General features: G+C 48.0%; 7 pseudogenes; all 7 read left to right on the forward strand.

Annotated features, from left to right (window-relative positions):
• Positions 1-12,652: 12,652 nt before the first annotated feature.
• On the forward strand, positions 12,653-12,771 carry LOC144781523 (5S ribosomal RNA; annotated as a pseudogene).
• Positions 12,772-14,213: 1,442 nt separating this feature from the next.
• LOC144781586 (5S ribosomal RNA) lies at positions 14,214-14,332 on the forward strand (annotated as a pseudogene).
• Positions 14,333-14,889: 557 nt separating this feature from the next.
• On the forward strand, positions 14,890-14,998 carry LOC144777268 (5S ribosomal RNA; annotated as a pseudogene).
• A 1,801-nt stretch (positions 14,999-16,799) lies between these two features.
• LOC144777157 (5S ribosomal RNA) lies at positions 16,800-16,918 on the forward strand (annotated as a pseudogene).
• A 1,032-nt stretch (positions 16,919-17,950) lies between these two features.
• LOC144777367 (5S ribosomal RNA) lies at positions 17,951-18,069 on the forward strand (annotated as a pseudogene).
• Positions 18,070-19,428: 1,359 nt separating this feature from the next.
• On the forward strand, positions 19,429-19,547 carry LOC144781148 (5S ribosomal RNA; annotated as a pseudogene).
• Positions 19,548-20,097: 550 nt separating this feature from the next.
• Positions 20,098-20,215, forward strand: LOC144777931 (5S ribosomal RNA; annotated as a pseudogene).
• Positions 20,216-72,089: the final 51,874 nt, after the last annotated feature.

Consider the following 72,089-nt stretch of genomic DNA (forward strand, 5'->3'; position numbering starts at 1 on the left):
GATGATATCACATCCTATCAGGGTGGTATGGCCATATGCATGAAGAGCACTGACTTTGGGGCTCTTAGATTTTTTCATTTTACTTCAGTGCTGGCCATAGCAAGTGAGACAAGCCACACTCGTTCACATAAAGCAACAAAAAAAAGATGAAAAGCCTACATCACTTGGTACTCCCAGGCAGCAGCCCATATAGGTACTATTGAGGCCTGACCCTGTTTAACATCTGATATCAGATGAGCTCCAGTCCATAGGCATGAAGAGCTCTGACTTTGGGGCCCTTAGCTTTTTTTATTCTACTTCAGTGTTGTCAATAGCAAGGGAGACAAACCACCCTAATTCACCTAAAGTAGGGTCAGGCCTGGTTAGTAGCTAAATGGGAGACCACCAGGGAATACAAGGTGCTGTAGGCTTGTCATCTTTTTTTTTGCTTTAGGTGAATGAGGGTGGCTTACCACACTTGCTATGGCTAGCACTGAAGCAGAATGAAAAAAGCTAAAACCCCAAAGTCAGTGGTCTTAATGCCTATGGCTATATCGCCCTGAATACACCTGATCTGGTCTGATCCCAGAAGTAAAGCAGGGTCAGGCCTGGTTAGCACCTGGATAGCAGACGTCTGTGAATACCAGGTGCTGTAGGATTTTCATCTTTTTTTACTTTATGTAAATGAGGGTGGCATGTCTCACTTGCTATGGCAGGGACGGAAGTAGAATTTTAAAAAACTAAGACCCCAAAGTCAGTGCTGTTCATGCCAATCCACTCTGAAAGCACCTGTTCTCGTATGATCCCAGAAGTTAAGCAGGGCCAGGCCTGGTTAGTGCCTGGATGAAGACCACCTGGGAATATCAGGTGCTGCATGGTTTTCATCTTTTCCTTTTTTTGCTTTAGGTGAATGAGGGTGGCTTGTGTTACTTTCTATAGTTAGTGCCTGGATGAAGACCACCTGGGAATATCAGGTGCTGTAGGGTGTTCATCTTTTCCTTTTTTTGCTTTAGGTGAATTAGGGTGGCTTGTGTTACTTTCTATGGCTAGCACTGAAGCAGAATGAAATAAGCTAAGACCCCAAAGTCACTGGTCGTAATGCCTATGGCTATATCACCCTGAATACACCTGATCTTGTTTGATTCCAGACGTTAACCCTTTGCGTGCTCATGACGGCTCCACGCCATTATGAGTCACGGGCGGCGTGTGCTTATGACGGCGTGGAGCCGTCATGCCGCCGCCGCTCCTCCAATGTGGGACTAATTCCCCGCCTGTGCGGGCAAATTAGTGAGTGGGCAGGTCATGACGGCTCCACGCCGTCATGAGCACACACCGCCCGTGACTCTTGACGGCAGTACGGGAGCGCCACGCCCACCCCGCACCGCCCCGGAATTCGCAGCGCAGGGAAGGGGTTAAGCAGGGTCAGGCCTGGTTAGTAGCAGGATAACAAACTGCCTGGAAATACCAGGTACTGTAGGCTTTTCATCTTTTTTTATTTGCTTTAGGTGAATGAGAGAGGGTTGTCTTACTTGCTATGGCCAGCACTGAAGTAGAGTGAAAAATGCGAAGAGCCCCAAACTCAGTAAACTTCATCCCTATGGCCATACCACCCTGAAAACACCTGAACTCCTCTGATCCCAGATGTTAAACAAGGTCGGGCCTGTGGTAGTTCCTGGATGGGATCCCACGTTAGAATAGCAGGTGCTGTAGGCTTTTCATCGTTTTGTTTTTTTTTGTTTGTTTTTTGTTTTTAGTTTTTATTAGTCATTTCAGCCATTATACAGCCGGCTTTGCCGACATATCAGAGACAACAATGAAAAGAAGGATGATGAAAGAAACCCAAACAATCCCCCCAACATAAAATCAGCCATACATGTACCATATTCGCCCTCAGTCAATGTGCAGTAAAGAAACAATCCAGTAACAGTAGTGCATTATAGCATCGGGGCCAAATGCCCAGCCTCTCCCACCTATTAATGTAGTTTCAGTCCGAGTACAGTTCCTGTTGAGCCAGAAAGTATTCCTTCAGAGTAGCCCATATGTCCTTGGGCCTGGACAGAGCCGGTAGTTCTCCGGCATACAGTTCAAGTTGTTCACGGCAGTAAACCATGTCCTTTAACCACAGCTCGGTCTTGGGTCTCAAACGGCTGTCCCAAGTAAACATAACCCTCCGCTTGGCCAGTAACAAGGACACCCTCACAAATCTGCCCAGCACTGTCCCCATCCGAGGCGCATACCCTAAAAGGCACGTTAATGGTGTACTCTGCAGTTCTACCCACGTCATAGTGCTCAACAGAGTAAGGACTCCCTGCCAGTATTCATTCACCTGACCACACGCCCACGCAAGATGCAAAAAATCAGCACCTGCCTGGCCACACCGCTTGCAACAATCTGAATCACGTAAGCCCATTTTATACAATCTGGCAGGTGTATGGTAGACCTGGTGTATACATTTTAGGTGGATTATCCGCAGATTATTGTTGGACGTCACTTGCCCTGTCAATGCACAAATATGACCCCAAATTTCCTCTGTAATAGGGGGGGCGATCATAGAGTTCCAACGCTCTAAGCTGCGGTCCACACCTCTAGGAGTGTCCATCTGAATTGCTTTGTACAATTTGGTAATCATCTTTTTTCGATGAGGGGCCTCTATCACCAATTGCAAAGCCTTCAGTGGCGTTGGTTCGTTAGGGAAGGATGTGTAATGGGCCTGCATGGCCCTACGTAATCTATAGCAAGTATATGTAAACAATAGTGTGGGATGTTGAATGTATGCTAACCCTGCACCCGTAATGTATGTCCCTGTAGGATACAGATTCTGTAGCGTCGTGATTCTAACCTCTCTCAACGCTGTGAGGGGACCATGCTCTTGCGCCACGGACAACGCTGCGTGACCAGCAATTGGCATCGCAGGCGCATACAAAGGGAGTTTCTGCGTGCGTTTCCCTATCTCCTGCCATGCTGCAATAGTGGCATCCAGCGTGTTGATTTCTAGTCTGGGTGTTTGTCGGTCAGTGTGAGTGATAATGCAACACAAGGGTGTCGGATGGGCGTCCCCCTCCTCCCCCGCCACATGCAGTATGTATTCGTGCGGCTTGAACCAGAAGTAAGCGTATTGCGCTTGCCCACATAAGTAATACGCATAGAAATCTGGCGCCGCAAAGCCACCCAAGTCAAAGGGCAGCGCTAGCGTACGCCAGCTAAGGCCCGGCTGCCGGTTTCCCCATACCAACAGTAGTAGCTGCGTCTGTAATGTTTTGAAAAAGTGTTTAGTCAGTAATATAAGGATATTACTGAATAGATACAATAATTTTGGAAGGACAATCATCTTAATTATTGCAATCCGATCAGCCAGGGAAAGTGGCAAGCCAGCCCAGCGGTCTATCTGTTGTACCAAACCTGTGTAGGCGCGCCCGTAATTTTCCCGTATTACCACTTCCGGTTCTCTATGAAGCCACACCCCCAGGTATTTTACGGGGTCCACCGACCAAATCAGTGGGTATTCCACTTGAGGCTGGGTAGTAATAGTAGTTAATGGGATGATAACCGATTAATCCCAGTTAATCTGGAGACCTGAGAATAAACCGAATCTAATAAACTCACGTAGCACTTGTGCCAGATATCTCTGCGGTTCTCGAATGTACAGGACCATATCGTCCGCGTAAAGCGATATCCCTATCGGACGATTGTTAAAATATAATGCGGTTTCCCTGTGCTCTTGCCGTATTCTACATGCTAAAGGCTCTAGCGCTATAGCAAATAACTGGGGGGATAAGGGGCACCCCTGTCGCGTGCCCCGACCAATAGCAAACGGCTCTGAGGTGAACCCCCCCACCTGAACCCTGGCCGAGGCATCTGCATAGAGGACCTGAATCCATTTGAGAAAGATCGGCGGAAACCCCATTCGACGAAGTATATACCACATATAACCCCTTTCAATCGAATCAAACGCTTTTGCAGCATCCAGGAGAGCAGCCACCGCTGCCAGGTCTGGGTTAAGTACATGAAACATGCCAAATATAGTTCTCAAATTCAAAGAAGTAGAGCAGTCCGGGATGAACCCCGACTGATCCGGGAGGACTAGGAGGGGCATTAATGGGAGCAATTTGGTGGCTAAAACTTTTGCCAATATTTTCGTGTCCAGATTGATCAGTGATAGGGGGCGATATGACTCACATTTAGCAGGTGGCTTATCCTTTTTAAGCAGGGTAATAATGAGGGCCTGACGCAAGGATGGTGGGAGTTCGCCCGTCTCAAGAGCCTCAGCATACATGGCCAGCAGGTGGGATACCAAAATATCGGCATACGCTTTATAAAATTCTGCCGTGAGCCCATCGGGCCCGGCGCCTTATTGTTAGGCAGCGCGAGGATGGCCTAACGGACATCCTCTTCAGTGATTGGCAGGTCCAAGTACTTCCTTTGTATATCCGATAGCCAGGCGCACGCAGTGTCTTCTAAATAGACATCTAGGGCAGCGACATCCGTCTCCCCCCGACATGTATGTGTTAGCGTAGAACGCGTGAAATTGTTCGACTATGGATTGTGGAGAGTAATGCAGTGTCCCATCCGTGCCTGCAATGTGTTCAATGAGAGGGTTGTAGGTCCTATCCCGTAACCTGTTGGCTAGAACCCTCCCCGACCTACCACCCTCGCCATAAGCCCTGGCCACATGTCGTTTAGAAAGATATTTGATTTTGACTTCTGCAAGTGAATTGTATTCCTCAACGTATTTGGGCGAGTGTAGCTTGTGTTGGCGTGAGGTTATATTGACGTTCAAGATTCTCATGTTCTAAGATCAGGGAGGATCCCTGCAGTAGTGCTAATGCATACCCCCCTGATGGTCACTTTAAACGCCTCCCACAGGATGGCCTGGCTATCCACGGTCCCTACATTATATGTAAAATATTGTAGTATAGCCGTTCTGATGGCTGCCGTGTAAGTCGGGTCCAGAAGCGCCTCGGCCCTGAAACGCCATGTGAAGGGTCTATGCGACTGTAACGGGACAACAAACTCCAGAATGACTGGGTTATGATCCGATAGTGTGCGTGGGAGTGTGTGTATCCCCACCACCCAGCGCTAAGCAGCCAGTAATCTAAGCGTGACCAGCTATTAAATGCGGGTGTAACATGCGTGCCCTCTAGCCGTCCCGTATTGCGCACTCGCCAGGCATCTACCAAATCCAGCTCCAACATCATATCAGTGACACATTTGGCAACTTTAACCATTCGCTCACCTTCAGGATTGGACTTATCAACCAGGGGGTTGAGGTGTGTATTCAGGTCTCCCCCCAAAAGGAGCGGCACCTCCGGCCAGGACCGCACCACCGTGAGCATTTGCAAGAAGGGTGATATATCATCTACCACAGGGCCATACATGTTGATTATTGTCACAAGAGTGGGATCTATTTTGCCATGCACCATCGCCCAGCGCCCTTCGGTGTCTGTGTTAGTACGCAACGCTGTAAACTCTACTCCTCTCTTAACCAAAATCAGGACCCCTCTGGCGTAAGCGGAATACGAGGAAGCCAGCCTATATGCCGCCCATCTACTTGCTACAGTGGTTTCAGTAGTTTTACTCAAATGAGTTTCCTGGAGAAGGGCTATTTTCACATTATGCCTATCTAGGTGAGCGAGAACTTGTCTGATCTTACGAGGTGAATTGAGCCCTCTCACATTCCAAGTTATGCATATGCCCCTATCTCCACAAAATACCATTATCCAGTAGTATGACACCTCACTGTCGAACTCACACATCACGATCCAACCACTCCCCATGTACTGCAGGCTGAAAAAAACCAACCCCCCCTCCCCCCACCCACTTCAGCAACTGCAACAAGCCAAAGACATACCCCACATACAACTCCCACTCCCTCAAAACCAAAATTGAATGAAACCTCAGCTGGGTCGTGCCCATGGGGGATCGTAGCGGCAGGTCTTCACCTCATCATGTGAGGTAGAGGGGCCACCTAAGATACATCAAATCCCACACCTCAGTCGCACCCCAGGTGTCGCTCTAACCTGCGAACTCTGCACCGATCAGCCAGGCAGTCGTCAAAGCTAACAATGTCATCATTATTCACGTGGCGTATTCTAATGAGAAGCAACAGTAGGGTCCCAAATCTCAACAGTACGCATCGGCATTTCCACAATAACATCATAAGATACATCAGTAAACAAGGCACTCAATAAGCCCGCCTTCTCTGGCCCTTATGTTTCAATCCAGCTCAACCGAGCGCACCAATGCTCACTCACTGTGTACGAAGTCCTGCGTCTCGTCTGTCCCAAAATATAGTCCATCATGAGGGTTTGTCCAGCCGAAGCCATAAAAGACTATACAAACAGAGACTTCCTGGCGTACACACAATGTCAGTCATCAATGTCACCTGTGTGAGCAGGATATCTGCTCCGACGGCGCAGTGATTTAGCATAGTCCATCGCTAATTTAGGATTCGTGAAAATCTTAGAGTCAGCTGCCTCACCGATACGCAGTCGCGCCGGGTACAGCATGGCGTATCTAATTTTTTCTTGCATCAGCATCTTCTTCACTCCCTGGAATTCCTTACGCGCTGCCTGGACAATGGTCGTAAAATCAGGAAAGATGGAGAGCGTATTTCCCTGGTAATTAATGGTGCCCCTTTGGCGCGTGATGGTTAACACCGTATTGCGGTCTCTATAATTTAACAGTCTGGCAATTATCGGCCGAGCCGGGGCCCCCGGGGGGGGGACACGCCGCCAAGGACCGATGCGCACGCTCCACCGCGAACATGGGTGACAGGGATTCCGCCCCACAGACGTCACGCAAAAGGTTTTCGACATAATCCTCGAGGCGACCTACGTTGGTGGTTTCCGGTACGCCTAAAATGCGTACGTTGTTGCGCCTCGAGCGCGCCTCTATATCTTCATTCTTGGCCTGGATCACTGCAAGTAATTTCGCCATGTCTGATTGCTTCGAGCTGACCTTCTGCAGACCATCTTCCGCATCTGAAATGCGCTGCTCTGCTTCTCCGAGTCTCGCAGCCTGCTTATCGAGCTTAGAGGAGAAGTGATCCATCCGCCCATTTAAAGCTTCAATTTTTCCATCAATGGCTTGAAGGCTAGCATGGATGGCGGCCAGCGATTTCTCTAAGGCCGTCGGCACTGGCGTTGATGAATCAAGTTCTGTATCCAAGGAGACCTGTTGCGACGACTTACCACCTTTGCGCTGCTCAAACGTAAGCTTTGACTGAGTTTTTTCGGGCTTGCCCATAGCAACGCCTGATATAGCCAGTCTTGTCAAGCTGAAATGAGGTCAGTTCACGCTATGTTGGGGACAGCTATCCCACTGATTACTGTAGGTTAGGACCAGCCCTGACCGGAAGGCTCCCCGCTGAACTTGGCACAATGATGCTTCTGGGAGGCCAGCACTAGCTCAATGGGCTCCAAAGGCGCTTCTGCACACTCCGAGCACCTCCCCCGCTTGACCTCACAGGTCCAGGCTCATTCCGCAAAAGCCACAGTCCTCAAGCCTCCCAACTCCAGCTAAATGCCAGTCACGCTAGGCTGCCTCAGCTCTCAGGCCTCTACACTGGTGGAACATGCAGGGGTCACTGTGCACCTCCACGTAGTCGTTGATGCAGCGCTTCAGCCCCCAAGGCCCTCGCCAATTGCCGCTGCGGTACCTGCCTCCACCACGTCTCTGTTACTCCCGATGCCCCGGGGGAACCGCGCCTCAAAAGATCAATCGCCGGTGCCCGACTCACCACAGGGAGCAATCGCGGCCCTGATGCGGGCCGCAAATCCAGCCGCCCCCACAGTCTCCCCCGCGGACTCCACCGGGCGCTCCGATTTTCACCGCCAAGGGCCGGCACTCACTCCGCTCTTCCCCCACACTGTCAGGCCGCACCAACAGAGCGCCTCCAGGCCGCCAGCGTCTCTCCGCCCGTCCGCTATGCACATATTTGCATTTACATAGGAATTCGTTATTTACCACCAACTAATAGTTGGTGGTAAATAACGAATCCTTAACCACATCGCTACGGCGGCTATTCCACCGCAGCGCTAAGGGGGCCACACGGCGGGCGCATGCTGGTGACGGAACCGCTCCGTCACCAGCCGCGGTTGAGCTGTGCTCAGGACGGAGCTTTTCCGTCATGGCCCCGCCCGCTCAATAGAACGCGCCGTGCAGGCACGAAATCAGCGCCGCGCAGGCGCGTCGGGCGGGCCATGACGGAACCGCTCCGTCATCAGCACAGCGCCACCGCGGCTGATGACGGAACGGTTCCGTCATCAGCATGGAACCGGTTAAAGCCCAGAAGCACTGTTTACAGTGCTTCCTACATCTCATTTACCGATTCGGTAAATACTGATTTGGTAAATGATGATTCGGTAAATACCGAATCGGTAAATACCGATTTGTTATTTACCGAATCGGTAAAAAAGCCTCCTACATAGGAAAAGTTTATTACCGGTCGTTAACGGCCGAATTCGGCCGTTAACGACCGGTAATGGCCTACCTACATCTGGCCATTAGCCCACAAAGTCAGTGCTCTTCATGCCTAAGGCCATACCACCCTGAAAGCACCTCACCTCGCCTGAACTCAGAGCAACATTAAAGTCAGGCTGGTTAGTACCTGTATGGGAGACCGTCTGGTAATACCAGGTATTGTAGGCTTTTAATAATTTAATTTTTTGCTTTAGGTGAATGAGGGTGGCTTGTCTCACTTGATATGGCCAGCACTGAAGTAGAATGAAAAAATAACAAGACACCAAAGTCAGTGCTCTGCATGCCTATGGCCACCCTGATCCCAGAAGTTAAGCAGAGTCTGGCTTAGTTATTACCTGGATGGAAGACTGCCTGTGAATACCAGGGGCAATTGGCTTTTCATCTTTTCTTTTACTTTAGGTGAATGAGGGTGGCTTATCTCACTTGCTATGGCTAGCACTGAAGTAAAATGAAAAAAGCTAATACCCCAAAGTAAGTGCTCTTGATGCCTATGGCCATATCACCCTGAATGCACCTGATCTTGTCTGATCCCAGAAGTTAAGAAGGGTGGTTCTTGTTAGTATCTGGATCGAGACCGCCTGGGAATAAGAGGTGCTGTTGGGTTTTCATCTTTTTTTATTTGCTTTATGTGAATGAGAGAGGGTTGCCTTACTTGCTATGGCCAGCACTGAAGTAGAATGAAAAATGCGAAGAGCACCAAAATCAGTACACTTTATCCCTAAGGTCAATCCACATTTTAAAAGCACCTGAACTCCTGTGATCTCACACGTTAAACATGGCTGGGCCTGGTTAGTTCCTGAATGTAAGACCACGTTGGAATAGCATGTGTTGTAGGCTTTTCATCTTTTTTTTACTTTAGGTGAATGAGAGAGTCTTATCTTACTTGCTTGGCCAGCACTGAAGTAGAGTGAAAAATGCAATGACCCCTAAAGTCAGTAAACTTCATGCATAGGGCCATACCACCCTGAAAGCACCTGAACTCCTTTGATCTCAGAAGTTATTCAGGATCAGCCTGGCTAGTTTCTAGATGGGAAAACACGTGGGAATACCAGGTGCTGTAGGCTTTTCATCTTTTTTTTTCTCTTTATGTGAAAGTCAAGTGAACTGGGTTTAATCCATCATCATTCTTTAGCTCACTCCACCACCCCAGTTCATACATGGCCATATGCAAATCAGTCTGACCCTGTGCCTCATGGGAACAGTCCAGCCCGAACTGCCAAGCCATGTCTTCCCTGGACCGAAAACAAGCATCCTGGGACCGGTTTCCGGGTTTATAACCCTCATCAGCCAGGCTATCTTGAATCCAGTGGCAAAGTGAGCATGGGACCCACGTCTGGGCATACCCTGCCAACTTAGGGCGAACTTAGCAAAACAAGGGGATGATGGACGGAGTGTTGAACATTGGTAGCACTCACCCCTAGTCAACTGATCTGGGTTTAATCCATCATCATTCTTTAGCTCACTCTGCCTCCCCAGTTCAGACATGGCCATACGCAAATCAGTCTGACCCTGTGCCTCATGGGAACAGTCCAGCTCGCACTGCCAAGCCATGTCTTCCCTGGACCGGAAACAAGCATCCTGGGACCGGTTTCTGGGTTTATAACCCTCATCAGCCAGGATATCTTGAATCCAGTGGCAAAGTGAGCAAGGGACCCACGTCTGGACATACCCAGCCAACTTAGGGCGAACTTAGCAAAACCAAAGGGGATGATGGACGGAGTGTTGAACATTGCAAGCTCTCACCCCCAGTCAACTGATTTGGGTTTAATCCATCATCATTCTTTAGCTCACTCCGCCACCCCAGTTCAGACATGGCCATATGCAAATCAGTCTGACCCTGTGCCTCATGGGAACAGTCCAGCCTGAACTACAAAGCCATGTCCGCCCTCGACCGGAAACTAGCATCCTGGGACCAGTTTCTGGTTTATAACCCTCATCAGCCAGGGTATCTTGAATCCAGTGGCAAAGTGAGCAAGGGACCCACGACTGGGCATACCCTTCCAATTTAGGGCAAACTTAGAAAAACCAAAGGGGATGTTGGACGGAGTGTTGAACATTGCAAGCACTCACCCCCAGTCAACTGATCTGGGTTTAATCCATCATCATTCTTTAGCTCACTACGCCACCCCAGTTCAGACACCAGGTCTAAACTGGGGTGGCATTGTGCGTAAAAGAATGATGGATTTTACTCAGATCTCTTGACTGGGGGTGAATGATTTGATTTGTTCTGCATTCCGTCCATCAATTGTGTGTATTTTGCTTTCTTATCCTAAGTGCGCCAGGTATGCCCAGATGTGGGTCCTGGGCTCACTGTGCCACTGGAATCAAGCTATCCTGGCTGAAGAGGGGTGAAACCCTGAAACCGGTCCTAGGATGCTTGTTTCCGGTCGTTCGGGCTAGACTGTTCCCATGAGGCAGAGGGTCAAGACTGATTTGCATATGGCCAGGTCTAAACTGGGGTGGCATTGTGAGCAAAAGAATGATGGATTTAACCCAGATCTCTTGACTGGGGGTGAATGTTTTGATTTGTTCTGCATTCCGTCCATCAATTGTGTGTCTTTTGCTTACTTGCTATGGCCAGCACGGAAGTTTAATGAACGATTTGAAGAGTCCCAAAGTCAGTAGCTTCATTCTTGCGGCCATAACACCCTGAAAGCTTCTGCACTGTCTGATCTCAGAAGTGAAGCAGGGTTGGGCTTGGTTAGTACCTGGATGGGAGACCTGCCTGAGAATACCAGGTGCTTTCGGCTTTTCATCTTTTTTTGTTGCTTTAGGTGAATGAGGGTCGCATGGCTCACTTTTTATGGCGAGCACTGCAGCAGAATGAAAAAAGCTACAAGCCCTAAAGTCTGTGCTGTTCATGCCAAAAGCCATACCTCCCTGAAAGCACCTGAACTCAGAAATTAAGCATATGCGGTCCCGGTTAGTACCTGGATGGGAGACCTGCCTGGGAACACCAGGTGCTTTTGGCTTTCCATCTTTTTTTTGTTCCTTTACTTGAATGAGAGTGGCTTGTCTCATTTGCTATGGCCAGCACAGCAGTATAATTAAAAAAGCTACAAGCCCCAAAGATTGTGCTGTTCATGCCTAAAGCCATACCACCCTGAAAGCACCTGAAATCCTCTGATCTCAAAAGTTAAGCATGGTTGGGCCTGGATAGTACCTATATAACCAGGGACTATAGGCTTTTCATCTTTTTTTTGCTTTAGGTGTCTGAGGGTGGCTTTTCTCGCTTGATATGGCCAGCACTGAAGTATAATGAAAAAGGCTAAGAACCCTAAGTCAGTGTTCTTCATGCCTACAGCCATATCGCCCTTAAAGCACCTGATCTTGTCTAATCCCAGAAGTTAATCAGGGTCAGGCTCCATTAGTACCTGGATAGCAGACCGCCTGGGAGTACCAGATGCTGTTGGCTTTTCATTTTTTTGTAGTTTACTTTGGGTGAATTAGGCTAGATTGTCTCACTTACTATACCCAGCACTGAAATCCAATGAAAAAAGCTAAGAGCCCCAAAGTCAGTGCTAGTCATGCCTAAAGCCATACCACCCTAAAAGCACCTGATCTCAGAAGTTAAGCATGGTCAGGATTAGTAAATAAGTGGATGGAAGACTGCATTGGAAGACCATGTGCAGGCGTCTTTTCACCCTTTTTTACTTTATGTGAATGAGGGTGGCTTGTCTCACTTCCAATGGCCAGCACTGAAGTAGAATGAAAATAACTAAGACCCCCAAAGTCAGTGCTCATCATGCTACGGCCATACCACCCTAAAAGCACCTCGTCTGATCTCAGAATTAAAGCAGGGTCAGGCCTGGTTAGTAGCTGGATGGGAGACCATCTGGGAATTCAAAGTGCTGTAGACTTTTCATCTTTTGTTTGCTTTATGTGAATGAGTGTGGCTTGTCTCACTTGCTATGGCCAAGAGTGAAGTAGAATGAAAAAAATGAAGACCCCAAAATCAGTGCTTTCCGCTTCTACCACTCTGAAAACACCTAATCTCATATGATCCCAGAAGTTAAGCAGGGTCGGTCCTGGTTAGTATCTGAATGGGAGACCGCCTGACAATATAATGGGGTGTAGGCTTTTCACCTTTATTTATTTGCTTTAGATGAATGAGTGAGGCTTGTCTTTCTTGCTATGGCCAGCCCTGAAGTAGAATGAAAAATGTGAAGAGCCCCAGAGTCAGTAGCTTCCTGCCAACGGCCATACCACCCTGAAAACACCTGAACTCCTCTGATCACAGAAGTTAAACAGGGTTGGGCGTGGTTAGTTCCTGGATAGGAGACCACATAGGAATACCAGGTGCTGTAGATTTTTCATCTTTTTTTGTTGCTTTAGGTGAATGAGGGTCGCATGGCTCACTTTTTATGGCGAGCACTGCAGCAGAATGAAAAAAGCTACAAGCCCTAAAGTCTGTGCTGTTCATGCCAAAAGCCATACCTCCCTGAAAGCACCTGAACTCAGAAATTAAGCATATGCGGTCCCGGTTAGTACCTGGATGGGAGACCTGCCTGGGAACACCAGGTGCTTTTGGCTTTCCATCTTTTTTTTGTTCCTTTACTTGAATGAGAGTGGCTTGTCTCATTTGCTATGGCCAGCACAGCAGTATAATTAAAAAAGCTACAAGCCCCAAAGATTGTGCTGTTCATGCCTAAAGCCATACCACCCTGAAAGCACCTGAAATCCTCTGATCTCAAAAGTTAAGCATGGTTGGGCCTGGATAGTACCTATATAACCAGGGACTATAGGCTTTTCATCTTTTTTTTGCTTTAGGTGTCTGAGGGTGGCTTTTCTCGCTTGATATGGCCAGCACTGAAGTATAATGAAAAAGGCTAAGAACCCTAAGTCAGTGTTCTTCATGCCTACAGCCATATCGCCCTTAAAGCACCTGATCTTGTCTAATCCCAGAAGTTAATCAGGGTCAGGCTCCATTAGTACCTGGATAGCAGACCGCCTGGGAGTACCAGATGCTGTTGGCTTTTCATTTTTTTGTAGTTTACTTTGGGTGAATTAGGCTAGATTGTCTCACTTACTATACCCAGCACTGAAATCCAATGAAAAAAGCTAAGAGCCCCAAAGTCAGTGCTAGTCATGCCTAAAGCCATACCACCCTAAAAGCACCTGATCTCAGAAGTTAAGCATGGTCAGGATTAGTAAATAAGTGGATGGAAGACTGCATTGGAAGACCATGTGCAGGCGTCTTTTCACCCTTTTTTACTTTATGTGAATGAGGGTGGCTTGTCTCACTTCCAATGGCCAGCACTGAAGTAGAATGAAAATAACTAAGACCCCCAAAGTCAGTGCTCATCATGCTACGGCCATACCACCCTAAAAGCACCTCGTCTGATCTCAGAATTAAAGCAGGGTCAGGCCTGGTTAGTAGCTGGATGGGAGACCATCTGGGAATTCAAAGTGCTGTAGACTTTTCATCTTTTGTTTGCTTTATGTGAATGAGTGTGGCTTGTCTCACTTGCTATGGCCAAGAGTGAAGTAGAATGAAAAAAATGAAGACCCCAAAGTCAGTGCTTTCCGCTTCTACCACTCTGAAAACACCTAATCTCATATGATCCCAGAAGTTAAGCAGGGTCGGTCCTGGTTAGTATCTGAATGGGAGACCGCCTGACAATATAATGGGGTGTAGGCTTTTCACCTTTGTTTATTTGCTTTAGATGAATGAGTGAGGCTTGTCTTTCTTGCTATGGCCAGCCCTGAAGTAGAATGAAAAATGTGAAGAGCCCCAGAGTCAGTAGCTTCCTGCCAACGGCCATACCACCCTGAAAACACCTGAACTCCTCTGATCACAGAAGTTAAACAGGGTTGGGCGTGGTTAGTTCCTGGATAGGAGACCACATAGGAATACCAGGTGCTGTAGATTTTTCATCTTTTGTTTTTGCTTTAGGTGAATGAGGGTGGCTTGTCTCACTTGCTATGGCCAGCACTGAAGTAGACTGAAAAAAATTAAGACCGCAAAGTCAGCGCTCTTCATGCCAAAGACCACCCTGAAAGCAATTGATCTCGTCTGATGCCAGAAGTTGAGCAGGTGTCTGACCTGGTTAGTATCTGGATGGAAGACTGCCTGAGAATACCATGAGGTGTAAGCTTTTTCTTTTTTGCTTTAGGTGAATGAGAGAGTCTTATCTTACAAGCTAAGGTCAGCACTGAAGTAGAATGAAAAATGCGAAGAGCTCCAAAGTCAGTAGCTTCCTGCCAACGGCCATACCACCCTGAAAGCACCTGAATTCCTTTGATCCCAGAAGTTAATCAGGGTCGGCCTGGCTAGTTTCTAGATGGGAGCTCACATGGGAATACCAGGTGCTGTAGACTTCTCATCTTTTTTTTGCTTTATGTGAATGAGGGTGGCTTGTCTCTCTTGAAACGGCCAGCACTGAAGTAGAATGAAAACAGTAAGACCCCAAAGTCACTGCTCTTCACGCCTACGGCCATACCACCCTTAAAGCACCTGATCTCAGAAATTAAGCAGGGTCGGGCTTGGTTAGTAAGTGGATAGGAGATTGCCTGGAAATACCAGATGCTGTAGGCTTTTCATCTTTGTATTTTGCTTTAGGTGAATGTGAGAGGCTTGTCTTACTTGCTATGGCCAGCACTGAAGCTTAATGAAAGATTTGAAGAGCCACAAAGTCAGTAGCTTCATTCCTGCAGCCATAACAACCTGAAAGCTTCTGACCTGTCTGATCTCAGAAGTTAAGCAGGGTCGGGCCTGGTCAGTAACTGGATGGAAGACTGTCTGGGAATTCAAGGTGCTGTAGGCTTTTCATCTTTTTTTTACTTAATGTGAATGAGTGTGGCATGTCTCCCTTGCTATGGCCAAGACTGAAGTAGAATGAAAACGAAGACCCCAAAGTCAGTGCTTTTCGCACAGCACTCCATAACACTCTGAAAGCACCTAATCTTGTATGATCCCAGAAGTTAAGCCGGGTTGGTCCTGGTTAGTATCTGGATGGGAGTTCGCCTGATAGTACCATGAGGTGTAGGCTTTTCACCTTTTGTATTTGCTTTAGATGAATGAGAGAGTCTTGTCTTTCTTGCTTTTGCCAGCATTGAAGTAGAATGAAAAATGCGAAGAGCCCCAAAGTCAGTTACTTCCTGCCAACGGCCATACCAGCCTGAAAACACCTGAACTCCTCTCATCACAGAAGTTAAACAGGGTCGGGGGTGGTTAGTTCCTTGTTAGGAGACCACTTGGGAATACCAGGTGTTGTAGGCTTTTTATCTTTTTTGTTTGCTTTAGGTGATTGAGGGTAGATTGTCTCACTTACTTTGGCCAGCACTGGAGTGCAATGAAAAAAGCTAAGAGCCCTAAAGTCAGTGCTGTTCATGCCTAAAGCCATAGCACCCTGAAAGCATCTGATTTCAGAATTTAAACAGGGTTGGGCTTGGTTAGTAAGTGGATGGAAAACCGCCTGGGCATACCAGGTGCTGTAGGCTTTTCATCTTTTTTTTATTGCTTTAGGTGAATGAGAGAGGTATGTCTCATATGGCCAGCACTGAAGTGAGATGAAAAAAAACATAGACCCCAAAGTCAGTGCTCTTCATGTCTACGACCATACCACCCTGAAAGTACCTCAACCTGTCTAATTTCAGAAGTTAGGCAGGGTCTAGCCTGGATAGTACCTCGATATGAGACCACGTGGGAATACCAGGTTCTGTAGGCTTTTCATCTTTTTTTTTGCCTTATGTAAATAAGGGTGGCTCATCTCACTTGCTATGGCTAGCAGTGAAGTAGAATGAAAAAAGCTAAGAGCCCCAAAGTCAGTGCTCTACATTTTTACAGCTGTACCACCCTGAAGGCACCTGATCTTGTCTGATCTCAGAAATTAAGCAGCATCAGGCCTGGTTTGTACCTGGATGGGCGCCGCCTGTGAATTCCAGGTGCTCTAGGCTTTTCGTCTTTTTTTTTTTGTTGCTTTAGGTGAATGAGGGTGGTTTGTCTCACTTGCTATCGACAGCACTGATATAAAATCAAAAAAGATAACAGCCACAAATTCAGTGTTGTTCATGCCTATTGCCACACCACCCTGAAAGCACCTGAACTGGTTGAAGAAGTTAAGCAGGGTCGGACCTGGTTAGTAACTGGATGGGAGACCACCTGGGAATAAAAGGTGCTGCTGGATTTTCATCTTTATGTTTTTTTACTTCAGGTGAATAGTGTGGCTTGTCTCACTTGTTATGGCCAGCGCTGAAGTAGAATGAAAAAAGCTATGGTGTAGGCTTTTCACCTTTTTTATTTGCTTTAGATGAATGATAGAGGCTTGTCTTTCTTGCTTTTGCCAGCACTGAAGTAGAATGAAAAATGCGAAGAGTCACAAAGTCAGTAGCTTCCTGCCAACGGCCATACCACCCTGAAAACATCTGAACTCCTCTGATCACAGAAGTTAAACAGGGTCTGGCGTGGTTAGTTCCTGGATAGGAGACTACATGGGAATACCAGGTGCTGTAGGTTTTTCATATTTTTTGTTTGCTTTAGGTGATTGAGGGTAGATTGTCTCACTTACTTTGGCCTGCACTGGAGTGCAATGAAAACAGCTGAGAGCCCTAAAGTCAGTGCTGTTCATGCCTAAAGTCATACCACCCTGAAAGCATCTGATTTCAGAAGTTAAACAGGGTCAGGCTTGGGTAGTGAATGGATGAAAGACCGCCTGTGAATCCCAGGTGCTCTAGGCTTTTCGTCTTTTTATTTTTTTGCTTTGGGTGAATGTGGGTGGCTTGTCTCACTTGCTATCGACAGCACTGATGTAGAACAAAAAAAGATTACAGCCACAAATTCAGTGTTCATCATGCCTATTGCTACACCACCCTGAAAGCACCTAAACTGGTTGGATATCGGAAGTTAAGCAGGGCCGCGCCTGGTAAGTAAGTGTATGGGAGAGTACCTGGGAATAAAAGGTGCTGCTGGATTTTCATCTTCATGTTTTTTGCTTTAGGGGAATAGTGTGGCTTGTCTCACTTGCTATGGCCAGCACTGAAGTAGAATGAAAAAAGCTAAGAGCACCCAAAGTCAGTGCTGTTCATGCCTAAAGCCATACCACCCTGAACGCAACTGATCTCGTCTGATCCCAGACGTTAAGCATGGTCTGGCCTATTTCGAACCACGATGGGAGACCGCCTGGGAATAACATTTGCTGTTGGTTTTTCATCTTTATTTTTATGCTTTAGGTGAATGGAGTGGCTTGTTTGATTTGCTATGGCCAGCACAGAAGTAGAATGAAAAAAGCTAAGAGCCCCAAAGACAGTACTATTCATGCCTAAAGCCATACCACCCTGAAAGCAACTGATCTCGTCTGATCTCAGAAGTTAAGCGCGGTCTGGCCTAATAAAAACCGGGATGGGAGACCACCCGGAAATACCAAGTGCTGTAGGCTTTCATCTTTTCTTTTTTTACTTTAGGTGAATGAGGGTGGCATGTCTCACTTGCTAGGGCAAGCACTGAAGTAGAATGAAAAAAGGGACGAGCCCCAAAGTCAGTGCCCTTCATGCCTACGACCACACCCCCTTGAAAGCACGTGAACTCCTCTGATATCAGAAGTTAAGCAGGGTCGGACCTGGTTGGTACCTGGATGGGAGATCGTATTGGAATACCAGGTGCTTTAGGGTTTTCATCTTTTTTTGCCTTATGTAAATGAGGGTGGCTTGTCTCACTTGGTATGGCCTGCACTGAATTGAAATTAAAAAAGCTAAGAGCCCCAAAGTCAGTGCTCTTCATGTTTACTACTGTCCCACCCTGAAAGCACCTGATCTCGTCTGATCGCAGAAATTAAGTAGAGTCGGGCCTCGGTAGTACCTGGATGGGAGACTGCTTGTGAATTCCAGGTGCTGTAGGCTTTTCATCTTTTTTTTGTTGCTTTAGGTCAATGAGGGTGGCTTATCTCACTTCCTATAGACAGCACTGATTCAGAATGAAAAAAGCTAACAGCCACGAATTCCGTGATGTTCATGCCTACCGCCAAACCACCCTGAAGGCACCTCAACTCGTTGGATATCAGAAGTTAAGCAGGGTCGGGTCTGGTTAGTAACTGGATGGAAGACTGCCTGGGAATACCAGGTGTTGTTTGGTTTTTCATTTTTATGTTTTTTGCTTTAGCTGAATGGGTGTGACTTGTCTCACTTACTTTGGCCAGCACTGAGATAGAATGAAAAAATCTAAGAGCCCCAAAGTCAGTGCTGTTCATGCCTAAAGCCATACCACCCTAAAAGCACTTGATGTTGTATGATCACAGAAATTAAGCAGGTCGGGCCTGGTTGATATCTGGATGTGAGACCACCTGGGAATGCTGGGTGCTGTAGGCTTTTTATCTTTTCTTTTTTTTGCCTTAGGTGAAAGAAGGTGCCTTGTCTCACTTGCTATGGATTTCACTGAAGTAGATTGAAAAAAATCTAAAAGTTCCAAAGTCATTCCTGTTCATGCCTCCGGCCTACACCCTGAGAGCACCTGATGTGGTCTGATGTCATAAATTAAGTTGGGTCGGGCCTGGTTAGTACCTGGATGGTAGACCGCCTGCGAATACCAGGTGCTGTAGGCTTTTCATCTTATTTTTTGTTGCTTTAAGTGAAAGAGGGTGGCCTCTCTCACTTGCTGTGGCCAGCACTTAAGTGGAATGAAAAATCTAAGATCCTCAAAAACAGTGCTCTTCATACCAATGGCCCTCCCACAGTGAAAATACCTGAACTTGTCTGATCCCAGTAGTTAACCCCTTCGACGCTCATGACGAGCCCAGCTCGTCATGGAGTTTCCATTGACTTCAATGGAAATTACATTCAAAGCCATAAAACACCTTAGCATCCAAGTGGTTAAGTAGGGTCAAGCCTGGTAGGTACCTGAATGGGAGACCGCCTAGTAGTACCAGAAGCTGTAGGCTTTTCACCTTTTTTTTGCTTTAGGTGAATGCTATGCTATGGGCAGCACTGACGTAGAATGAAAATAGCTACGAGACTTAAAGTTAGTGCTCTTCTCATGCCTATGGCCATACAACCATGAAAGCACCTGATCTCATCTGGTCTCAGAAATTAAGCATGGTGGGGCCTGGTTAGTACCTGAATGAGAGACTGCCTGGGAATACCAGGCGAGATAGGCTTTTCTTCTTTTTTTGTAGCTTCAGGTTAATGAGGGTGGCTTGTCTCACTTGCTATGGCCAGATCTGAAGTAGAATGAAATAAGTTAAGAGCCAAAGTCAGTGTTTTTCAATCCTATGACCATACCACCCTGAAAGCACCTAATCTTGACTGACCCAGAAGGTAAGCAGGGTTGGGCCAGTTTAGGACCTGGATGGGAGATCGCCTGGGAATACTAGTTGCTATAGGCTTTTATGTTTTTTTATTTGCTTTGGGTGGCTTGTCTCACTTACTATGGCCAGCAGAGAAGTAGAATGAAAAAAGCTATGAGCCACAAAATCAGTGCTGTTCATGCCTAAAGCCATACCATCCTGAAAACACATGATCTCAGAAGTTAAGCAGGGTTGGGTCTGGTTAGAACCTAGATGGGAGACCGGATGGGAATACCATGTGCTGTCGACTTTTCATCTTTTGTTTTTGCTTTAGGTGAATGAGGGTGAATGTCTCACTTGCTTTGGTCAGCACTGAAGTAGAATGAAAAAAGCTTAGTGCCCCAAAGACCGTGCACTTCATGCCTATGGCCATATTACCCTGAAAGCACCTGATCTTGTCTAATTTCAGAAGTTAAGCAATGTTGGTCTGGTTAGTACCTGTATGGGCAACCACTTGGGAATACCAGGTGCTATAGGGTTTTCATGAATGTGGGTTTCTTGTCTCACTTACTATGGTCAGCACTGAAGTAGAGTTAAAAAAAGAAGAGCCCCGAAGTCAGTGTTCTTCTTGCCTACTGCAATATCACCCTGAAAGTACCTCAACTCGTCTGATCTCAGAAGTTAAGCGGGATCGGGCCTGGATGGGAGTCCACATGGGAATACTGGGTATTGTAGGCTTTTTATCTTTTTTTTGCTTTAGGTGAAGGCTGGTGGGGTGTGTGCCTTAATATGGCCAGCACTGAAGTATAATGAAAAAAGCTAGCTCCCCAAAGAAAATGTCTGATCTTGAAATCTAAGCAAGTCGACCTCAACAGTACAAAGATGGGAGACCGTGTGGGAATATCAGGTGCTCTAGGCTCTTCCTCTTTTTTTTTGCTTTATTGAATGAGTGTGGCTTGTCTTACTTTCTATGGCCAGCATTGAAGTAGAATGAAAAAAGCTAAGAGCCCCAAAGTCAGTGCTCTTCATGTCTATGGCAAACCACCCTGAAAGCACCTGAACATGTCTGATTTCAGAAGTTAAGAAGGGTCTGGCATGGTTAGCACCTAGATCGGAGACCACCTGTGAATATCAGGTGCTGTAGGCTTTTCATCATTCTTTTTGTTGCTTTAGGTGAATGAGGGTGGCTTGTCTCACTTGCTATGGCCAGCACTTAAATAGAATGAAAAAAGCTAAGAGCCAGAAGTCAGAGTTCATCGAGCCTACGGCCACACCACCCTGAAAGCACCTGATCTCGTCTGATCCTAGACATTAGGCAGATTCGGGCCAGTGTAGACCTGGATGGGGGATTGCCTGGGAATACCAGGTGCTGTAGGCTTTTTATCTTTTTTATTTGTTTTAGGTGAAAGGTGAATGAGGGTGGCTTGTCTCTTTACTATGGCCACACCTGATATAGAATGAAAAAAAAAAAGAGACTAAAAGTCAGAGGAGGCAAGATGGCGACCATGGGGATGGACGCGTAAGCTCACCTCTCCTGCCGTCCCCTCAGGAATACTCTTTGGAGGAGCTGGGAGCGCTTATCGCCATACTTTCAATGTTGCTAAATCCGATAGATTACATATCGGGTATACTGGGCAGAGTACTCACACTGCTAAAAAAGTCCTGAATATTGGCGTTTTTCTCCCGGACGGTGAGACGGTGGAAACGGTGGCCGATGCTGGAAACGTTTTTGGCGTTCCTTCAAAGATCCATCAGGTGTCGCCGAACTTGGTGGGCGGGATCCCTCACAGCTGCCGGCTGTTCGTGGAAATCAGATGGCTTTGCTATACGGCTTCAGGGAGGAAGCAACGTCGGACCAGCTATACCGCCTAAGGGGACCCGCGGGAGACCGCGCGGTCAAGAGGCTACAAACGGTGAGGCTGAATCTGAGGGGGCAGAGAAAACGCCAAAAGGTACTGCTGTGGCGGAGAAGAAAACGAACGACTTAGTAAAAGGTAAAAACACAGCGGGTGATAGCAGAACCATACCTGCAATTTTCACGGCTGCTGAGGAAAAACGGAAGGGGAAAAAACGCCATTGGTTGTGGAGGCTAAACAAACTTGTGCCTGTAATCCTGATGCTCCAACGGTAGCTATGGAAGCTGTGATGGTCATGGAAGAGAGTGAGACTATTGTTTCTATTGAAAGAATTGAAACTGTATCTGCTTGTATGAGCAATGATGTTTGCATGAATAATGACGCTGGAGGCAGTAGCGTGAGTGAAGCCATACAAGATAACGATTGTCAGAATTTGCATACTATGACTGGCGGGCTTGCACAGGCACAGGTACCAGCACAAAAACAAGCACAAGTACAAGCACAGGTTCAGGCACAGATAATGGATGGGGAATCAGGGGATTTCTATTCCCTTTCTGAAAATTCCGCTTCATCTTGTGAGGATTTAGCATTGCAGTACTCCAAACAGATGAATATGGCAGATGATAGTGCTGATAGTACTCACAATGGCGTTGAGGACTTGGATCTGGAAGACTCATGTGATTTTCATGATGAGAGCTCTGTAACAGTGCGGAAAAGAGGAGATTCAGTAATGGAGCAAGGGGGGGCAGGAGATCAACTGCATCCCCCTAAAAAGGGGGTAAAGGATTCAGCCGAACAAAACATTACTTTAAACATGATTTATCAAACTATTCTGTCTCATATGGATGAAACGCGACAGGAGAGTCAAAGAATGCAGAACTCTTGTAGAAGATTGCAAAATTCAATTCGTAGAATGGTAAAATCTCAAGCAGATTTTACGGCAAGGTTCACTGAAGCTGAAGCAAGGATCTCTAATATAGAAGATGAACTTGTCCGACAGAAGGCTGTTACTGAGTCATTGAGTAATAAGAAGGAGGATATACAGTGGAAAATGGCAGATTTCGGAAATCGTGCTCGCCGTAATAATTTGAGACTTATGCAGATACCGGAAGGGAAAGAGGGACAGGACTCTCGTAAATTTATTGGAGAGCTGTTTAAATTGTTTTTTCCTGAACTCTCAAAGTGGGATTGGGATAGGGAAATTGAAGTAGCACACAGATTTCCTTTTAATATTCGGCTGCGACCAGGCCAAGCAGAGGCTAAGCCTAGACCTTTTTTTATTTCCTTTAACAGCTTTTTGGCTAGGGAGGATGTTTTTTTGAACGCACAACCTAATAAGAAAAGAGCGGGGTGGTTTTGAATTTTTTGCCACGCCAGACTTCTGTAACTATACAATGGAAAGTCATTGGCAACTTCGTCAGTTGATTGCTCAATTTCAGAGTAAGGGAGCTCAGGCGTATTTAATGAACCCCGCTAAACTAAAAATTAATTATAAAGAGCATACTCGTTTCTTCCCCAGTGAAGTATCTGCAAAAGAGTTTCTAAGTTCTATGTAGGCTTGGCAGGCTATACTGGAATAACCAATGGGAAAGTGTTTTTTTGCTGTAAAAGATTGATTGCTCTCTCTACTGCTTCGCATGAGTTCTTTAGCGATCTAGTGATTATCTTAGTTTTTTGTGATTCTGGCTTCTCATTGTAGTTGTTTTTTGCTTCACGATTGTATTATTATCTCTGTGAGGGCAGGCAGGGGGCTATGGCAAGCTTTACATCTACCGGACCATAAGTCCTAAAGCCTCGGTAAGGGGTGGGGAAGGGTGGTGGGGGTGCTCATGGAGAGTCAGGGGTCGAGGGGGTCGAGGGGGTGGGAGGGTCAGGGCACGTTGGTGGGGTAAAAAAGGGGTAAAAACCACGGACAGAGCTATAGAGAAAAGGACTGAAATGGATACATTTTATAAAAAAAATTAAGCTCCCCAAAGGGCTATGGTAAATGGTCTCTTGAATTACAAAACGGTTTACTAAAATGACTTATCATGGTGCTACGAGGAATTAAAATTTGGTCTCTAAATGTATCTGGCCTCAATAATGTTAATAAAAGGAAGAGGGTAGCAGCGGAACTTCGATATATCGAACCAGATGTTTTATGTCTTCAGGAGACACCTTTGTCATGGAGCAACAGACATTTAGTGGCCGACTTGGGGTATCTCTTAGTGTCTGCTTCACAACAGACTTCGATGACCCAGGGAGTTATGATATTGATTAAATCACAATTTTGTTTAGTTGGCCGAAGCCTTACGGATAAATGGGGTCGCTGGGCTATAACGGAATTGAATATATAGGTGGCTCTTTAATTACATTGTGCTCAATTTATGGCTCCAATTTGGATGAGGCAGAAACTCTGCAGGGTTGGAACCTAGAATTGGCATCATGGGCGACACCTCTTATTATATGTGGTGATATTAATATTAATCTAAATACTCAAGAGATAGTGGCAGGACCGGCAAACTATACCAGGAACTGCTTCTGCTTTTAACACTGTGTGGAGCCCCGACTTAGCAGAACTGCGGTGGAGGAACTTCTGGGGACAGAGCCAACAACTCGCCGCACACGCTCAGCGGGTGCCGCTTCGTGCCGGGAGACTCCCGGGGTGGTGGTGTTGCTGCCGGTCTGGACGCTGTGCTGCGGGCGGCGGAGGGGTGCTGAGAAGGCTGCTTGAGCGCTGCAGGGACTCAGTCATCCAGGAGTCCCTGCGTGACCTGCACCACCTGGTCTGCGTTCGCAGCTCAGCTGTCAGATTTTATCTCCACGGAATCCAGTTGTTGTATAAAATGCTCCACCTCCAAATGTCACCAACACCCTGAATATGTAACACAGGGTGTTCGAGTCATTAGGTGAGGGAAAAATAGGAAGATAGAAGACAGGGAGGGAAAGGAAGGGGTCAGCGGGGAGAGGGAATCCTGAAACGACAAACTATACCTTCATAAGCAACAACAATCACATAAAATGCTACTCTCATGAATTCTTGCTAAAGTAACCCTGAGTACCTGCTAAGGGTAAAAACCAAGACTCTCTGATATCAGCCTCTTCTCCCTCTCTTCTTACGATAACAAAAAATGCCTGTATGAAACACAACAACACAGTTAGAACAACTCTTTGTGTAAGATGAGCAAAACTGTACGTATTCTATACTAAGACGTACCAAAGAATAGTTATAACTGAAAAGAACATCGAAAAACCATATGGCATTCGTCAAGCAAAGTAAACCATTGTTCCTAGATGAAGCATAAAGGATACGGTAGTGTGTAGGAGGCAAGAACCACAACACTCCGCTCCTAATAGTTCTGCTTGAATGACCAGATTACTAACGAAAAGAAAAAGCAACCAAATTCGTGTAGTTGAACTCACAAACACGTTTTGAAGACCTGTCACAATTGTCACAATATATCTTCTTCCAACAAAACGGTAGCGCGTAGTTGCGACCACCACAGCGCTCCGCTTGATACCTCCTCCCTCTTTAATAGGAACTCCACCAACACGGTAGCGCGTAGTTGCTACCACCACAGCGCTCCGCATTATAAAACAGTGAGCCAAAAATCCCCAATCCTTTACTCAGTCGGAAAAGGTTCTCAGGGAAACGCAATCTCCCTCTTTAAGGTAGCACAGCTCAAAGAAACAACAGAGACCATTAGCAGCCCGCTTACGAACTCCGTAAACGTCTGAACAAATGATAGAAATCCGTTCGGCTGCACGGCGGATGGCAACGCACGCCAAACACCAGATACCCCATGAATCCTACCTTGGATTCGGAAGCGACATAGCTCGGCCAAAACCCCGAACAGCAATCCAGGAACACGGCGTGACGAAGACCTCACTCACGCCAGATCGGCAAGGTCCAAATTACCCAGAATAACACGCAACAGGAAGCGCGCCCTGAGTCCTAAAGTACATCCTGCACGTGATGGAAGGGATCATGGGAAATGTAGTTTCTTATGCAATGCAGGCGCAGTTAGGCAGTTCCTGACATCAGCCCCGCCCAATGGTCATCGCGCCCATTAAATCCCGGTGTTTCCTGATCTCATACGGGAACTGCTTCTGCTTTTAACACTGTGTGGAGCCCCGACTTAGCAGAACTGCGGTGGAGGAACTTCTGGGGACAGAGCCCACAACTCGCAGCACCCGCTCCGCGGGTGCCGCTTCGTGCCGGGAGACTCCCGGGGTGGTGTTGTTGCTGCCGGTCTGGACGCTGTGCTGCGGGCGGCGGAGGGGTGCTGAGAAGGCTGCTTGAGCGCTGCAGGGACTCAGTCATCCAGGAGTCCCTGCGTGACCTGCACCACCTGGTCTGCGTTCGCAGCTCAGCCCCGCCCAATGGTCATCGCGCCCCCTACATACTCAACTTAGGCCCCTGCTGCGCGGGCAAAGGGCGGGCCGTCTGTGGCCGTCGAAGGCCGAAGGAGGCCGGGCTGGGCCACCCCCCCCTGTCTTCGTTCCAAGAAAGACATGGGTAAGCGCAAATTACATCGTTCACCTGACCAGGAGAATGCCAACGCTAAATTACGTAGAAAGTCTCCGTCAATAATTTCCTATTTAACCTCTGCTGTGGGTGCTTTATCATCAGAGATTGCTATAGCGGAAAAGGAACTGGGGCTTGACCCACACATTGTCATCTCCCCTGGTGTATCTATCTCTCCTTTGCGAAATTTAGTCCCCTTGGAACCCTCTATACTGGTTAGTAATCCTCAGGTTATGGCCCCAGCTGAGGACATTTCCACAACTACTCAGCCCGGCCCTGAAACTGTAAACAAGGACAAGCCCAATGTTCATAAAAAGGGGCCAAAGACAGCTGCAAAGAAACCGTGCAGAGGGGACAACATGCCAGGAAAAGAGACCTTGACTTGTGACCCCACATTAACCAACCAAATACAGGCTACCATTCGGGACGTGGTGGAGGAGGTTTTTACTAGTCGTCTAGAGAAGGCTCTTTTTGACGTCGCCAAGGACATTATTGACACTTTGAACTCATGCGTGGCGAATCTATTGGCAAAGTGCGACCGTATTAATTCTTTTCTGACCCCGCATAGCCATACCCTAGGCATCTTCCAACCGGCCGTTATTAACCACGACGCCACAATCCCTGGGGGAGGGCAATTGGTGTGTCCAGGGGATACCAACCCAATAGCAGGGAGGGTGATGCTTGTGTCAACTGGAGTACCCACCAGCATTGATCCTACACGTACACAGGAAGAGGTCCCGGCAAGGCCGGAAAAAAGGCAGGCTAACGCCGTTTTTAAACTCCCCCTACCCAAACTACCTGAGAATTGCGGGCCGTCTCAGCATGGGAGTAATATAGCCAATCAACCTTTTATAAACCTTCCTCCCGTGTCAGCTCCGCTATACTGGTCAGAGTCCCTTGCCTGGCTAGAGGGGAGGGGGTGTCTACTGAGGCATTGCTTTCATTAACCAGAGATTGGTGTGATCGTAACTGCTCGGGAGACTCCGAAATCTCCCCCTATATTCTAATGGCTAGACGGGTGGGATGGATTGGTGGGACCCGGAAGACTTTAAGTGGGGACTGCGTAGTGGTGAACTTCAACAACCCCTATGCAGCATCCCGCATGCTGTGGGACGCCTCTGAATTAAACGGGGATCCCGGTGGTATCCGGGCTTTATCCCTAGGATTCTTTTACCCCCCACCTCTGCCTAATAAAACAGCAGTACGGATTTGTAGCCCCGCACAGCTGCCTGGTAACAATGCATGGTCTTCAGGTACCCCTTCCATCAGGGCCCCTCTGTCTACCTGGAGCACCGTCAGAACCACGCTCCAGCCTAATCCACCCAAGACTAACATCAACAACAGTACCATCCCCCTCACTAATAGGTTTATGCCCTTGACACAGCTAGATGAAATTGATTGACTAGCTCAAACTGAATCCTGCATCCAGGCCAAGGCATCAACCACTTCCGACGGGGGGGAGGGCCACATAAGATTAATTAGCTGGAACATCGCAGGGTTACGGGCGAAAAGGGAAGATGAAAACTGGCTAAGGTTTATTCGCACCCACGAGATCATAGCCCTCCACGAAACCTGGGATACGGACTGTAGCCTGTGGGTGGACGGTTTTAGATCCTATTTTAAGCCAGCCCGATCTTCAATAGCAGGGAGAGCCAAAGGGGGGCTGATGTTTCTTATAGCAGTCAAACTCAGGGCCCAGGTTAAAGTCATCGATCCCATTTCCCCCAATTGCCTTATAATTGAGTTTACCCCTGTGAATCAACCGAAGACATTGATAATCAGTTTTTATAACTCTAAGGAATCTGTGTCTTCAAACGAACACCTGCATCATTTGACACAGTTTTTAACTATATATAAAGAGAAGCAAATCACTTTTCTCAACATCATACTCATGGGAGATTTTAATACTCATCTATGCACTTTTAATTGCCGGATAAAAGATCCTAATGGCCCCCCTTACTCTGTATTATCTCATTTTGAACATACAGCTGGGGTTGAGGCTCTGGAGGAACTCCTCCTACAAGCAGACCTCTATGAGCCCGGCTTTTTTGATAATGCCGAACGGGTTGCCACTTTTGAAGCCAGAGGCTGTGAAACTATTATTGACTATATCTTTATATCTCCTGTACTCCTGGGTATTACCCTCAGAAATAATGCGACCCGATCCCCCTTTAGTGACCACAATCCAGTGATCCTAACGCTGGATAAGGGTTTTTGCCATGAGGTCACGATATCCACCCTGTCGGGCCCTAACGCTGTGGCTCCCAGAGACCAAGGGAGGAAACTGAAATGGACCAAAATGGTTCCGGAACATTTTCATGAGAGCTTACACCACAAAGTTGAGGCGAAAATCAGCAAGTGTGCTGATCCTCTTTTAATAGGTAGGGATACTATCGCAGCCTTTGAAACTATTTGCACCCAGGTTGCTATAGACCTCACCATACCCACTAGCTCAATACCAAAGTTGTTAAAAAGGTGGTTTGATCAAAATTGTACAAGGGCCCACCAAAAACTAATTAAATCCTTGAAATCGGCCCCACGGGATAAAATACTTGTAGCTCGTCTCAGAAAAGAATATAAATTAGTTATTCAGACACGAAAAAAAGAGGTTAAAAAGGCAGCCTGGGATGCCTTATTTACTAAAGAGGCCCTTAAAGACAGCTCTAAGTTTTGGTCCGTTATTAACAACCCACTGTTCACGGGGGACGAAAATGGGGCCCTTGATATCATAATACCGGAGGATGAGTGGGTGACTCATTTTGAAGAAATCTACGGCAGCACACAGGGGGTTGTATCCTCCTGTGATCCCCCTCGTACTTCTCTTCAGTCCGCTCTAGTCTTTAACGTCCAGGATGTTAAAAAGGCTATTAAGGACTCCACTAGTAAAAAGGCCCCTGGACCCGATGGGGTCCCTGTAGATTTTTATAAAAGTAACATCGATCTCTGGGCTAATATACTTAATAACGTATTTAACGCCAGCGTGACCCAGGGGTTTCCTAAGTCATGGTCCAAAGCGATCATAATCCCTGTTTTTAAAAAAGGGCAGAGAAGCGACCCAAGGTGTTACAGACCTATTTCATTAATCGACTCTGCTGTTAAAATCCTGGGGAAGGTAATTCTGGATAGGGTTTCGGACTGGGTGACTAAGAGGGGGATCCTGTCTGAATCTCAATATGGGTTCAGAGCTGGTAGGGGCACAATGGACCAGTGCCTGAACCTGTATTTACTGCTTGGCAAGTACACCTTGGCCTCTAGGGGCTCGATGGACCTGGGCTTTATGGATTTATCCACAGCCTTTGATCTGGTTAACAGATCGAGGCTGTGGATTATCCTTTTAGATATGGGGCTAGACCCTTGCCTGGTGCACTTTTTAGCCGGGATTTGTATGCGGCAGTAAGAGTGTCTCATGATGGGAATTGTACTCGCCCTTTTAAATCAGGTAGAGGAGTGCGCCAGGGGTGCACTCCTCTACCTGACCCCTCTGCTTTTCACATTATATATTAATAGTATTGACAAAACCCTAGGGGAAGCAACGCTGGATACTCCGTGTATAGGAGGCTAAGCTATTCCGGTCCTACTATACGCGGACGATGCAGTCTTATTAGCTCGTACCCCCCTAGGTCTGCAAAGACTCCTGAATTCCTTCGGTGACTTCATGAGCTCCTTGGACCTAGTCGTTAATATAGCTAAATCTCATGTTTTAACTATGGGCCCCAATAAAGATAAAGTCAGAACCTTCCATTGTATGGGGTCAGCTGTCGCCAGTGTTAAGGTTTTTACTTATTTGGGGGTCCTGTTTGATGACAGAGGTTCATGGGCCCCCCCAACTCGTAGCTAAAAGAAATAGTGTAAGTAGGTCTGCATCTGCTATCCAAAGCTTTGCGCGGCGCTTGGGTGGCAGGCCCTGTGAGGCGGAATTGAAAATTTACAAAGCTAAATGCATCACAGTAGCAACCTACGGAGCTGCTATATGGGGGTACAAGAATGTAGAGGGGATTCAGTTGGTCGAGAATACATTTTTTCGATCCCTTCTTTCTATCCCCCAATCTTCATCCACTTTCGCCGTACATCAAGAGTTGGGGATGGGATATGTTTCTGACCTGTTAAACCTGGCCCCACTAATCTGTTGGGTTAAAACCTGGTTGAACCCTAAACTCAGTTTGAATCACCTGATCCTAAAAGACTGTTTGATCCTGGATAGAGCTTCCGCAATACCCTGGTTTACCTATATAAAAAACATGTTTGTTAAACTAGGGCGGCCTGAATTGTATTTGAAGCTAGACCAGATCACTAAAGGTGATGTTAGCTGGGTAAAAACTAATTTTTTACTATTAACGGCCCAGGATCGTGAGTCCACGGAGATGAAAATACCTACCGCTAGGGCTCATTTTCTTTTAATTACATCCCCCTCAATAGAACCTTACTTAAGGCTAGTATCCAAGCCGTTTCATCACTGGCTACTGAAACGGTTTCGTTTTAACCTGATCCATTTCATCTTGGGGAATTATCCGGTTTGGACCAAACCTGAGGAGGCCGCTTTTTGTGAGTGTGATCACAGCTCCATTCAAAATACTGCACACTTTATACTGTTTTGTGACTCATACTCCGAGCCCAGAAAAAAGTTTACTCTACCACTTTTAAAAGGTAAAGGGTTTCTCCGGGTCAAACCAGCCAAAATGTGACTACAGCTACTGGACACCCCATGGGTTATTTTTAACATTGCAAGTTTTTTGGTGGCAGCTGCTAGAAAAAAGAAAATAAGAAGCCCTGTACAGATTTTCTCATGATAATGTTTTTATACCTGTTTTTAACAACATTTACATTTTATAGATTTTTTCTTTTTTATGATACTTGTCATTTTTAATCATTTCCAGTCTCCCATTTGTATTGAAATGTAACATGTTTGATGAACTTGATGATTTTAATTAATCGATTAAAGTGATTTTTGACTTGACTTGACTATACCGGGCGTAAACCCCGGGTTTTTAGAGCTCTCTGCAATCTCTTAGCAGACCACGGGCTATTTGATGTATGGGGCAATTTGTATCCTCTGAACCCAGGTTACACTTTTTATTCTTTTCCTCATAAAAAAATGGCCCGATGGGGGGGTGGGAGGGGGCTACAGTTGGGGTTTTTTCTTCTTGCAATTTCATTGCCATACCGAACGGAGCGTTCTAACTCCCAGCACATTGTCATTGCTTTACCGAATGCAACTAACCATATATGTGATTACTGGATACTGCATATCTCTCTACCAGGTTGCTTTATACGCCTACTTTGTATTTCTTACAATGTTTTGTATACTGATGCCCATGAACCCAATAAAACAAATTTGAAATTAAAAAATGGCCCGATTAGATTATTTTTTTATTCCCTCTTCTTTACTAAGTGGAACTAGTATGCAATTATTTCCTAGGATTTCGTCTGATCATGCACCAATCTTAATTGAAATATCGGATTTAAAAACTGAGGGTACAAGGAGAGGCTTCACTTTTGATCGGAAATTATGTCATGATGATCAATTTAAAAGTCATATGTCAAATTGGATAACTGAATTCTTTAATGTTAATCTACACTCTACCAGTATTGATAACGTATTGGAGTCATTTAAGGTCTGCTTCAGAGGTGAAACCCTGAGCTATGGAATTTTTCATCGAAAAAAACTAAAAGTAGAAATGCAAGATATGTACACTGCACTAAGAACCGCAGAGGAGAACCTAGTGAAAGAAATTAAAAAAACAGTAAATCAAGGGAATATCTCGGACTTTGAGGATATAGTTGGGCGATGTCGTGCTAAAATCTCCGGGGTATGGAATACGGAGATGGCATTGAAATATTTGGTATATAAGAGAGAATGTCACGAGTTCAGGGAAGCAACTGGGAGATGCCTCGCGTTAAGATTGCGAATGAAGGAGGCTTCAAGAAGGATAGCAGGATTAGTAGATTCTAATGGGAAATTATGTCAGGAAACAGAGAAAATTATGGCAATTTTTCAGAAATGTTATGCAGAGCTATATACTACACAAAATAGAGCCACAGCAGTAGGTGCAATATTACAGGAGGGTAGCTTCAATCAATTAGACTCTAGTGATAAGGAGTGGTTAGATAGTCCCTTCACTATGGAAGAACTGGAAAATGCTGTAAAAAGTTTAGCAACCGGGAAGGCTGCTGGCCCAGATTTAATACCTGGGGAAGTGTATAAACTTTTTTTGCTCAATTAAAATATGTTATGCTAGAAACTTTTAGAGCAGCGCAGCTTGGTAGAGCACCCAAATCATGGGATGAAGCCACTATTGTGGTATTCAATAAGAAGGGCAACCCTCCCGAGCTACCAGGCTCATACCGTCGGATTTCTTTACTTAACTGTGACAGCAAAATTTACTCTAAAATCCTGGCTAATTGCATTTCAAAAGTTATTACACTATTAGTTTTGATAAATCAACACAGATTTATCCCTAATAGAGGAACAATTACACATATAAATAAAGTTACAACTCTTTTTGATATAGCCCAAGTGGGAAAACGGCAACTAGGATTAATCTTCTTAGACGCTGAAAAAGCGTTTGATCGAGTGGAATGGCGCTTTTTGTGGGATGTTATGTGCCGGGTAGGGTTTGGGAAAAGGTTTATGACCGCTATTAAGGTGTTATATACGTCACCAAATGCCAGAATTGCGATTATGGGGATGAAATCAGAGGTGATCAAAATAACTAGAGGAACGAGGCAGGGATGTCCTTGCTCCCCATTGCTTTTTGCTTTATTTATAAATCCCTTTATAGAAAAATTATCGAAGAGTCTGCTAATCAAACCATTTATTGTACATAACTGTGAGAAGTTGGCCTGGTATATGATGCTCACTAGTTCTAGTGATCACCTTGTACCATGCCAAGCAACCCTTATGGTGCAGGTTGTAAAGTCAACCTTATAGACAAGCTATCCTCGGGGTAGCATGGACTAAGCAGTCTTAGGCTAAAGTCTGTGAAGGCATGTGAAGCCAGCTGTTTTACCATACACAATCCCTTGAATACCAAATGAAAGGACACCACACAGATAAATATTAAAAATATATATAGATTTATTTCTACAAATAACCCTGATACTCTTTATGAGCACAGAAGCAAATGCGTTAAAACAAAACACAGTTTAAATACACAAAAGTTGTACAATTATGGATGAGCCCTAGGGGCCACCTAAACCATATACTAAAATAGTGGTATAAGAACCACTATGGGGAAAGTGAAGAGGCCTAGGGCCTGGGGAATCGCTGGAGCTGTTCGGGACTAGCAGTGAAGAAGTCGGGAAAGGCCCGCGGGACTCGGGTGCAGTGCGGAAAGTGCACGCTTTACCAATGCAATGTCAATGGTGCGTAAAAGTTACAAAGTTAGTTATTAAGGAACCTTCCGAGTGACCTAAAAGGATGAAACTTTAGACACAGACACTAAAGGTGTGTACCAGTGTGGGAACACCGGCGTTGCTGAGTTACCTCACCCACAGGAAGCGGGTGCACAGGGTCGAAGTAGTGTCGGGTTTCGTCACGCAGGTCGATGGTGCTTGAAGCTGAAGATGCTGCAGGCGGCTCGAGGTGAAGAGTTCCGGTGGATCCAAGGGTGGATCTGAAGAGGTGAAGACCTGAAAGCAGAGGGGACAATGTTCAAAGTCACTGGCCAGTGACTACCGTGGAACCAGACTGGAACCAGGCGATGTCGGGTGCAAACAGGCGTCGAGGTGTAGCTTCTCTCTGCAGCCACGTGGACACGAGGGGTCGAGGACGTCCAGGAGTCAATCACGAGCTGTCCCACGCAGGCTTCTCGCTGTTGGCGGTGTCGGCAACTTGATTGGAGCAAACAGGCCTTGGCTAATGCAAGCCACGCAGGAATCAAAAAAGGCTTGTTACTCGGACCAGCAAGGTCAGAGCAGGTGCTCCCTTTTACAGGAGTGAGGGCAAGTTTGGAGCAACCAGACCCGCAGTGTAAGTTGAAGGTTTCGTTGCCAAGATGGCCGCTAGCCACGTGGCAAGTGGACGGGATGGCACGTCGAGTGGCACAGTGCAAAAGGGCCCCACGCAGATCGTGGAAATGCTGGGGGGCTGATCTTCAGTGCAAGGGCTGCTCGAGGTTGGGGCTTCTCAAACCCCAAAGCACAGCATCGAGGGTGCCTCTGATGCTGCGCAGTCAGCGTTTCGGGGGTCTTCCAAGAGGTCCGGTCCCACGTCTCTCGGTGCCTCCACGGGTCCCTTCTTTGCAGGGACTGTGGATCGGGCTGTGAGAAGTCTGGGTGTCTGAGTCTTGTCAGGCTCTGGGTTCAGGCTCCGGCGTGGGGCGGCGGCAAAGCAGACGTTGAGTTGCTGGTTGGTGCCTGTGTTCACAGGGTGATCACTCCTTGGCCACAAGGGAGATTCTCTTCCGTCTTCTGTGCAGCAGAATGTTGAAGTCCAGTCTTCTTCTGTATTTCAAGTTGATTCAGGATGATCTGAAGTCTCAGGACACAGCTCCCACTCTTATTCGAATCTGGGGGGCCGGACCACCTACTAGGTCCCTCCTCTGGGTGGAACCAGGAAGGGGGGTGGTTACACCCCCTTTCCTTTGTCCAGTTTCGCGCCAGGACTGGGGCTGGAAAGCCCCAGCACCGTTTTGAACTGGCCTATGCACAGGGACACCTTGTGTGCCCCAGGCATGTCTGATTCTATTCAGCCCTGTCCTACCCAATACACAAAATCCTGTCTGGGGTGGTGCTAGCACCTCCCCAGGCAGGAAACCCTTTGTCCAAGCTGCCCTCGCTGGAAGGACTCCCAGCAGCAGGAGGTCAGACTTGTGTCTGTGGTGGCAGCATCCATTTTGTGATGCTGAGGCTCTGTTTAACTTTAACCGGGGTTCAGGCTAGGTACATGTCGTGTCCCTCTAGAAGGGTGGAATGCTACCCCCGTCACCAGAACTGGCGAGGGGGTAGTATTCCAATTTGTATGACACCTTACTCGACATGTTTTGATAAAGCCAAACCCAAAATAGCATTTAACCGCGAGGTTCATAATGCACTTAAGAGTATATGGTATGGCAGTATCATGAAACAGCTAAAGGACATGGTTCCGAAAGCTGCAGACAGGCTCAGCTCATGCCAGAGTACCATCTCACATATTTCCAAGCACTCTGCCTCCAGGATTGGTGAGGCCTTCCATAGGAGTGGCTGATAGGAACATATGTGTCTCCGCGTGATGAGCCAAACAGCCTGCCACACTCCCTGATTGCCGTCGCTCATATCGTGAGTGGAACGGAGACCGAGGCCTCCGCATGATGAGCCAAACAGCCTGCCACACTGCCTGATTGCCGTCCCTCATATCGTGAGTGGAACGGTGACCGAGGCCTCCGCATGATGAGCCACACAGCCTGCCACACTGCCTGATCGAGTCCGGGCGGGAGATGGGACCGGAGCGGAGCCCAATGATAGCGCGCTGTAGGCGTCACGACCGCTGAGGAGCAGCGCGGAGGCCCCCTTCTCGCAGCGGAAGACTCAACACGAGGAGGTGAGGTGAGGTGAGGCGAGGCGCGGCGCCCCCCCCCCCCTTTTTCACGGTGGGACCGACCCTTCTGCTCATTGCTACAACCGGGGATCACAGAGCTGGCGACGCCTGGCCCTAAGATGGCCGCCGCCCAGGACACTCTTTAACTGTCCTTGCACATTGGAGGTCACAACAAGGAGGGTTAAGGTCATATTCACAATTCCCACACCAACACTGCATGGTGGGACGGATTCTTCCACCCCCCCACTACAGATCCTTTCTGCTCACTGCCACAGCCGGGGATCACATAGAGCTGGCAACGCCTGGACCTAAGATGGCCGCCGCCCAGGACATATAGCTTCTGAGAGGAAGACTTTTGAGGTTCCTTCCACCTCACTGATTCTTATAGCGAGCTTGGGCAAGGCCCCCCCTTCCTGTCGACATGATGGGCCCCTCAGGCCTAATTCATCATTGTACTGAGCTGCAATCTGCCGACTAATGATGCCTGACCCTAAGATGTCCGCCACTCTGGACAGAAAGTGTCACATTGCCCCCCATCATTGCCAGATCGCGTTGCGGGCCGAGGAAAGGCCCCCCCCCCATCTGCTGCTCATGATTGGCTTCTCTGGCCTACAAATTCTACAACAGCATGAAGCTAGGCTTGGACAGATTGACTGGAACACTGAATATTATTCTCCTTTGTAATAATCATTTTCCATCTTCCTACTTCCTATCCTCTATTTCCTTCTATATCTTTCTTATATATATTCACTACCTACCCATTTTCTATGCTACTTTTAATACCACCCACTTCTTGACAGATTTATTTAAACACCCTTTAAGGCATTTCCTCTCACTCTGACTCTTAACCTTTATCTTTCTGTTGTTATCCTCTGAGGCGGAAGCCGGAAGACTGTATTTACATCTGTTTTTAAAAACTGCACCATTTTCACTTGTGCTAGAATTGAGGCGGAAGCCGGAGGACTGTATTTTCATCTGTTTTTAAAAACTGCACCAATTTCACCTGTGTTAGATCTGAGGCGGAAGCCGGAGGACTGTATTTTCATCTGTTTTTAAAAACTGCACCATTTTCACTTGTGTTAGAATTTTAAAGACCTTAGAACTCACCTGCTTGGAAGCGCTGACCTGAACGCGCCCTCACAAACCCCCCGACCACCCCTGACACAGCGACCCCAGCGCTGAATCAGGAAACGCCCAAGGCGGTAGCCACGCCCACTGCGAGGCCACGCCCACCCCCAGAGACTACAAATGTGCCGGCCATACCAGCGCAGCGGACGAGCGCAGCGGGAGCGCCGTTTGCGTGCCGAAGGCGCGCCTAAGGCAAGCCCGTCTGCGCCCGTCTGCGCACGACCGGGCCTAGGGCCACTACCCCTGCCGGATACAGCTGCCCCTAAGGTAAGATACTCACGTCGGGAGTTACTAAGTCTCAGACCCCCCACCCCCTCTTGTAAATACACTCACGACCTAAATGGACCCTTCATCCGCTGTACCCTCTGCAAGCCAGTACAACGCAAATTACTTATAAAACCTCACAAGCCTGCTGCCCTGATACTGGCCTCACTTAACTGCCGTTCGCTCCCCAAACATGCGACGCAGATCAACCACCTCATTGAAGACCAAAAGATTGATATCCTCTACCTCACGGAAACATGGCTCGCCCCACACTCTGAGGCAGACATGGTGCTAGCAACCCCTCCAGGCTTCCTCATTCAGTCCCTACCCCGCCCCCTAGGCCGAGGTGGCGGTGTCGCCATCATCCACCGGGACCACCTTCTTTGCAAATCTGAGGATGCACAGATCCCTGACTCTGAAAGCCTGCAATTCACAATCAAACTAGACTCGACCAACACTCTGACAGGAGTCCTTGTCTACCGCCCTCCCGGGCATCCAGGCCCTTTCGCGAGCGCTCTCCTGGACACTGTAGCAACCCTGGCCCACTCCATATCGAATTTCCTGATAATAGGAGATCTTAACATCCATCTCGAAGACCCTACCGACCAGACAGCAGCTGACCTGATCGCTGATCTGGCAGCTCTTGACATCCACCTCCTTAATTCCGGACCCACTCATACCAAGGGTCACCTGCTGGACCCAGTGTTCACCAACACTCCATCGATGCAAGTGAAGGATTCCTCCCCCTTACCCTGGACAGACCATTTCCTAATTTCCTTCCTACTGCCAGGTTTCTTCAGGAAACCTCAAAAACCGCCCACCTACATCAGGGACAGGACCTGGTCCAGACTTCCTACCGAAGAGTGGGCCAGCATTCTTAAAAACACCAGCCCGGCACGCGCAGACGATCCGGCTGTCGCTGACAGCAATTTCAGAGAGTGGATCACCACCTCCCTGGACTCCGTACTCCCACTAAGAACTAGGGAGGATAAAAACGGAAAACCTGGGTCCGCCCCGTGGTATACCACTGACCTCCGACTCCTCCGTAAAAACTGCAAAAGAGCCGAACGGCTTTGGAGGAAAGACTGGCAGCACTCCAGCAAGGATGCATACCACAATACAGTCAGACTCTACAAAGATGCCATCAGGCACGCCAAAGCCTCCCACTATGACACGCGGATTACAGAATCTTCTAATTCAGCCAGGGAATCCTTCATAATCGTAAAGGAGCTGCTCAAAGTACCCCATTCACCGTCCTCCAGTGTCCCATCGGTGGACCGAAGTAATGACCTAGCCACGTACTTCAACGATAAAATCGCCCATATACTAGTTTCCCTCCCCCCTCCGGGCCCACCAGCCACTTGGACAATCCGACACCCCCCAGTCAAACCGAAAGTCATCCTCGTCCTCAACTTGAGACATTCAGGCCAGTAACATGTCTGGAAGTCGAGCGAACCATGACCAAAATGAGAAGTGGTTCACCACTTGATGCGGCTCCCATCAGATTCCTCAAAACCGTTGCCCCTGTCATCGTTCCCACGGTCACGGAGCTCATTAATAGCTCACTTACCCAGGGATCTGTCCCTGCCAGCTGGAAGAGCGCGGTGGTAAAAGCACTCCTTAAAAAACCTCAGCTCGATCCAGCAGACATGGGAAACTATCGACCAATTTCTCTACTACCGGCAATCAGCAAGCTAGCTGAGAAACTGGTCAACAGACAATTGTCCCAGTTCTTTGAAACAAACAACATCTTACGGGAATCCCAAACTGGTTTCCGCCCGGGCCATGGCACAGATACTGCCCTCCTCGCCGTCATCGAGGAGGCAAGGCGCATACTGGATTCAGGAGGGTCAGTGGCAGTGATCCTCCTGGATCTCAGCGCAGCCTTCGACACAGTCAACCACCGTGTCCTCCTCCATCGGCTCGCGGCAGCAGGGATCACCGGGACGGCACTTAGTTGGACAGAATCCTTCCTCACCGGACGCACGTTCCAGGTATGGGACGGCATCTACCACTCAGCCACCCTCCCCCTCACAAGCGGGGTCCCTCAGGGATCTTCCCTGAGCCCGACGCTGTTTAACGCATATATGGCTCCCCTGGAAGACGTGGTGACACCATTTAACATAAAAATGGTAAGCTACGCTGATGACACTCAACTGGTCGTCTCTCTATCCCAACTAGCCGACCACCCAGAGAAACTGGCGAACTGCCTTACCCAAATACACAGCTGGATGAGTGATTCATCACTAAAATTGAATGGGTCTAAGACCGAAGTGATGCTCCTGGGAAAACAATGGGCAACCATCCCCCCAACAGTCTGGCCCGACGTATTCGGAGAAATCCCCTCCCCGAAGCGTGAAATCAAAACCCTTGGAGTATGGCTCGAACCGGAGCTCACCATGAAGACGCAAGCGGCCAAAACTGCTGGCACCTGTTTTGGGCTCATGCGCACCACCCGTAAGATCCTCCCATTACTACCTCCTCCCTCTAGGAAACTTCTCATCCAGGGGCTAGTTTTGTCCCGTCTTGACTACAGCAATATGGTCTACCTGGGCGCTCCAGAGGCCACCTTGACTAGACTACAGCGGACACAGAACGCTGCGGCCCGTCTGCTCACGAACCTTCTTTCGAGAGTGTCAGCAAAACCAGCCCTCAAGGCCTTGCACTGGCTCCCTGTTCGCCAAAGGGTGGAATTCAAAGCCATGTGTACAACACACAAACTTATCAACGGATCTGGCCCTACTATCCTCAGCAGCCTGGTCACCCCCTACAAAGCATCCATATCCCTCCGTTCAGACAGTGAGCACCTGGCCAACGTCCCCAAATTCAAAAGGACCCGCACCGGAGGCCGACGATTCTCGGTGCAAGCGGCCGTGAGATGGAATTCCCTCCCACGCACCCTCAGACTGGAAGCCAGCTACCTGACCTTTCGCAAAAAACTGAAAACGCACCTATTCCCGAAATAACTGTTCCTCCTCCCTCCCTCTCCTTAAAGGATAAACAATCTCCTTACAGCGCGGGGATGCCCTTGGGTCACCAGGCGCTATACAAATCGCTAAAATAAAAAAATAAAAATAAAAAAAAATGTGTCCATTTTAGGTTAGGTATAGGCATACTACACCTAAGTAAGGGGTGGTTACACCGACTTACCCCAGCTGAGTGATCAGCCAGTTGTGTCAAAATATGGAGGCCAGGCCAGGGGTGGCATAATACATGCTGCAGCCCCTGGTAGGCCTTGGAAGCACCTATGCCCTGGGTACCTGGGTACACTGTTACAGGGGCCAATAAGGTGAGCCAATTCCAATTGTGTATGTACCTAAGGTACATGGAGTCCATTTTAAGGAGAGAGCAATTAGCCTGGGGCCCTGAATAGCAGGATCCCAGGCCAACTATGTCAAAAACCAGCTAAACACCAGGCAAAAGGTTTGGGGGTAACCATAGTCAGATATCCACCTTCCTACATAACCCCCCCCAAACGAAAGGAGATAAGGCTATCCTTGACCAGGTAAGCCTATATTGCCTAAGTGGCCATATAAGGAAGTACCAGCTCTGGCTTGGTTACCCCCTGTCTCATGGTCCACTAAGCAATCCCTCACCCTAAGGGTATCTGAGGGTCTCCACCATAGGGAATCTCTACCTGTGGTGTGTCTTTGCAAAGTTAAAGGCTGGTGTTGGGATGGAGTACCGAAGTGAGATTCCTCTGTAGGGCTCAGCTTCCTCCAATCACTCTCCACCATGTGTGCCTTTCTTTCTTTGACTGAGTTGCACTGTGCTCTCAGGGTCAACCTCTGGCTACCTAAAGCTGGAGGCTGGGTCCCTCTTGTTGGTTTACTGGAGGGACAGGTCAGGTTTGGGGCCTTGGGGTCCCAGGTTTGGCTGTGCCCAACAGAATCCATCTGTGGGAGGTCCCTAACTACTTTTAAGGGGGCTCCCTCAGGAGTTTTTAAAGTTTTCACCTCACTAGGGCTACTAGTTTCGGTGCCCCTAATCTGTTGATGGGGGTGCTTTATTTGACAGGTTGGCCCTTTGGGGCTCACTGTCCTTCTTGTCCTCTGCAGCCCTGGGCTGACTAAGGCAAGGTAGAGAGGGGTGTTAAACAAATGGTTCAGGCAGATCAGGTCGATTATCCCTTTCAAGGTTTGCCTGGCGTTAGCCGCTTCTCACCCAACTCACAATTTATCAAATAAAGAGGCAGGCGCTGGAGACTGGAAGGCAGGAAACAGGAGTTTATTCCGACGGAGCAGAACACGTCAAATCAGACAACAGGGTATCTTCTCGAGGTGCTCTACCCGCATCTCTGAGGCCTGGCCTCTTATACACAGTTTTATGGCTTTATTACATTTGTGACATCTGTGGTATTGCTTTGAAGTACAGAAAAGGCATCTTTGGAATCCCCGGTTCAGGCCCGTTCCCACACATACCTACAGTAGGAGTCCCCACCCCTAATCTCAGCATGATGGCTATCGCGCAGCTGGACATTCCGCTGGGAACAGGAATGCGGGTGATCGGTCGGATCTAAGGGTGTGAGGGCATTGATTAATCCCCGCTCCTTTGAAGTGAGGCGAGGTCCTACTGTTGGGGCAATAAACTGCATCTGTTGGGCTAAGTGATGGCCTGGGATCAGGCCGGACAATTGGGCAAGGAGGAAGGGGTTATCAAAGGGTCTGTTCCAAGGGTGGGATGAAAGAGCGAGGGGGCAGGGGTTTCAGCACGGGATGTGGCTCTGAGACAGAGTCATGTTTAGGGGTGCGTTTATGGCCCAAGCAGGAGAGACCGGGGGCTGTCAGGGCGCGGGGGGGGGATACTTGCGAGGCTGGGGAGATAGGGGGAGAGAGACGCGCAGGCTATTGGCAGTGGGCAGAGAGGTCATGACACACAAAATGGCTGCTGTCTATGTTCGCGATGGGGCCTAAAAAGGGGGCAAGATGGCGTGGCCACTGTTTCGTGAATTTCGCTTACTTTCAACAGTGGCGAGGGTGAACATAAATGAACGCCGCTTATGTATATATACATTGTCATTTTCCACAGTCGCCGCTTTTTAACATAAGTCAGTTCATTTCTGTGTTTATCATAACTAACGGGGTGTACATATAGTCGTGTGTGGTCAATGAGATAGCGTTTGTCAGTACTGGCGGATTGCATATAACTATGTGTAGCCGATGCGACATACGAGGTGGAATACATATGAATTTACATTTGTCGTGTTTAAAAGTGACCGATGAAACATTTTGAAGGCAACAAAAGTGGTTGAAGGAGGGATTTAGTCCAATACAAGCAATTAGTCAGAAGGGGGGGGTAGAAAGTTCAGAAAAAAAGGGGGGGTCTTCGCCACAGTGTCTTTTTAGTAGTGAGCCATCACTGGTAGGCTCTGGTAGTTCGTTTTCTTCCGTTGGCGCTGTTGAGCACCGGCGGTGGAGCTATAGGTCCAGCTCGGATCCTTCTTTACACGTCGCAGGGTGTGATCTGTCCTCTGCTGTTAGACCACAGTCCTGTTTCTTAACTAATCTTTTTAAGGGTGCCTCATGCGGGGCACCTGCATTTCTTTCTCCTTCCGCGACAAACCCTACTCTACCTAAATGCTGTTCTTCTTCTCTGAGTCAAAATCCACGTGAAAAGAAACAGGGTGGTCGGAGAATCGAGGGAAGAGAGGGCGGAGTAGGACCAGATCTTCGAGACAAACCAAGGGAGCAAAGGGTGATGAGCAGGCAGGTCCATCAATCGGGCTCAAAGGGGCGGGGACTTCTGGCACGCGTGGGTCAACAAGCAGAGGGCTTCAAGGCAGCCCTCCATCCTTTCATTTTCCGCGTTTGAGAGTGGTGCCTCGTCCCGCGTCCCGTTGCTCTGCGGCTCCACCTTAGGTCGAGGTCACACGTGCCTCATGATCTGCGGCCAGGTTGTGCGTCACGTTCGGTCCCTCTCCTCCGGAGACTGTGTATCTTTGAATGAGTACAAAACATGTTTTAGAGAATTGGCAGGAGAGGACATTTATACATTTCAATTCTGCCCCAAATCTAAGCAGTTGGGGGTACGTTCATCGGTCACGGTCAGAAGTTATCACTGTGGAGCATGTATACAGGCATGTCTACTGAGTTTGTACTAATTCTATTTGGCGTTCATTCATGACGTATAGGGAGAGAGGTCAGACTCCTATCAACTGTGTATTTCTTCAAACTCGAAATCGGATCCTTCGATAGAGACTCGTCTCTCTAACCCAAGCCCTGGCAGTCTTCCATCATCATGAGAGAGGGGTAGGGGCTAAACATTCTTTTCTCGGGGAACAACAGTTAGTCAGGGTCATCAGTTATACTTCGGGATATGGAGCTGGGGTCAATCGGGAGGAACGGGGACGTTTTGGACATCCGTACTTGGGTGCAGAGAGGTGGGGCAATCTGGGCATTGGAGATTGTGTTTCTAACGAGCTGAGAACAGAAGGCCATTGACATATAGTCCTCCTATAAAAGGCCAGATTAGGGGACATCAGTCGTCTTACCTGTTCTTTCCTTCATAGCCAATTCAAGTTCCATCATTTTACAGAAAGGAGAGGTAGTAATATGGCAAATTACAATTGTTTTAGTTTCTGTCAATTTGCCAAACACTTTTGTGTTTGAATACCAATTAGGCTCGTGCCGGCGGGGCACGACGTTACCACACAAAGGAAGAGGGAACAGGGGGACCCTCGGAGGGAGAGTCGTCCACATTTTAAATGACCTATTCGGTACACGTACGACATGGAGAGAGAGAGAAAGAGAGAGAGAGAGAGAGAGAGAGAGAGAGAGAGAGAGAGAGAGAGAGAGAGACGTGTACAATAATAGGCCATTTAGTGCGCACACAACACAAAAGAGTAGGGGTCAGGTTATATAGGAACACAGACTGAGGGACGACGTAAATCCATACACTACGTACACATGAATTCGGGCGGGTAGTACATGTATTATATACAAAAACCCAAGACAAAACATAGAACGGTACTTGGCCAAAAAGAGATTTCCTCCTGCATGCTGCGCATCCTTAGTATCCTATTTAATTCACCTGGCTGCCTTTTGCTGTTGGCCTTGGTTGCAAATACTTACACCTTTGTCAATTGTTCGGGAACTAACCTGGTCGGGCTAATACTCACGGTGGGATCTTCGAATCGTTTTTAGCGAATGGGTATTCAGGCTGAGGCAACGGAGGGTGTCAGTCGGGAGAGCAATGGGCAGCTTTGAGTTTCACGTCTATGAGGGTGCAAGAAGGAGGTGGTAAATCTTAAACATCGACAATATTCCTAGTTTTCCAGGAGGAGGGTACTTGGGTAAACCTCACCCCGGAATATTCCTGAACCTTCCTCTATTTAGTTACCGTATGAATCTACTCTTAGGTGCACGTCATTCTTGGTTGCATTATCTGGGGTGCCGGTTGGAGTCATATTTTTGTCATACTGCAATAACCCGCCAAGTTTCTGCTTCAGGCCACCCTTCCAGTCGCTGGGTTCAGATAGAGAGAGACAGCCGTTTCTAAGTAAGGGAGTGTTATATTTTTGTTTGTTCGTCGTGTATAGGCATCATGTTCAGACCCCTTTTTCCCCATTCCCTCAGCCGTTCGATCATCACTCAAGTCATACATAAAACATCTTTCTTATCAAGTCAAACGTGTGCGACGTGTATCCAGTCGAGTTATACACATCCGGGCATACACGCGTGCATTCATATCACACAAATTCGTCATGTTCTCAGGGGCAGTCTCCATAGATATTATATCATTTTTCCCCCGCGGAACCATGGCGTGTTGCTTAGGTCTTCTCCATTCTTTAATCGATGTCCCGATGTGACCTGCAGAAAGAAGGGGAAAAGAAGGGGTGGGGGCAGCGTTTTAAAACACATCCGCGCGCATAAACCCGAAAAGGCTTTTACTTACCACATATTCGACCTATCTCCGCGGGATGCAGTCCCTTTCATCTCGGCGTTTTAAGCCCAGAGGGACTGGTAGTGCGGGAGAGATAATCATTGATGGACTGTATATTGTATAGATCGCCCACGTGTGGTATTGCGGATCGTGTGTAGGGGAGGGTCAAAACAAAAGGGTAGTCAGTGTAAAGTGGGGGGTAAACTTGTGCTCTCCTTCGAGGAGGAGGGATGGTCTACAGTGGTACGGGGTCTTTTTTGTTCATCAGGCACGGAAACTAGAGGGGCTAGGTGGCATTCCTTCGGAGTGGCTTAGGGGCATCTGAAACAGTTTCCCTGATATATGTGGCATATACAGTAAAGGCTAAATACCGGGACCTTTATCGATTGCTTTACGTTGCACAAAAGTAAAAACACCCGCAACAGACCTGGACCATTCACATTTGCAATATTTCTGTGTACTCTGCTTTTTAACCTTTAAGTAATCGAATTGCTTTATTTTACCTGTATTTTTACGTATATCGGAAACAATGGCCATTTATTTCGAAACTTACCAATCCAAGTGCTACAACTATGTTTGCTTTTCACAAAGACTTTTATTAAAAGAAATGTTGGCGTACACATGCGGGCCTACAACCACGTGGGCCGGCCACGGTGCAGACTGGAACTGTACATGAGGGCATATTTATTTGAGGAAAACGTAACGGAGTCGGTGGTCGTTGATTACATAGAGGTACAATAAGTGCAATAAAATCATATCGAAAATTCATTGTGGGTAAGTACCATAAGTGTCGAAAATTCGAACTTTCATCAATACTGTAATCAATGACGCGTCAGAACTTAACATAAATTCATTGTCCGAATGTTCAATCAGTACCCATCCCCTCCCGCCATGCGCTTAAAAAAAACTGCATACATTTCTCATGATATCAAGGCTGAACATCCGGAACACAACAGGGAGTTGCGAGTTTCGTTTGTACCGGTGCCATTTTGGGTGGGGTCAGGCAGGTCCATGTATAGTCAAAATGTCTTCACCAACTCATGGTTGGACCAGAGCCTCTTTCGGCAGTCCAAAAGTTTCGTTAAAGGGCAACAGAAGGGACCGGTGACATGAACCATCAATCAAAAAAAAGGGGGGGGGGCAACAATCTTTCCTACCGGGTCATACTGGTGTTCCACCGGAACTGATCAAATCGGTAGTCTGCAGTATTTTTGGTCATTCAAACTGAGGCTGGCGTCAGCATGAGGGCGCCAACGTCTCGTGGCTACGTCTTGGTCGTTCTGTGGACAATCATGGCAGTCGTTCCCCATTGGGGGCCTGGGGCCCCTGCAGTTCTCATAGAATCTTCAAGGCTGAGGAGAACGCTTCTGGACGGGGGCCCATTTTCTGGTTGATAGGCGACCAGGCCATCTTTTCACACCAGGCCCATTCCTGCAGAGTCGACCACCATTTTTAGGAGTTCTGCAGCTACCGGCAGTCACTGGGTCGCAAGAGCAGACGGACTCCAGCCTGTCGGGCGGAACGTTGTTGCACCGCCACAGTGGACGAGACCCTGCTGGGTGAGTGGAGCGTCGCTGCACCGCAAGAGTGGACGAACCCTTGTCGGGTGAGTGGAGCGTTGGTGCACCGCAAGAGTGGACGAACCCTTGTCGGGTGAGTGGAGCGTTGGGGGTGCAGCTGAGGGGCCTCCACCTGGGGAGGCGGGAGAGGCTCGTCCGCGCCGCCTCTTCCTCCCAGTGCACCCCACGCCGTCTCGCTGACATTCGTTATTGCTGGACCAGGCGATGAAAAAGAGGGGGGGGTCGGAGGCATAAGCAAGATATCCCCCCCCCCCCCGTGGCCTGCAAGGTGCCGGGAGAAGAAGGGAATGGGAGGACCAGTACATTCCGGGCCGGGCCATTCACCCCACGACTTCTCCGGCCGATGGCGGCCAGCCGCTCTTTGCCACGGCCACAGGAGCGGGTCCCCCGGTCAGCCAACCGCGGGGCTCGTCGAGCGGAACGCTGATACATCCTGGGGGCAGGCCTCGGCGCGTGGTGTCGCCTCCGGGCTATTTGCGCAATGGTCCTCCACCCCAGGCCGCCACCGACGCTACCTCGCCAGCTGATGGCTTTTGTAGACTTTCTAACGCCCAAAAACCTACTAAAAAGTAGCCCAAAGTAGCCCAACATTGCTACTTTGAGGAAGGAGGGACAGGAACGGCGTCAAGCAGACGGCGAAATGCATTGTGGGTTTGTTGTTGCAGCCGTTTGCCATGTAAATAGTTGCTTAATATATATAGTTGTACAATAAAACGTTTTAACATGTCAGTCAGTCAAATACTTTATTGCGATAACTTAATATCATACAAAGACAATGGCAAATATATGAAACAAAAATACAAACAACACATACATTAAAAACAATTAAAAACAATTTAAGAATAACAGGTTAAAAAGACCAACATACACAATGTTACATTTTAACATCAGCATAACTGGTACAAAGTGCAAAGTGCTAAAGTGCAAAAGTGCTAAAGTGCAATAAAGACTTAAAAAGTGTAAAAAATGCTTAGGGGGACCCCAGCAAAATAATTAGGACTGGCAACTACTAGCCCTGTTACAGTGCTTTCTAAGAATGCTGACCCAAAAGGTCACCAGCCAACGTACTAACTAGAGTGTTGATCTATACTACAAAGGCAAGTAGACACATTTTTAAGTCTGATATTCCTGCTTCTAATAGCTCTCACCAGGAAACTAGCCACGTAAAACATAATCCTGTGAGTTTGTAGCATTTGTAGATAAATAAGAGCAGGTCTAACTAAAATAAATCCTGCTTCCTTGAGTATAGGTACAAGAAACAATTTCCGAGCTTCATTATAGTGGCTGCAAAACATTATAAAGTGCATAGTACTTTGCTCAGAAAAATGGTCGCAAGAACAGGGTGGTGCCTTTTCTGGGGTACTCCAGACGGGATAAAAACCCAAGCTAAAATGTATCAAATTAAATCGAAAACGAGTTAAAATAAACCTGTGGTAGGGATGGGTCACCACGTTAAGATAACTGTCAGGACCGTTGGGTATAGCCAGCAGTACACTGGCCCTGACACAGGGTTTCTTCAGCTCAATTTCTTCCCTCTCCAGGGTTAGGAGCTCCTTCATTCCAGCTTTGGTGTAAACAATATCTTTTGATGTTAGAGAATCAATGGCAGTGTAAAGTTCAGGCCTCCCCAACTTCAAGAAGTTTTCCTTAATGTACATCAACCACCTAATCCTGTGTACATTATCTAGGTTCAAACAGTCCCTCATTATGGTGTGATTAAGAGGAATTTCTGTGTTCAGCCACATCCTCAGCCAAGCAACTAAAGGTGCTATTCTAATCAGGTCTGAGATGTAGCCTTCCCCCAGTTCCATGTGGACTGTATAGGCCGGGGTTGACTGGGGGACGCCCAAGACAGATCTAAAAAATGTGTTTTCCATTGTCTGTATGGGTTCCACTCCCCTATATCCCCACAATGAGCCACCATATGATGCAACTGAAATGCATTTAGCCTTGTATATTTTACTGATAGCTGCAAATGGCCTACCCCCCAGTTTTTTAGAAAACCCATGGAGGGCAGCAGATGTCCTGGCCAGCATAGATGCTCTGCTTGTAACATGAGGACCCCAGCTACCTTTGTCATCAAAGGTGAGCCCAAGGTAAGGAAAGGAGGAGACACGTGCGAGCTTTTCCTGCCCACAAAGAAAAGTTTTATGAAAGGGTCTCCTAGAGGCCCTGCCCATGAGCATAACCTGCGATTTTTTTGCATTTATTTTCAGGTCAAGTGAGCCCATAAAGGATTCAAAGGCATCCAGGAGTCGTTGAAGCCCCACCCCAGTACGCGCAAGAAGAACAGCGTCATCCGCATAAAGGAGAACTGGTATCCCCTGCTCTCCTGCACGTGGAATGTCGCTTGTAACGCCCCTGAGGGCTGGCTCCAGCGCGTTCACATAAAGCGTAAATAACAGTGGTGCCAGAATACATCCCTGTCTTACTCCCTTTTCAGACGCAAAAACATCTGTACACCTTCCATTCGTGGATACTCTAATTTTAGCAGTAAGGCCAGAGTGTAAGTCAGCTAATAAATTAACTATGGATCTATCCAGACCCATGTCGAGTAACTTTAACCAGAGCTTGGATCTATTGACCATATCAAACGCAGAGGAGAGGTCCATGAACCCAAGGTACATGGACCCATCCTTGGCCCTGGTATATTTCTCAATCAGGAGGTGGAGATTAAGGCACTGATCCAGGGTACTTCTTTTAGGTCTGAACCCATATTGCACATTACTCAAGATATTGTTCTCAGTGGCCCATTCATTCAATTTAACTAATATGACTCTCCCAAGAATCTTAACTGAAGAATCAATCAGTGAAATTGGTCTGTAACATGCAGGATCCTGCCTATTTCCTTTTTTAAAAACAGGAATGATTATTGATGTTTTCCATGACTTGGGAATATTATCACGGTTTAAGGCATTAAAGACCCTGCAGAGCAATCTTGACCAGAAGTTAGGGAAGCATTTAAAGGCATCAGCGGGAACACCATCTGGTCCTGGTGCCTTTTTTATTAAAGTACAATCTATTGCAGATAATACTTCACTGACTTCAAAGTGCAAATGGTTCCCTAATGGAATAGTATTAACTTCCTGATCCCTGGTATCAGCATTATCATGAGCTGAATAGATGTCTCTGAAGTGTTTAATCCAACCCTCATCAGGGATATTAGTTTCTAGAGGGGAGTTGTCCTCCCCTGTGAGTAAGGGTTGGTTGACAATCCTCCAGAATTCTCCACTATTTTTTAAAATGGCTGGATCAGTAAGTTGTGTCCAGGCTTTATCTTTAAGCTGTTTTTTCCTTACTACAATGGCCTTTTTGTAAAGTGCTCTACTATTGCTGATGAGGTCACGATCTTTTGGAACAGTTTTCAAAGCTTTGAGCAATGCAGAGTGTGCTTTTGAGCAACTGTGATCAAACCATCTTTTAAGAGGTTTCGGCTTGGGATTACTAGTCACAGAAAGCCTGCCGTTTATCTTGTTACATATGCTGCTAAATGCCAAGATCACGTCCCCATCATTAGAATCACTAGATAAACACACTCCAACCTCCTCCTCAGCCTCTGAAAGAACTTCTTGAACAAAGGGTTCTGGGATTATACTATCCCATTTCAGTTTCCTTCCCTGATCCTTAACTTTAAGCTTTCTTTCTTCATAACAAGGACCATGGTTTCGGCCTAAAAAATCAGACACTACTAGGTCCATGGAAACTGGGTTATGATCACTAAAAGTGGAAACCACAGTTCTATACATTAAAACCTTTGATAAAAAACATGCAGAAATAAAAATATAATCAATAACAGAGTCATTGTCTGAGCCCTTGAAAGTAGGGGCTCTAATCCCCCCCTCCCCACAACTGGATTCGTATAGGTTCCATCTTGCGAGGAAGTTCTCTAAACAGCCCCCCTGTCTGTTATGTTCAAGATGGACCAGTGCACAATTTGGAGGGGATTCTGAGTCATCGCAAACACACATAAGTGAACAAGGGTGTATGTTAAAATCCCCCAAAAAAATGATTTCAAATGCATTAACATCTTCACTATAGACTGACAGAAAGTAATCCAATCTACCTAGACTATATGTTGTACAGTCAGCAGCGTTGGAATTATAAAAATTAATAAACAAAATATTAGGAGATTCCACACGAGACAATTCAACAATAAGACATTGCTCAGATCCTGAGTCACATTTCTTAAGGCTACCTTTGATGTCTAGTTTGAAGAGGCTTAACAGTCCTCCCCTCGCTCTTCCTGCTGTGCTAGCCACAGCAGGGATACAAAAATAACTGTAGCCATCAAGAGAAAAACTAGAATTTGTGTCCCAAGTTTCCTGCAGAGCAATGATATCATACCTAATTATAAAAGCCAACCAAGTTGCATTACCTACTTTGGTCTTTATACCAGCTATATTCCAAGTAAGCATACTGAATACTGGCACACTATTCTCTATCTGACTAGAATGTTCTGACAAGAGTCATGCATTATGGTCCAAAAAGGATAAGGGTGCAAATCGATTAGACAATAAGAGGGGTTGAGCAAAAGGATTCTGATGTACTAGGGGAGCGGATTGATTTACAGTATTCCGATGTTGTTCCCAGCCCCTTCTATAGTTTAAATCAGAATTAATATCCCATCCAAAGGCTGGTGTTTTAGGGTAGGTAACGTTCTGCTGCTCACCATAAAAGAACTTCAATGTTAATGGTACAACAGAGCCCTGCCTGCGTTGGGGTGGGAGTAAATTGATAAGGATGTTAGGCAACACGCCTGAATGTAAGAAGCTTACTGCCACGCAATCCCCCTTGAATTTTTTGGGGCGATTACCTAGCCATGAGACCCTTTTAGCAGTTTTAATCTCTTGAGCCAGCAGTTGACCCCCCCCTGGAGCTAACCTCATATTAGTAGTAAGCCACTGCAAGGCTTTGTTAGACAGAGAGGAAGGGGATTCTTCAGCACCGGCTTCTAAGGGTGGTACATTTGCCAATACTAAAACAACAGGGGAAGCTTCAACTATAAATTGAAGAGGGTCAGTTAACTGAGCATGTGCAGGGGGTATCTCAACCGTTAACAGACCATCCCCTCTATTAGTATTGGGGGCAATAGGTTTTGGATCAGGAGGCTGAGATGGTGGATTATTTAATACATCATCTGTATTCTCCCCTTCCTGATCATCTACTTCTCTACTATTTTTGTCCAGGTTTGATACCAACATCGTAACATTAACAACACCCTCTGTTAGTTTATTCAACTGCCCTCCCAGCTTTTTGATTTCAGATTGTAATTTATCAATTTTAGAGAGTAATGGTTTAACAATGGATTTGATTTTACTATCTATTAAGTCAGCGAATCTATCAAACAAGTCCTCATCATGGCTGACATTAAACTCAACACTTCCCCCTCCAACTTCCTTTGGGTTAGCCTTTGGGATGTTTACCCTCTTCCTCCTGGCCCCAAATCTTAGTCCCCCCCGTCTCGGCGGGTTTTTATTTTTCACAGAGTCTAATCGAGAAGTTTGTTCAGTGGTAGAAATATCTTCATCTGTAGGGTCAGCACGAATTTCCTGATCCACATCAGTGTCAGATTTATTTCCATGCTCCACGATAAGAACCTCGGGACCAGACAACATATTATCATTTAGGGAGCCGGATTCCTGTATGGTAGGACAATTTGAAGAGGCATCAAAGAAAGTCTGCAGGGACACTAAGTCCTCAGGTGAGGGGGATGAAGATGGGGACAAACAGTGTAAGTCAGGTGACAGACTCAATCCCAGCGATTCTCTCCTCTGTAGATTGATTTTTTTCACTGTTTGCACCAAGTAGTTTTCCATTGTGTTGGCAAGTGGTGCAGGTGGTGCAGATCCCTTTTTAGGCATACTGATGATAAATAACAAAGAGCTAATACTCCTCAAACCACAGGATAATATATATCACAAACAATACAGTCTTACTTGAACAGTAGGATGTCTCGCGAATCTTGCGCAGGGTTTCTGGCCCTGCCCTGCCTCCTCGTGCCGATGAGGGCCGTAGAGGGCCCGCCCTTTGCCCGGGCTTCGCCCCGGGCGTCCCGCTCGCGTCCCGCGACGCGGGTCTCTGTCTCCCTTTATTGGCCTCAGAGCGCACTGCTGGCGCGTTTCGCGTCACTTCCACGCGCCGCCGCAATGCCTGCCGGGAGTTGTAGTCCCTCCCGGAGTGGCGGCGCGGTTTCTATGCCCAGGTATGACTCTCTTGGCGGTGGCGGCTTGAGCGTCTGCTCCGGCGCTTGCTCTGGCGCCCGTTTGCAGCCCGGAATGACTCTCGGCGGTGGCGGCAGACCAACGGATCACAGGATATGACTCTCGGCGGTGGCGGCAGGTAAGTGTCACTTTGCTGGAGTGTTGTATATTTATAATATTTGCGTAGGGTTTGTCGTTATTTGGGCGGGGTGGGCGGTGGAGCCGGGCTGTCTTGCAGTCATCATGGCGTTGAGTTCGGCTCTTCTCACTAGTTTCATATTTCTCCTGAGGGGTTGTTCCTAATGTTTTTATTTTATTAGGGGTGTCCTCCGGTGGAGCCAGATGATCTACCTCTAATAAATGGTCCGGGCTGAACCAACTACTGAACAATGGGGGGAAGATAGGCATGACGGGTTACAACGGGGACAAAAGTCTGCACTACCTATCCTTCACTACTTTGCGGAGACTAGATAGAATATTTCTATTCTACAGTATTCGCAAATAGGGAATACCCAAAGAGAGAACCAATTCCAAACAGTCAGTGTTCGGACAAACAATCAATCAATCAAATGAGGAATAAAATAGGCGCGACGGGTTACAACGGGGGCAAAAGCCTGCGCTACCTACCCTTCACTATCTGCAAAGAGAGAGATCTTCCTGTTCCTCCCTGTTTGTAGGCAGAGAAGATCCTTTCAGAGAACCAATTCCGAACGATTAATGTCCGGTCAAACAATCAATCAATGAGGGATAAAAATAGGCACGACGGATTACAACGGGGGCAAAAGCCTGCGTTACCTATCCTTCACCATCTGCAAAGACTAAACAGAGTATTGCGACTCTGTGCTTGTTTGCAAATAGAGAATGATCCAAAGAGAACCAATTCCAAAACAATAAATGCTTGGATAACAATCAATCAAAGGGAGAGGGAAGTAGGCGCGACGGGTTACAACGGGGGCAAAAGCCTGCGCTACCCACCCTTCACTATCTGCAAAGGGAGAATACTCCTATCCTTCCCCGTTTGTAGACAGAGAATCTCTCAGGACAAAACAATCAAATGCGTAATACTAGTATTTTCCAATGACAATCAAACAATCAATTCGCAATTCGTCGTGTTACACGACCTTACACGGACCGTATGGACAGTTTCTTGTCTTCCGCTTCCAGCGCCCGATTGTCCTCTATTCTCCGTAATTGTTGTGGCACTCCTGATGGTTCCCAGTCAGGACCGTAGATCACTCGAGAAAGGTCTGCTCGGAACCAGTGAAGTTCGGATGATCGGCTGCCAGACAAGGGTCTATCGGGCAGGAGCTCTTCCCGATCGTTGCAGTCCTTCACTCTGTCGTTGGGACCTCTCCCACTGGATCCACGTGTCGCTGATGGGCCCCACGTTGGGCGCCAATTGTTAAACAAATGGTTCAGGCAGATCAGGTCGATTATCCCTTTCAAGGTTTGCCCGGCGTTAGCCGCTTCTCACCCAACTCACAATTTATCAAATAAAGAGGCAGGCGCTGGAGACTGGAAGGCAGGAAACAGGAGTTTATTCCGACAGAGCAGAACACGTCAAATCAGACAACATGGTATCTTCTCGAGGTGCTCTACCCGCATCTCTGAGGCCTGGCCTCTTATACACAGTTTTATGGCTTTATTACATTTGTGACATCCGTGGTATTGCTTTGAAGTACGGAAAAGGCATCTTTGGAATCCCCGGTTCAGACCCGTTCCCACACATATCTACAGTAGGAGTCCCCACCCCTAATCTCAGCATGATGGCTATCGCGCAGCTGGACATTCCGCTGGGAACAGGAATGCGGGTGATCGGTCGGATCTAAGGGTGTGAGGGCATTGATTAATCCCCGCTCCTTTGAAGTGAGGCGAGGTCCTACTGTTGGGGCAATAAACTGCATCTGTTGGGCTAAGTGATGGCCTGGGATCAGGCCGGACAATTGGGCAAGGAGGAAGGGGTTATCAAAGGGTCTGTTCCAAGGGTGGGATGAAAGAGCGAGGGGGCAGGGGTTTCAGCACGGGATGTGGCTCTGAGACAGAGTCGTGTTTAGGGGTGCGTTTATGGCCCAAGCAGGAGAGACCGGGGGCTGTCAGGGCGCGGGGGGGGATACTTGCGAGGCTGGGGAGTGAGGGGGAGAGAGACGCGCAGGCTATTGGCAGTGGGCAGAGAGGTCATGACACACAAAATGGCTGCTGTCTATGTTCGCGATGGGGCCTAAAAAGGGGGCAAGATGGCGTGGCCACTGTTTCGTGAATTTCGCTTACTTTCAACAGTGGCGAGGGTGAACATAAATGAACGCCGCTTATGTATATATACATTGTCATTTTCCACAGGGGCAGGTTACCTGCTCCAGAATGGGTCCCACCTGAGAAGGGTCCACTGTCATCAGAGGCTCTGTCAGGCCAGGCCTAACAACCTCTGGGACAGTTCCTTCATCAGGGGTAAGATCAGTTCCCTGAGGAGGCTGATCCTTTCCTAAAGTCTGGTGGGAGGGAGATTTCTCTTCCTCCTCAATGCTCTCTGTTTGTGTGGAGTGATCCATCTTTTCAGGCTTCACAACACATGTATCAGTTTGAGTTTGGGCTGTGGCCATCACAGCCCCACCAACCTTTTCAGGAGGAGACTCAGTTTGGGTATGGGCTGTTACCATCACAGCCCTGCTAATCTTTTCAGGAGGGAAGTTAGCTAAAGATGGGGCTGAGGTTTGCTCAGCCCTACCAACCTTTTCAGGAAGGACATCTTGGATTGGAGCTGTAGCCATCACGGCCCCACTAACCTTTCCATGGAGATTTACCATTTTAGAATGGGTTTCTTGTTCCACCTCAGCCCAGGCTGAGATTTCTAAATCATTCCCCAGTAGACAATCTACAGGCAAGTTTGATGACACTGCCACTCTCTTTGGGCCAGTGACACCTCCCCAGCTAAGATTTACTACTGCCATGGGGTGATTGGTTTCTATTCCATCAATGTTTGTCACCTGATAAGTGGCATCAGGTAAAAGTTGCCTTGAGGGGACTAGACATTCAGCCAACATGGTGATGCTAGCCCCTGTGTCTCTAAAGGCCTCAACTTTCAAGCCATTGATGAGGGGCTACTGTCTATACTTGCTCAAAGTGTTTGGGCAAGCAGTGAAATTGGCAAACCCCATGCCAGTCTCATAGACAAGAGTATCTGAGGTAGGGGACCTGGTTAGGCCAGAATCCACCTGTCCTCCAAAAGTAAACCCACCCAGATTCCTGGGTGTGCTCCCACTTCCTGGGGGATTACTGCTGACAGTAACAGGAGGTGTTGGAGCTGGCTTTGGAGGTATATTCTCTTTATTGCCATTCTTGGGACAACAGCTGTCTGTTTTGTAATGCCCAACCTGTTTACAGACATGACAATAAGGCTTTTTCTGGGTTGAAGAAGTGTCTTGGGACCCACCCCCATACTTGGAGTTTTGGGGACCTGGGGAAGTCTTTTCCTTACTTTTATCCCCACCCTTCTCTTGAGGCTTGGTAGTCTCTTTCTTTTGGTCACCACCCTGGTTCTTAGGCCTGATCCTGGTTCTGACCCATTTGTCTGCCCTCCTACCCAGTTCTTGTGGGGAGGTCAGATCAGAGTCAACCAGGTGCTGATGTAGAAGCTGATTTTGACAATTACTTAAGATTTGCTCTCTCATAATTAAATTATACAATCCTGTATAGTCAGTAACCTTACTTCCCAGAAACCAGCCCTCCAGAGCTTTAGTGGCACATTCAACATATTCAGACCATATCCTGAGTCTGTGTCTTCTGGGTGTCTCTGAACATTATCCTGTACTGTTCAGTGGTTAAGCCTAACCCATCAATCAGAGCACTCTTCAGGACCAGGTAGTTTCTAGAATCCCCATCACTAACTGTGAGGAGTCTGTCTCGACCTCTACCTTCAAAGGAGAGCCACAAGATTGCTGCCCACTGCTCCTGAGGGACCTGCTGTACTTTGCAAGCTCTCTCAAGTGCAGTCATCCACTTGTGGATATCATCCCCAACTTTGTAGGGGGGCACAATCTTACTCAGGTTTCTATTGTCATAGGACCTGTCTTTATCCTTAGGGATAGTGCTGCCACCAGTGGATTCTAATCCACTCTCTCTAGGCTGCCTTGCTCTAGCAAGTTTCTCTTTGGCCAGGGCAACCTCTAACTCTTGCCTCTGGATCCTAAGTTCAGCCTCTCTCATTTTGGCCTCATGTTCCCTTCTCTGAGGGCTAGTCAACTCCCTTCTGGAGTTGCCATGAGAACCTCTAGAAACATGGGAAGTATTGGACTCACCTGAGTGATTCCTCCTCCTCCTATGCTCCTGGTTAAGTCCATTTGGGGGTCTGAATGGGTTGGACCCACCTTCAGTCCCAAATAAGCTTAGGTTAGCCTGGTTAAGCCTGCTGACTAACACCTGGCTATTTCTACCATCATCAGAATTACTTTCTTCCTCCTCCTCCTCCTCTTCCTCTTCCTCGGGCTGAGTATTCCCAGTGGTCTGGTCTTCCTCATCTATCTGGATGACAGGGGCAGGGGCATCAGGGTTATCATCTTCAGTGGGAGAGCCTCCATCTCCAGTCCCTGAGGGGCCTGGTTTGGAGTTCTTTAGAGCTTCAGACTGGTCTAACAGCTCTCTGAGGTGTCCTGCTGTAGGAGTAGGACCTGTTTTGATTCCTCTCATGGAACACAGTTGCCTCAGTTCCTTAAATGGAAAGATAGCAAATTTGGATGGTGCCCTTGGAGGGTCACTCTCAACAGAGGTGGTTCCAGTAGATCCCTCTGCTCCAGACATTGCTCTAGTGTGGTGGATGTGTTGCAATCTACCTACACTTGTGTTTTCCTACAAAACCTATCTAGTAGTTGTAGTCAGGGTGTGCCACTCCCTATCCTCTACAACAACTAAGTTCAGTAGAACTTAAGTATATCTAGTCTTGTTTTAGTGTACCTATCAGGTACCTGTATGATCTTTCAAATGATATTTTCAAAGATTGTAATGGTAAAACAACAGCAAGCTCAAATCCCAATCCGCTGCTCACCAATGTGAGAAGTTGGCCTGGTATATGATGCTCACTAGTTCTAGTGATCACCTTGTACCATGCCAAGCAACCCTTATGGTGCAGGTTGTAAAGTCAACCTTATAGACAAGCTATCCTAGGGGTAGCATGGACTAAGCAGTCTTAGGCTAAACTCTGTAAAGGCATGTGAAGCCAGCTGTTTTACCATACACAATCCCTTGAATACCAAATGAAAGGACACCACACAGATATATATTGAAAATATATATAGATTTATTTCTACAAATAACCCTGATACTCTTTATGAGCACAGAAGCAAATGCGTTAAAACAAAACACAGTTTAAATACACAAAAGTTGCACAATTATGGATGAGCCCTAGGGGCCACCTAAACCATATACTAAAATAGTGGTATAAGAACCACTATGGGGAAAGTGAAGAGGCCTAGGGCCTGGGGAATCGCTGGAGCTGTTCGGGACTAGCAGTGAAGAAGTCGGGAAAGGCCCGCGGGACTCGGGTGCAGTGCGGAAAGTGCACGCTTTACCAATGCAATGTCAATGGTGCGTAAAAGTTACAAAGTTAGTTATTAAGGAACCTTCCGAGTGACCTAGAAGGATGAAACTTTAGACACAGACACTAGAGGTGTGTACCAGTGTGGGAACACCGGCGTTGCTGAGTTACCTCACCCACAGGAAGCGGGTGCACAGGGTCGTAGTAGTGTCGGGTTTCATCACGCAGGTCGATGGTGCTTGGAGCTGAAGATGCTGCAGGCGGCTCGAGGTGAAGAGTTCCGGTGGATCCAAGGGTGGATCTGAAGAGGTGAAGACCTGAAAGCAGAGGGGACAATGTTCAAAGTCACTGGCCAGTGACTACCGTGGAACCAGACTGGAACCAGGCGATGTCGGGTGCAAACAGGCGTCGAGGTGTAGCTTCTCTCTGCAGCCACGTGGACACGAGGGGTTGAGGACGTCCAGGAGTCGATCACGAGCTGTCGCACGCAGGCTTCTCGCTGTTGGCGGTGTCGGCAACTTGATTTGAGCAAACAGGCCTTGGCTAATGCAAGCCACGCAGGAATCAATAAAGGCTTGTTACTCGGACCAGCAAGGTCAGAGCAGGTGCTCCCTTTTACAGGAGCGAGGGCAAGTCTGGAGCAACCAGACCCGCAGTGTAAGTTGAAGGTTTCATCGCCATGATGGCCGCTAGCCACGTGGCAAGTGGACGGGATGGCGCGTCAAGTGGCACAGTGCAAAAGGGCCCCACGCAGATCGTGGAAAAGCTGGGGGGCTGATCTTCGGTGCAAGGGCTGCTCGCGGTTGGGGCTTCTCAAACCCCAAAGCTCAGCATTGAGGGTGCCTCTGATGCTGCTCAGTCAGCGTTTCAGGGGTCTTCAAAGAGGTCCGGTCCCACGTCTCTCGGTGCCTCCACTGCTCCCTTCTTTGCAGGGACTGTGGATCGGGCTGTGCGAAGTCTGGGAGTCTGGGTCTTGTCAGGCTCTGGGCTCGGGCTCCGGGGGAGGGGCCGGCAAAGCAGACGTCGAGTTGCTGGTTGGTGCCTGTGTTCACAGGGTGGTCACTCCTTGGCCACAAGGGAGATTCTCTTCCGTCTTCTGTGCAGCAGAATGTCGAAGTCCAGTCTTCTTCTGTATTTCAAGTTGATTCAGGATGATCTGAAGTCTCAGGACACAGCTCCCACTCTTATTCGAATCTGGGGGGCCGGATCACCTACTAGGTCCCTCCTCTGGGTGGAACCAGGAAGGGGGGTGGTTACACCCCCTTTCCTTTGTCCAGTTTCGCGCCAGGACTGGGGCTGGAAAGCCCCAGCACCGGTTTGAACTGGCCTATGCACAGGGACAACTTGTGTGCCCCAGGCATGTCTGATTCTATTCAGCCCTGTCCTACCCAATACACAAAATCCTGTCTGGGGTGGTGCTAGCACCTCCCCAGGCAGGAAACCCTTTGTCCAAGCTGCCCTCGCTGGAAGGACTCCCAGCAGCAGGAGGTCAGACTTGTGTCTGTGGTGGCAGCATCCATTTTGTGAGGCTGAGGCTCTGTTTTACTTTAACCGGGGTTCAGGCTAGGTACATGTCGTGTCCCTCTAGAAGGGTGGAATGCTACCCCCGTCACCAGAACTGGCGAGGGGGTAGTATTCCAATTCGTATGACACCTTACTCGACATGTTTTGATAAAGCCAAACCCAAAATAGCATTTAACCGCGAGGTTCATAATGCACTTAAGAGTATATGGTATGGCAGTATCATGAAACAGCTAAAGGACATGGTTCCGAAAGCTGCAGACAGGCTCAGCTCATGCCAGAGCACCATCTCACATATTTCCAAGCACTCTGCCTCCAGGATTGATGAGGCCTTCCATAGGAGTGGCTGATAGGAACATATGTGTCCATTTTAGGTTAGGTATAGGCATACTACACCTAAGTAAGGGGTGGTTACACCGACTTACCCCAGCTGAGTGATCAGCCAGTTGTGTCAAAATATGGAGGCCAGGCCAGGGGTGGCATAATACATGCTGCAGCCCCTGGTAGGCCTTGGAAGCACCTATGCCCTGGGTACCTGGGTACACTGTTACAGGGGCCAATAAGGTGAGCCAATTCCAATTGTGTATGTACCTAAGGTACATGGAGTCCATTTTAAGGAGAGAGCAATTAGCCTGGGGCCTTGAATAGCAGGATCCCAGGCCAACTATGTCAAAAACCAGCTAAACACCAGGCAAAAAGTTTGGGGGTAACCATAGTCAGATATCCACCTTCCTACAATAACACTATACATTCAGTTTTTGCGTATGCAGACGACATAGCGGTGATCATGGTTGATCCGGGGAGGCATTAGCAGAGATTGAGCGGTTGGCGTCTGAGTTTGGTCAGGTGTCGGGGTATAAACTAAATGTCTCAAAAACTCAAATCCTATGTACGGATAACATCTCAATTTCTGACCCCAGAGTAGTTTCTGAAGTCACATACTTGGGTATAAAAATCAAACCATCAATGAAAGAAATAGTGGATGTCAATTGGTCGGCCACAGTACAACATATAAAACAGTCTCTGGACCGATGGGGTCGCCTTCAATAAACGATAATAGGAAGAGGAAATGTTATAAAGATGAATATTCTTTCAAAAAGTATTATATTTATTTCGAGCTATCCCTCTTGAGATACCACCTGCGTATTTACAACAATTGCAGTCCTTATGTTCAAAATTCCTATGGGCCCCGGGGAAACCAGGGCGGGCGATGCGATCGATGACAATACCTGTGGAAAGAGGGGGGCTTGCCATCCCAGATTTCACTCTTTACTTTTATGTTTGTTTTCTCCAAAGAATGCGAATATTATTGACAGGGAAGCAGATAGTTGATGAGGCAGAAGCTCCATCAATCTTTCAGCTACTCTTAGGGATTCATGCTAACAGATGTTTATTTAGAGAAATAGAAGGGAATTATTACAAAAGAACTCGATTTAAAGTATTAGAATCAGCATTTAAAGTTTGGAGGAGAGTGTGTAAAATGATGTCCCTTGGGAAAGTAACATATTATACACCTTTGAATGCTAGTAAAATACTCCCCTCCATATTTTGGGACAGCGTGGCCAGAGGTTGGATGCTTAAGGGCATTGTGCAAATTGGGGATTTGTATGAAACAGGGGGTTTAATCTCCACTTATGAAAACTTAATGAGGAAATATGCTGTAACTAATTTTCAGTTTTTTAAATATCTCCAGGTTCGTGACTTTTTGATTCGGAAACGTATTACTTCTGTACCAAATGAATTGGTTGAGGCTATCCGACGTCAGGAAAAAATTGGTGGCTTATATAACAGATTATTAATATTTAGATCAGATGATCTGGAGAAACATAAGATATATTGGCAGTCTAAGCTGGGGGAACCGGATCTGATAATAGAGGATATTATCTTTATGTCAAAGAAAGCTTTGTTGTTGGCCAATATGAAGGCCCAATTATTCAAAACTCTACTTAGATTATATTATACTCCGGATCGTATGCTTAAATGGGGGGCCCGATATGATAGAAAATGTTTTCGGTGTGGGTCTGATGATGCAGATAGTTTGCATATATTTTACAGCTGTGTTAAGTTGCATCAATTTGTGTCTAGTATTGAAAACATTTTATCAATAATAATGTGGATCACGCTTAAGATCTCTCCCGCACTTATGTTATTGGGAGCGGGACAAGTTGTGGAAAAGGGGACTCCTCTGTTTAAGTATAGATATCTTTTATTTGTTGCAATGACTGCCGCACGTCTATGTATCGCATCAGACTGGCTGCAACCAGAACCTCCAGCATTTGAATTTTGGCGGGCAACAATGTATAACTTATATAAACTTGAATGGAGTCTGTATGCTGTAAAGGGGGCTAGAAAGCGGAAATTAGGCATGTTCATTTGGGGGGCTATTCACGAACATATGGAGGTGTAATAACTTCAAACGATTAATATGTGATTTGCTTTATTCTTTTTTGATGAATGTATTGTACTTAAATGCTCTTGCCGTGGAATAAAAAAAAAAGAGACTAAAAGTCAGTTCTGTTCATGCCTAAAGCCTTCCCGGAGAGGCCTCTTCCAACCTTCTTTTATAAGAGCAAGTGGTCCCTTCACAGGATGGCCAAACAGAAGATCAAAGGGGGTAAACTCTACTCCCTTCTGAGGCACCTCCTTGTAAGTGTAAAGCAGGCATGGTAAGAGAACATCCCATCTCCTTTTGAGTTTTCAGGGAGCCTCATGATCATGCCTTTCAATGTCTTGTTGAATCTCTCAACAAGTCCATTTGTTTATAAGTGGGAAGGGGTAGTGAATTTGTAATTCATTCTACACTCATCACACATGCGTCTCAGGTATGCAGACAAGAAGTTGGTACCTCTGTTTGAAACCACCTCTTTAACCCCTTCCACACTCATGACGAGCTGGGCTCGTCATGCAGTAGCCTGCTCACATGCTCATGACGAGCCCAGCTCGTCATGTATAATGGGTTTTTGCATATTCCAGCACAGGGCTGGAACTCATCGAGCATCGATGTGGTTAAGAATCCCTACCCTGGTAAATATACTAATGAGGGATTTGGATACAGCAGGAGCTGTCATAGACTTATGTAGAATCCCCTCAGGATACCTGGTAGTATGATCCACTACCTTCAGAATATATTGGTTTCCTGATTCTGTGGGTGGTTCTAGTGGACCCACTATGTCCACACCAACCCTTTTAAAGGGAACCCCAACCACTGGTGATGGAATCAAGGGGGCCTTTGGGCTTCCACCTGTTTTGCCACTGGCCTGACAGGTGACACAGGAGCTGGTAAACTTCTTTACTTTTTGGGACATCTGGGACCAGCAGAAATGGCTGACGAGCCTTTTTCACATTTTAGTTTGGCCCAGATGCCCAGCTAGGGGGATGTCATGGGCTAAACTAAGCAGAAACTCTCTGTACAGCTGAAGCACTACCACTCTCCTAGTGGCACCAGGTTAAGGGTCTTTGGCCTCAGTATACAGAAGTCCCTCCTCCCAATAGGTCCTGTGTGAGCCACTGACATCTCCCTTTTCCCGTGCAGCAGCTTTCTGCCCCAGGCTCTCAAGAGCTAGACAGACTTGCTGTCCAAGACACAGCTGTTCCCTGGAGGGTGCCACTGGGCCCTGGAGCTCAACCTGGTGTTAGACCTGGCATCTTTTGATGTGTTTTCCCTGTCTTTTTGCTTTCTGACCTCCTGGTTTTGACTCTGTTTTTGCTGGTTTAGTATCTCTATGCACTTTCTCACTGCTGTTCAATGTTAAAGTCCTATTGTAAATTGTATTATAGATTGGTGTTTCTATGATTGGCATATTTGATTTACTGATACGTCCCTAGTAAAGTGCACCGAGAGTGCCAGGGCCAGTAAATCAAATGCTGCTAGTGGGCCTGCAGGACTGATTGTGCCACCCACACAAGCAGCCTTTCAAAGGGTTCTCAGACCTGCCACTGCAGTGTCTGTGCACAGTTTTTACTGCCATGTCGACTTGGCAGTAACCTTGCCAAGCCATAACCTTCCATTTATTGCATGTAAGTCACTCCTAAGGTAGGCCCAATTTCCCCCCGTGGTCAGGGTGCAGTGTATGTGAAAGTTAGGACATGCCCTGGTGTGTGTGACATGTCCTGATAGTGAAATACTGTTTATTTCATTTTTAGGTTGAGTATTCAGGACCTCTTGTATATACTTTATGTTGGACCTAGAGTTGCCAAGTCACATAGGGTAGCTTGGCACTAAGTAACAAGGCTTAACTCCAAAGTACATGTGCTAAGTTTGCGTCACCCTTCAGCAACATAACATCCATCCACTCAAAAAGGACACTACACCAAGTTATTTTTTTTTTAGGAAAATAAGTGCTGCTTTATAAAAATACTTTGTTTACTCTATGACCTTATCACACTGCTTTTGTTAATTCTTTTCTTTGAATCACAGGTTTCTCCATTGGTTTAGTTACATCCACAACAAGAAAACTTTACATTACATTGCATTGTATTTGATGATAGATTTCCTCCCTCAAATAACTGATCCTAGCAAATCTCACATAGTGCTAAGGTTCCTAGTAAGACACCCTGTAGTACTCTACAACATTCTCTAACCTCCTCCTGTCTAGTGAATCAGGTTAGTGCCTTGACTTAACAATACAATACACTCACATGCCCTTTTTTTTCAGCGTGGATACAGGCAGTGATGCTGTCAGAATGACTTCCAGTTAATCCTAGTGGAACAAAAGGAGAGATAGTCACTGCCAGGTCTCTAACCATATACAGATTTCACACGGTCCCTGGTTTCTGGGTTGTGGTTTCCAGGACCGTTTTATGCTTGGCCAGTCTCCTGCCAATAGGTAGAGTTTCTTTGATTTACCACAAACCCCTGACACCTGTTCCCTCTTCACCCGGGTTCATCAGTTGACCCGTTAGCAAGTTTACTGCAGCTGTATCTCTCAAGAGCCCCACTCCCCCAGCTTACTTGAGGTATGAAGCAACCATCTATGTCCTCTCACTGCCGCCGGGAGTCTTCGTTCTCGCCACAGGCTCTCGGGGGGGAAAATGCAGACCTTTTACCAGCTCTTTACAACAGCGAGCCACCTCCGCTAGTGATCCGGTGTGCCAACTGAGACAGGGGGCCTCCCCTCGCTCGTCGGACGGTCTTCGGTCCTGGAGTGGCGCCCGCCGATTGAAGCCAAGCCTTTTCCCTCACTAGTCCTGCGCCGCCGAGGAGACGCTATCGATCAGCGCCGCCTCACGGAGTGTGCGCGGGAGAAGGATCACTGCAGTGTGGCACCGTCCACCGCAGGAAAAAGAGACCTCACCAGCTTCCTGACTTGCGCAGCCGGTGGGACACTTTCCTCGGCAACACCCTCTCCTCCACCGCAAGGTCCTCCTCCACCAGGCTTTAGCGGATGGGCAGATCTCTCCGATCACCAGACGGAGCCACAGTTCTTCGAGGGGGGGGTTGAATGTTCCCAGGCTCAATAACAGGACGACCTCCCTGCACTCATCGGAACCCGGGAACGTGGGTGAGTGAATGGGGTTGCCACTATACCGTACCCCTAACAATCCAGTCGTTGTGGTTTGGCGGGAGAGGGGAAACACCTCAGCCCCTTCTCCTCATACACAACCAGGCAGAGTACCCAGGTCGCGCTCACCGCTGCCGTTCTCACTGGGGCTTGTGACACTGAAGTCTGCCTTATGTGAGCTTATCTCAGCTGGGCCAGATCAGCAGGAAGGGAGGCAGATTCTCCGCTCAGGCAGCAGACCTTAAGGACCATCAACCCAGACAGGATCACCCTTCCCTATTCGCAGCAGTCTGCGCTCCAGTCAGCTCCTCACAGATGCCTCTCTACCTGGCACCTTCCAAAATGGCTGCCCCACATTCCGCCTTATATAGGCTGACCGTAGGAGGTCCAGAAGGGACCAGAAGGTTCTGGAATGTTCCTATTCTACCCTATGGGTCAAGTCTCTGAGGTGGCAGTTATGGCAGTTGTTGACCACCATTTTGCGTAACCCATACTTTCTAGTCAGGGACAGGCACCTAGGCCTCAGAAAAAGGACTATGAGGGCAAAAAGAGCATCTAACCCCTACGTCAATACCTAAAAAGAATCCAGTGGACATGAAAAGATAAAAGGAAAAAAAGGTTTGAGGGGCAAAAAGGGGACAAAATAAATAATTAATTAGGAGGGACTACCCAAAGGCAGACAGGTCTAACACACGTCCCCCCCAGCTGAAAGTGGGGAGAGCTACCCAACCCCTTGGGTGTCCTCATCACTAAGGCGGAAATACCTAGAGAGACCGTCTGCATTGGCGTTGTCCACTCCAGGCCGATGTTCCACCCGGAAGTCCATTCCCTGTAGGGAGATGAACCATCTCAACAACTTGGGATTTTCCCCCTTCATTTGCATAAGCCAACGAAGGGGTCGGTGGTCGGTCTGAACCAGGAAGTGCGAGCCAAACAGGTATGGCCGCAACTTCTTCAGAGCCCATACCACCGCAAAAGCTTCCCGCTCAATTGCACTCCACTTCTGTTCCCGGGGAAGCAGTCTCCTGGACAGGAAGACTACAGGCTGATCCAGACCCTCTTCATTGAGTTGCGATAACACTGCCCCAATGCCATGCTCTGATGCGTCTGTCTGGACAATGAACTCCTTGGAGAAGTCTGGGGCCCTCAGGACCGGTGCTGCACACATTGCCTGTTTCAATTTCTCAAAGGCTTGCTGACAAGCCTCTGTCCAGACTACCCGTCGAGGTTGTTTCTTGGATGTGAGCTCTGTGAGGGGCGCTACAATAGTGCCATACCCCTTCACAAAGCGACGGTAGCAACCTGTGAGACCCAGGAAAGCTCGGACCTCAGTCTGGGTCTTGGGGGGTTCCCAGGCCATGATTGCCTCAATCTTTGCCTGAAGGGGCTGCACTGTTCCCCTACCCACCAAGCGGCCTAGGTACACAACCGACCCCTGCCCAATCTGACATTTGCTGGCCTTGATTGTCAAGCCAGCTTGTTTCAGGGCCTGGAGAACAGCTTGCAAGTGATGCAAATGGTCCTCCAAACTGCTGCTGAAGACAGCAATGTCATCCAGATAAGCAGCGGAGAAAGCCTCCATTCCGGAGAGGACCTGGTTCACCAGCCGTTGAAAAGTGGCAGGGGCGTTCTTGAGCCCAAAGGGCATCACACAGAACTGGAAGTGTCCCTCAGGCGTGGAGAAAGCTGACCTTTCTTTTGCTCCATCCGTAAGGGAGATCTGCCAGTACCCTGAAGTAAGGTCAAAGGTACTCAGGTATTGGGCAGCTCCCAGCCGGTTAATCAATTCATCCGCCCTAGGGATCGGATGAGCATCAGTTTTGGTTACTGAGTTCAGTCCCCGGTAATCCACACAGAACCTCAGTTCTGGAGTGGTGCCTGGTAGGGCAGCTTTTGGTACTAACACCACCGGGCTGGACCAGGGGCTACTGGAAGGTTCAATGACTCCTAGCTCCAGCATCTTGGTAACCTCACCATGGATGCTGGCCTTCACCTTGTCGGACAGCCGGTAGGTCTTTGACTTCACTGGTGGGCTGTCTCTTGTGTCCACATCATGAGTACACAGATGGGTCCTTCCCGGGACAAGGGAGAACAACGAAGAGTACTGCTCCAATATCTGGCGGCAGTCCTCCCGCTGTTCAGGAGTTAGGGATGGGGAGAGAACCACTCCCTCCACCGACCCATCCTTTTCCTGAGACGAAAAAAGGTCAGGGAGAGGCTCGCTTTCCGCTTCCTCTCCTCCATCAGTCACCATCATCAAGATGACCTCGGGCCTCTCATGGTGGGGTTTGAGGCGATTAGCATGCAGCACCCGGAGGGGCTGTCAAGGGGTCTTAAGATCCACCAAGTAGGTGGCCTTACCCTTCTTCTCTAACACCTCAAAGGGGCCTGTCCAGCGATCCTGAAGAGCGCTTTACTCTCCAGGTTCCATCACCCACACTTTCTGGCCAGGCTCCAACTCCACAGGGTGAGCGTTGTGGTCATACCACTCTTTCATCACTGCTTGGCTGGCTTCCAAGTTGTCAGAGGCTTGCTTCCACAACTTTGCCATTTGGCTCCGGAAGGCCAGCATATAACTCACCACATCCCGGGGAGGCTTTCTGGGAGACTTTTCCCATCCGTCCTTCACCAGGCTGAGAAGTCCACGCACAGGGTGCCCATACAGAAGCTCGAAGGGGCTGAAGCCCACTCCTTTCTGTGGCACTTCCCTGTAGGGAAATAGCAAACAGGGTAGGAGGATGTCCCATTTCCTCCGCAGGCTCTCAGGCAGACTTCTTATCATGGCTTTCAAGGTCTTGTTGAACCTTTCCACCAGACCATTGGCCTGGGGGTGATAAGGAGTGGTAAACCGGTAGGTAACTCCACACTCCTTCCACATAGCCCGCATATATGCTGACATGAAGTTGGTCCCCCTGTCGGACACAACCTCCTTGGGGAAACCCACTCGGGTAAAGATCCCCATCAGGGCCCTAGCCACTACAGGTGCAGTAACAGTCCTCAGAGGAATTGCCTCTGGATACCGCGTGGTGTGATCCACCAGAACCAGGATAAACCTGTGACCAGCTGTAGTTGGTGGATCCAATGGCCCCACAATGTCGATGCCCACCCTTTCAAAGGGGGTGCTAACGACTGGTAGTGGTTCCAGGGCAGCTTTCAGCTTCACCCCTGTTTTCCCACTGGCTTGACAGGATACACATGTCCGACAGTAAGTGTCAGATGCCACTTTCATCTGAGGCCAGTAAAAGTGGGGGACAAGCCGGGCAAAGGTCTTGTCCTGACCTAAGTGTCCTGCCAAGGGAATCTCATGAGCCAATTCTTACAGAAAGGCTCGGTATCGTTGAGGGACTACCAAGGCCCGGGATGAACCGTGCAAAGGTACTTTGGGTTCACTGTAGAGAAGTCCATCCTCCCAGTAAATATGGTAGTGTCCCGCAACGTTCCCTGCTGCCTGGGCTTCGGCCTGTCGCCTCAGTCCCTCAAGGGTAGGGCACTCCTTCTGGCCCTTACAGAACTCCTCCCTGGTAGGCCCTCCCTCCACATGCCACTCAGCAGGGATGGGTAGGTCCTCCAGGGAGACTACTTCCCCCTCCACGGACTCCTGGCCCACCACCGCAGGTGGCCGATCTGTCTCATGGGGCGTGGAAGCCGAAGCAGGCTTCTCCTGTCTTTGGGTCTTTCCCTTTCTGGCAGCGGGCTGGGCCATTGTTCCAGGCTCCAGCCCAGTCGAACTCCCTCTCTGGGCAGTCGCAGACCTGGTGCTTGCACAGGCCCAGTCAGGTGTACCCAGCATCTCTGAATGAGTCCGATATTCCACCTCCTTCCAGACATTGTGCTCCATGTCATTTCCCAGCAGACAATCGACTGGCACGGCAGGGCTTACGGCAACTCGAAGTGAACCTGCAACCCCTTCCCACTCAAATGGAACCTCGGCCACAGGATAGTAGCCCAATCTGCCGTCAGCCATCGCGGCGGGGTGGAGTACATGTGGAATCACCTGCTCTGGAGACACCAGTTGACTCCTTACCATAGTCATACTGGCTCCTGTGTCTCACAGAGCCTCCCCTCTTTGGCCATTGATGGTGACCCATTGCCCATACTTTACAGTATTTGAGGGCACCTGGATCTTAGGTACCATCTCCCGATCTCCCAGGGACACTAAGGTGACACCCGCCCACTCACCCCCCTTATTTAAGGGCAACTCCTCCCCGAGCACTACACTAGCTACATCTGGGGCTTTTCCTCCAGTGGGAGGGGGTGGTCTCTTTGGGCACTTGACATCTCCCTTATAATGTCCAACACCACCACACTCAAAGCAGTGGACAAACCTTGGCTGCTGACTTTGGCCAGGATGAGGGTTTCTGGGCGGGTCAGCCTTAGGGGTGAATCCTGTTCCCTTACTCTGGAAACTGTTTTGGGGACCTTTAGAGAACCCCCGCTTTTTATCTCCCCCCTCCTTCTTCTGGGGGGCGCCCTGTCCGGCCCTTTGGGAATCCCCTCCAGTCTCCTTTGAGGACACCCGGGTACTTGCCCAGATGTCCGTCTCCTCTGCAAGCTTTCTGGGGTTGGTCAGCTTGCTGTCCACCAGGTGTTGACACAGCTCGGGAAAACATTTCTCGAGTAGGTGCTCTTTGAGAAATAGGTCGCACAACCCCTCATAGTCCTTCACCTCGCTGCCTTGTATCCAACCCTCTAGTGCCTTCCTTGCATAGTTCAGGAAATCCACCCAATTGTGTGTGCCTAATTTGTGACTTCCCCTGAACTTTTGCCTGTACTTCTCTGGGGTCAGTCCAAACTTTTTGATCAGCGCCACTTTCATGGTGGGGTAGTGGGTCTGCTCATCCTGCTCTAGGGCCAATAGTGTATCCCGTCCAGTAGGAGACATGTATTTGTATAAACCACACCCCCCAGTGTTTTTCCTGGATCCCATGGGCTCTTAAGGAGACCTCATAGGCAGCCAGCCACTTGGCGATATCATCCCCTGAGCTGTAACTGGCAACTATATCTTTAGGTAGGTAGGGTCTGGATTCCCTGGCAGTTCTTTGGTTTCGCTGCCACCGTTTGGAGAATTAGAGGGTCCTATCTGTAGGGCCTTGAGTTCTAGCTCCCTCAGTTTAAACTTGTGAGCCATCCTCTGTTCCTCTTTCTCCTTTTCCATCTTGGCTAACTCCCACTTCAACTGTCTCTCCTCCCTCCTATCTGCTAGTTCGGCTTCAGTCAAGCTTCTCACGGAGACACTGCTGCCCTCTCTTGAGAGTGTTCTGGGACCTGTCAACAAGTTTCCCCTCTCAGATTGATACAACTCATCTATCCCGATGACCGCGTCCCGCTCCCCCTCTTCCTCCTCCTTCCCCTCTCGGTGCGCTGCCACCCATGCCCTCAAACTGGTCTGGAGTTCCCCCTTCTTAGCACCACGCTTAAAAAACACTCCCATCTTCTGGCAAAAGTCTCTAAGCTGGGCTGTAGTATAGGTCTCCAGTTCCTCCAGAGCAAATTCCATTTTGCTTATGAGATATGTAGGGACAACCACTCGGAAAGAATTGGTTCAAAAGGGACAATTCGAAGCTACCTCCACCCACCACCAGGAGTAAATTTGGAAAAAACAAAAGAAGTAATTAGGAAGTCCGCCAGGAGAAAACTCCAGGTGTAGGCCTGTGGAGTACACTTTGTTACTAAAGAGTGGACGCAAACACAGTTTTTATCCCACCGCTAGCCACCAATTTTGTTGGACCTAGAGTTGCCAAGTCACATAGGGTAGTTGGCACTAAGTAGCAAGGCTTAACTCCAAAGTACATGTGCTAAGTTTGCGTCACCCTTCAGCAACATAACATCCATCCACTCAAAAAGGACACTACACCAAGTTATTTTTTTTTTAAGAAAATAAGTGCTGCTTTATAAAAATACTTTGTTTACTCTATGACCTTATTACACTGCTTTTGTTAATTCTTTTCTTTGAATCACAGGTTTCTCCATTGGTTTAGTTACATCCATAACAAGAAAACTTTACAGTACATTGCATTGTATTTGATGATAGATTTCCTCCCTCAAATAACTGATCCTAGCAAATCTCACATAGTGCTAAGGTTCCTAGTAAGACACCCTGTAGTACTCTACAACATTCTCTAACCTCCTCCTGTCTAGTGAATCAGGTTAGTGCCTTGACTTAACAATACAATACACTCACATGCCCTTTTTTTTCAGCGTGGATACAGGCAGTGATGCTGTCAGAATGACTTCCAGTTAATCCTATGGAACAAAAGGAGAGATAGTCGCTGCCAGGTCTCTAACCATATACAGATTTCACACGGTTCCCTGGTTTCTGGGTTGTGGTTTCCAGGACCGTTTTATGCTTGGCCAGTCTCCTGCCACTAGGTAGAGTTTCTTTGATTTACCACAAACCCCTGACACATGTTCCCTCTTCACCCAGGTTCGTCAGTTGACCCGTTAGCAAGTTTACTGCAGCTGTGTCTCTCCAGAGCCCCACTCCCCCAGCTTACTTGAGGTATGAAGCAACCATCTATGTCCTCTCACTACCGCCGGGAGTCTTCGTTCTCACCACAGACTCTCGGGGGGGGAAATGCAGGCCTTTTACCGGCTCTTTACAACAGCGAGCCACCTCCGCTAGTGATCCGGTGTGCCAACTGAGACAGGGGGCCTCCCCTCGCTCGTCGGACGGTCTTCTGTCCTGGAGTGGCGCCTGCCGATTGAAGCCAAGCCTTTTCCCTCACTAGTCCTGCGCCGCCGAGGAGACGCTATCGATCAGCGCCGCCTCACGGAGTGTGCGCGGGAGAAGGATCACTGCAGTGTGGCACCGCCCACCACAGGAAAAAGAGACCTCACCAGCTTCCTGACTTGCGCAGCCGGCGGGACACTTCCCTCGGCAACACCCTCTCCTCCACCGCAAGGTCCTCCTCCACCAGGCTTTAGCGGATGGGCAGAT

This window comes from Lissotriton helveticus, chromosome 1_1, assembly GCF_964261635.1.
Source record: "Lissotriton helveticus chromosome 1_1, aLisHel1.1, whole genome shotgun sequence".
NCBI classification, from domain to species: Eukaryota; Metazoa; Chordata; class Amphibia; order Caudata; family Salamandridae; genus Lissotriton; species Lissotriton helveticus.